The 71,793-nt window shown below is 47.5% G+C and overlaps 1 protein-coding gene across 1 annotated transcript; it reads right to left on the bottom strand.

Moving 5' to 3' along the window:
* Positions 1-36,655: 36,655 nt before the first annotated feature.
* On the bottom strand, positions 36,656-60,545 carry TULP1 (TUB like protein 1). Its single transcript, XM_029573577.1, has 12 exons — positions 60,461-60,545; positions 60,001-60,141; positions 56,953-57,042; positions 55,290-55,400; positions 53,663-53,791; positions 52,788-52,885; positions 50,643-50,813; positions 48,967-49,079; positions 47,564-47,672; positions 47,164-47,262; positions 44,570-44,741; positions 36,656-39,790 (listed from the first exon to the last, which is right to left on the bottom strand). The coding sequence occupies exons 1-12, from the start codon at positions 60,543-60,545 to the stop codon at positions 39,657-39,659; spliced, it is 1,452 nt and encodes a 483-aa protein (XP_029429437.1). The 3' UTR covers positions 36,656-39,656.
* Positions 60,546-71,793: the final 11,248 nt, after the last annotated feature.

Genomic DNA, 71,793 nt, shown 5'->3' with positions numbered 1-71,793 from the left:
AGAACTGCACACAGGACTCACAGTGCAATCACACCGCGGAGCGATACAGCGGCAGCATGATATTCTCTGTTTTATTCTCCATTCCTTCCCTAATAACCCCTAGCAGTCTGTTTGCTTTTTTTTTTTTTTTTTTTTAATCGCTGCCTCGCACTGAGCTGAGGATTTCAAAGTATTGTCCGCAATGATTCCGTTTCCTGGATGGCTTTGCTTACTCCCCTTTCCAGAAGACATACATATATTAAGAAACGCTGGTACCAGTACAGGTCCTCGGGGGACTCCACCAAGAGAAATGGCCATTCAGTCCTACTCTCTGTTTCCTAGCCTTTAACCAATTACCAATCCACAATACGATACTGCCTCTTCTCCCATGACTTTTTATTTTTCTGAACAATCGCTCATGAGAGACTTTGACAAATGCATTTGAAAATCCAAATACTCTATTATCAACCAACTCGCCCTTGTTCATATTAACCCCTTCAAAAAAATCTAAGATTTGTAAGGCAAAATCTCCCTTTACTAAATTCATGCTGCCTCTGCCCCATTAGTCTGCGACTATCCAGTCAGTAATTTTGTATGTCACAATATCTTCTAACATTTTCACAGCACGGATGTCAGGCTCATCAGTCTACAGTTTCCTAGATCACTCCTGAAGCCCTTTTTAATATGGCCAACAGGCTGGCAACCCTCCAAGCCAATCTGAATAAGAAGTTAGAGATTACCAGAAAAGACACTGCAATTTTATTTCTGAGTTCTTTCAGAACTCTGGGATGTATACCATCTGGTCCCAGTGATTTGTTACTCTTTAATCTGTCGATTTGCTTTATTGTATCTTCTGAATCATCACCCTCAAAGAATGTTTCCGGTGTGGGTATCTCTCCAAAACCTGACTGAGAAAAGACCACAACAAAACATTCTTTGAGCTTTTCTGCTACGGCCTTGTCTTCCCTGTGAGCACCCCTTTTGTTTCTCGTTCATCTAGGAAGGCTCAGAGGAACTGTTAGGGAATATTTCCTTCCAGATAAGGTAGTGGATGTCTGAAACTGTCAACCAGCAGCGGTGTTAGGAACCAAAGCAAGGTTCATAGAGCATGGGATAGATGAAGAGAGGACAGGGGACAGAGATGACAGAAGACTGGGTAGGGTCCTTGGCACTAGCCATTCAGTGGGCATGGCTAAACTTGGCACAAGATTCTTAGATTTATACAACTTTCACTGTTCGGATTCTAAACCCATCAACACCTGAAAGATTCTACACTAAACCGCCGAACAGGGTCCTAGGACTAAAGGGAATTGCACAGACTAAAATCAAAATACTTCCTACTTGTTGACAACAAGGCGCCCATCTTACCGAACATTTTCCCAGAGGCACAGAAGCCCAGATGCGGATTATACTGAATGTAGCAGCATCACCTTTACCGAACCAGAGTCCAGCATCGGGGACGTTTCATCAGTAAGAAGTCGACACCGTTGCCTACGTTACATCGCGTTTCATTAAGAAATGAAAGTTTGCGCAGGCCGCAAACTTTCATTTCATTTAGTTGGAGAGCTGGTTTCCGGCCAAATTTTCTTTCGTTGGGGTTGGCTATTTTTCATATTTTCGGGGGTGGGTGGGGGGTGGGTTTAGGAAAAAATCGCAATGCTATTATTATTTATATACTGAGAATACTCTATGCTGTTTGCAAATGAGGAAAAATCCTAACATTTTCAAGTTTTTCTGAGCCACCAGGGATTTGTTTCATTTGAAATGAATCAAACAGAAAAAAAACGGTTTTTCAGATCTGATCTCCTGTTAATTTCAAACAAATGCCCATCCCTAATAAATTATACACATTGAGGGCAATTTTCACGAAGCCAGCAAAAGGCAAGGTAGACAAATACCTTTTCACCTTTGGAATTTTCAATGAATATTGAAAGAGAAATTACCCATTTAGCTTCTCTTTGAAGATGTGCTTACCTGCATACTTTGCCCCTCTATTTCTGTGGGCTAAGGAAAGGGAATGGGTAGATATGAAAATTCAAGTCCATACACACAGCTTGCTCCTCTGACCTCACCGTACTCCAGGGATGTCTCCTTTTGAGGCGACCGAAAGCATTCACATACACGGGGTGCACTTTTCAGCCTGGAGAATCTAGGGGTCTCCCTTCTGAATTACCCTTCTCAAAACTGTCCTTCTGGAGGACTTTACCCGGGTAAAAGTGGCCACCCTCCCTGTAGCTGAAACTATGCACTTGTACAGAGGTGCTCCTGGTGGAGGGGGTTAGTCTGGGGGGGGGGGGGGAAGAAATGGAAACAACGTGATAGCGCTGCATTTCCAAAAGTGCATGCGGTCTTTTCTGCCACAAAGAGAACCTGCAGAAACAGCAGCTCCAAATCTCTGTGGGCCACTTCTTCCTGGAGAAATTTTCAAACACTTGTACTTTCCCTGTGAGAAGAGGTGCAAAGTGGTTTCAATGTGTGCACGTGGACAGATACGAGAACTGCCACATCTGTGAGCAGGACGATGGCAGAATGGGGAGCCACCGCGGGGCGTCACGGGGAACGAAGCGGGGATCTTGTAAGCTCGTCTACCCAAGATAGCGGAGGTTTGTCATGAATGCTTGCCTTGACTAGACTGTAAGCTCCACAGGGAAGGGACTGTCTCTAATGCATATCTATATAGCTCTGCATATATCTAGTAGCACTTTACAGAGAAACATAGAAATGATGGCAGAAAAGGACCAAATGGTCCATTCGGTCTGCCCAGCATCTGCCGCACCGTGCGTAACAGATTTCCAGTCCATAAAAGTCGGGTCCTCATTGGATGCTCTTTGAAGCCAATTCCCCGTTACCCCCTGCCGTTGAAGCGGACCGCAATGTTGAGTTGCATCAAAATTATCAGGATTAAGAGTAGTAACTGCCACATCATCAATTTACCCTCATGCTTATTTGTTTCCACAGACTGTAGAATTTGGAGCACTTGTTGGTTGCTGTCTGAATCGAATTCCCCTTTTCCCCTGCCACTGAAGCAGAGAGCAATGATTGAGTTGCATCAACAATATCAAGGCTTATTAGTTAAGGATAGTAACCGCCCCACCAGCAAGTTACCCCCTCTAGCCTTTAGGGATCCACAGTGTTTATCCCCTGCCCCTTTGAATTCCTTCACTGTTTCCTTCTTCACCACCTCCTTCGGAAGAGCATTCCAGGCATCCACCACCCTTCTCCATCAAGAAACATTTCCTGACGTTGGTTCTGAGTCGTCCTCCCTGTAGTTTCAATTCGTAACCCCTAGTTCTACTGATTTCTTTCCAATGGGAAAGGTTTGTCGTTGATTGTGCATCATTAAAACCTTTCAGGTATCTGAAGGTCTGAATCCTATCTCCCCTGCTCCTCCTCTCCTCCAGGTAATACATATTCAGATCCTTCAGCATCTTCCAATGCTGACCCCACACCACTTTCGTCACTCTTCTTTGGGCCGTCTCCATCCTGTCTCTATCCTTTTTGAGATACGACCTCCAGTACTGAACACAGTACTCCAAGTGAAGCCTCACCAAGGACCTGAACAAGGGCATCACCACCTCCTTTTTCTTACTGGTTATTCCTCTCTCTACACAGCCCAGTATTCATCTAGTTTTAGCTATCGCCTTGTCACATTGCTTCTCCACCTTCAAATCACCAGACACTATCACCCCAAGGACCCTCTCCCAGTCCGTGCACATTAGTCTTCCACTCCCCATCACATACAGCTCTTTTGGATTCCTACATCCCAGGTGCATGACTCTCCACTTCTTGGCATTGAATCCCAGCTGCCAAATCCTTGACTAGTCCTCAAACTTTCTTAAATTACTTTTCATTTTCTCTACTCCTTCAGGCGTGTCCACTCTATTACAAATCTTAGTATCATCTGCAAATAGACACATTTTACCTTCTATCCCTTCCGCAATATCATTCAGAAAGATGTTGAATAGAACCGGTCCCAATACTGAACCCTGTGGCACGCCACTTAACACGATTTTCTCTTCGGAGTACATTCCATTTACCATTACATGCTGTCTCCTTTCAGTCAACCAGTTTGTAATCCATGCTACCACTTTGGCATTCAATCCCAAGCTTCTCATTTTATTCACAAGCGTCCTATGCGGAACAGTATCAAAAGCTTTGCTGAAATCTCAGTAGATCGCATTGAGCACTCTTCCTCAATCCAATTCTGCAGTCATCCAATCAAAAAAAATCAAGCAGGTTTGTCTGACAGGACCTTCCCCTGGTGAATCCACCCTGCCTTGGGTCCAACAACCCACTGGATTGTAGGTAGTTCATTATCCTTTCCTTCGGCAGCGTCTCCATTAATTTTCCCACCAGAGAAGTGAGGCTAACTGGCCTGTAGTTTCCAGCCTCCTCTCTGCTTTCGCTGTTATGAAGCGGGACCACCACTGCCCTTCCCAATTCCACGGCACCACTCCCCTTTCCAGGGATCCTTCAGAGGTCCCGCCAGCACATCTCTGGGCTCTCTTGGTATCCTGGGGTGTATCCCATCCGGCCCCATGGCTTTGTCCGTTTTAGGTTTGTCTATGGTCTTGTTGACCAGCAACGGTCCTTCTCCAGGGTCTTCTTTAGTGAACACCTAACTGAAGTATTTGTTTAATATTTCCGCCATTTCTTTGTTTCTCTCTACGCATTACTCCTCGTCACCTTTCAATTTCACTTTAACACTTCTGACCTCCCTTTTCTCTGATATATCTGAAAAATGTTTTGTCACCTCACTTTACCTCTTTGGCGATCCTTTCTACCTCCTAATCTTCTGCTTTCCTGATTTCTTTCTTCGTCTCCCTCAGTTTTACCAGGTATTCTTCCCTGTGTTCCTCTTTTTGGGACTCCTTTATACTTCTTGATCTTTTTGCCTTTATTTTTTCAGCCACCTCCTTAGAGAACCAGATCGGTTTCTTTTTCCTCTTACTCTTGTTTACTTTCCTAACATATAGATTTGTTACCTTTGTAATTGCTCCTTTTAATTTGGCCCACTCTTGTTCCACCTCACCCTTTTTCTCCCAGTCTTCCAGTTCTTCCTCCAGGTACGCCCCCATTTTGACAAAGTCCTTATTTTTGAAATTCATATCTCGGATCTTTGTGTGACTTCTCTGAATCCTTTTCACAAAATCGAACCACACCGCCTGATGATCACTGGTGCTCAGGTGAGCCCCTACCCGAACATTAGAGACATTAGAACCATTAGTGAGCACCAGGTCGGGGATTACACCCTCTTTTGTGGGTTCCATTACCATTTGTTTGAGCAGAGCACCTTGAAGAGCATCCACTATCTCTCTACTTCTCGTAGATCCCGCAGAAGGGAATACTCCAATCCACATCTGGAAGATTAAAATCTCCATCGAGCAACGCTTCTCCCTTCTTTCCCATCTTTTGGATGTGCTCGATCAGGTCGCTGTCCAGTTCATCCATTTGAGTCAGTGGCCTGTAGATCACACCAGTAAAAATGGAAACATCATCTTCTCTTCTTAGGACGGTCCACCATGCTTCTTCTCTACCCCACGACCCTTGCAATTCAGTTGCTTGGATATTGGTTTTGACATAGAGAGCTACTCTTCCCCCTTTTCTGACCTCTCTGTAACTTCTTATCAAGTTATAGCCCGGGATGACCATATCCCAATTGTGGAAATCAGTGAACCAGGTTTCCGTAATGGCAACAATGTCCAAGTCCGCCTCCACCATTAGGGCTTGCAGGTCTGGAATTTTGTTGCCCAGACTACGAGCATTTGTGCTCATAGCTTTCCAGCTGCTCTTTGTAGTCACCTTTTCTGCTTTATTGAACCGATTGATTTTGTTACGTCCCCTTCCCTCTTCCTGTTTTGCTTGGGGGTATCCTGCCAAATTCACGGGCTACCTCCCCTCACCCCCACTCCCTAGTTTAAATGCCTGATAATGTATGATCTGAATTTCTCATTTAGCATCCTCTCTCCTGCCACAGACAAATGTGGTCGCTGTCCAGTTCATCCATTTGAGTCAGTGGCCTGTAGATCACACCAGTTTAAGAAACTTATGGCAATAGATAAGATTTACATTGTTGATTGTTTGTAAAGAAAATACATATGTGCAATATATTCGTGGCAAGAGACTACATTTTGTATGTGATATCTCAATGAACATATTTTTTAATGTGTTGGTATGAATGTGTGAGTGTGCTAGCTTAGTTTTTATTGTCTACATAGGTTGTGGGTGAATTTAAATAAATTTTGTATGTTTACTATATATAATTTGGCTCTCTAAATTTGTGTAATTTTACAGACAAATGTAGGCCATCCTTACCATATAATCTTTTATCGCTCCATACACAGCCCCCGCCTCCAATGTATCCAAAACCATTTTCCTTACATGGTAAATAGTAGTGGAGTACGAATGAGGAAAATAAAAAATAATACCGTCCCAGATACAGTGCGGTATCTTGCAGGCGATCATACTCTGTGACGGGCAGCTGGGATGTATCCTCAGCAGTGTGGACAGACTAACTGGGCAGACTGGATAGGCCGAATGATCTTCTCCCATCACCTGCTAGGTTGCCATTGTTTATGTTTTAATGAGAATCTCCCAACACTCAATTTCCTAGGAGCTTCAGAACATTGTTAGATTGGGTTCATGACTCTCAAAGTTGAATTTACTGAAATAACTCTCGAGCGCCGAGGCACAGATCGCAGCATTACTCTCACTAAAACACAATTCATAAGACCCTCAAAGCTTTCCTTCTTTACAAACACTACTTTTGGCTACATATTTTAAGGTTCCTCGCCCCCAAAGTGAGAACGGTCCAGACAGGGCTGGTTTTGGGGGGAGCCCCAGCTCCCTGCACCTCAAGGGACCGCCTTGGCGAGACTGAGTGATGTCACCGAGGCAGAGCTTGGGGGCGCCCAGCACCGGCGGCGGCGCCCGGGCCCCCCCCCCCCCCCCGAGGTATCTGACACCAGTCCAGGCTCCAGAGACATGAAATCTAGCGGCAGTGTCCCCGCTCTAACCCGGGGCTTTTCCGTGCTGTCCTCGTGTTCCCGCTTTTCAGGAGAGCCACAATGACTATGGACGAGACAAATCTGGAGACCCGGTGCATGCAAATTTGTCCCAGGCGGGAGGAAAGGTGTTTTGGGAATCTCCACACGAGCGGGGCCCTCCGGAAGGGACGTAAGCAGGCGGCTCTCTCTGCTGTGGCCAAGCCGCCACGCTTTGTCCAGGGAGAGGGAGGCGGTGCCAGTCCCGCAGCCGTTCACGCCACTCTCTGAACATTAAACTCTGATTTAAGGGCGATTATGACTTTCAGCAGGCTTTTATTAGAGGATTTACAGTGCAAGCTTTCATCCACAGGGGCCAAGGCCAAGCTGCCAGCATCTGCTTGTGGGGTTTGGCTCACTGGAGCCACCTGCATCCCGGGACGCCCCAGGGCACTGACCGGACAGGCTCCCCCCAGACACCGCCTGAGCTTTCAGCTTCACGTCCTCTCTCTCTTCCTGTCTGGCTGCTGGAGCAGGGTCGGGGCAGGGCAATGGAGCCAAAGCCTCTTCCTTTGGCAGGACGGGATCGCTGATCGGCTCTGGGAGAACAAGAAAGCTCTCCAAAGCAGATACATCTCCTTTTAAAGAAACTCTAGGACTTGTTGGCTCAAGTCTTTCTCTCTTTCTTTTTTTTTTAAGTATCTTCTTCCCTCCCCACTCTGCTCTGAGCTCTGTGAGGTCACCCGGGCTCTCTTTCTCCCCCTCCCCTCTCTTTTGGATGACTGTGGCCAAATAAGGAGAACAGATTTGGAACAGTTAGCCTGAGAAAGGGGGAGGGGTGCAGGGGAGGCAGCCAGAACTCGCAGCCCTGGAGCTCCTAAAACACAGAGAGAGAGAGAGAGAGAGAGAGAGTGTGAGTGTGTGTGTGCGTGCACGAGTGTGGGTGCCTGTGTGTGTGTGTATGTTTGTGTGTGCGTGCACGAGTGTGTGTGAATGAGTGTGCGTGCCTGTGTGTGCATGAGTGTGTGTTTGTGTGTGCGTGCACGAGTGTGTGTGAGTGAGTGTGTGTGCGCCTGTGTGTGTGTTTGTGTGTGCATGAGAGTGTGTGTGTGTATGTTTGTGTTTGTGTGTGCATGAGTGTGTGTGTGCACTGTGGAGAGCAAAGGCCTGTGTGTAAGAAAGAGAGCAAGCACACATCTGTTTAAAGGAATATTCAGTTCATGCATGAAGCAGGCAGCTCAGCATATGTACGCACACGGATATATATGTATGTGAGACCGTGTGTGTCTGTGTGTATATGTGTTTGTGTCTGTGTGAGGAGCATTAGAGCTTGTGTATGTTTGACTCTTCAGGGAAGGGGATGGGGGATATTACTTTCCTGATGAAAGAAAAGCTGTTTCCCATCTCAGATTCCCCTGAATTTGGTGAGGGATGTATTAAAGGGGTCGGGGGCGGAGGGAATTGATGGAGGGCAGTCACCTGGGGTCCAAGCGCCTTTACAGGGTTGGATTAAGGTTAAGGGCATACGACATTTACGTTAAGTAAAACAGAGAGGGAGCCTGTGACTGGGATACCACCTCCTAATCCATCCCCAAATTTAGTGTACGTGCTGCTTTGCTCCAAAACTTTGTAACAAGAAGCCAGAAAGTGTTCCTCCATCAGGAGGCTTCCTACCTTTTCTGGAGCTCACCTCAAAGACTATGAAAATGGCACCCAGATGATAGCAGAAACTCCCCTTATCACCTGGATCCTGGAACTTGTTCACCTAGCCCCCGGGTCTTACTGTCCCTGCACAAAGTGATTGCCTTTCTAACGCACCCATCCTAGGGCACCTTCCATCCCCTCACTGCTAAGGAATCTGCCAGTCCCTTCCACTAAGATACCTTGCTACCCCTTTTTCAAAATCACTTGAAACTCCCTAATACGATCGCCTTGAAATTCCCCTTAGGCTTAGTATCGACCAATGTAAGAGAATTTTCTTTATAAATTTATTGCAATCTGCTTTGAGATCAGCTTAAGAACATAAGAACATGCCATGCTGGGACAGACCAAGGGTCCATCAAGCCCAGCATCCTGTTTCCAACAGAGGCCAAAAACCAGGCCACAAGAACCTGGCAATTCCCCAAACACTAAGAAGATCCCATGCTACTGATTCAATTAATAGCAGTGGCTATTCCCTAAGTATAATTGATTAATAGCAGGTAATGGACTTCTCCTCCAAGAACTTATCCAAACCTTTTTTGAACCCAGCTACACTAACTGCACTAACCACATCCTCTGGCAACAGATTCCAGAGCTTAATTGTGCATTGAGTGAAAAAGAATTTTCTCCGATTAGTCTTAAATGTGCTACTTGCTAACTTCATGGAATGCCCCCTAGTCCTTCTATTATTCGAAAGTGTAAATAACCGAGTCACATCTACTCGTTCAAGACCTCTCATGATCTTAAAGACCTCTATCATACCCCCCCTCAGCCATCTCTTCTCCAAGCTGAACAGCCCTAACCTCTTCAGCCTTTCCTCACAGGGGAGCTGTTCCATCCCCTTTATCATTTTGGTTGCCCTTCTCTGTACCTTCTCCATCACAACTATATCTTTTTTGAGATGTGGCGACCAGAATTGTACACAGTATTCAAGGTGCGGTCTCACCATGGAGCGATATAGAGGCATTATGACATTTTCCGTTTTATTAACCATTCCCTTCCTAATAATTCCTAACATTCTGTTTGCTTATTTGACTGCCGCAGCACACTGAGCCGACGATTTCAACGTATTATCCACTATGACACCTAGATCTTTTTCCTGGGTGGTAGCTCCTAACATGGAACCTAACATCGTGTAACTACAGCAAGGGTTATTTTTCCCTATGTACATCACCTTGCACATAGCTTAGTCTAGGTGGAACATCAACTGTTTAAAATAAGTCAATAATAAAGAAGGGACTATACGGTTTTGCCCTGTATGCCCTTCCCTATTGCACCATACGCGTTGAGTTATCGCCTATCCTTCCTTTTCCCCCTCACTCATGCTGATTTCTAAACTTGCAAATGAGAGGGAAGGCCATAGGTGAGCAGAAAGGAGGAAAGAGGAAAAAAAAAAGCATTCCCAGGGCTCACACCCCTGGCCACAGCAGGAGAAATCCAGCTGTGCCCCTTATGGGACAATCGGTCTTGGGACGCTGATGCTTCTACTCCGAAACGACTTAAAAAGTCAATTTCTTGACTCAGTTCCTTCCATCTGCCCTCTGGCCTGGACTTCCAACTGAAGTTAATACACGCCCTTCCCTACGCCAGAACCAACCAGAGCAGAAAGCGAGTAACTCTGTAAAGTACTCTTCTGTGCAGCTGGCTCAGAGAGAGAAGGCTACGAAGGACCTTTGTTCCATTAAACTGCCCCAGGTAGATATGGTCCTCTTGTTGGCCAAGGCCTAGAAGTCAAAATTCCTCCTTCATTCTCCCCCAGCGCACTTTTTGCTCCCCCTAAAACCTTACAAATATCAGAGCGCAAAGTCTAGGAAATGCACGCAACACGCTCATTGCCACAGGGAAGAAACACATTCCTGATAATTTTTTTTTAAGGTGTCCAAAATGAAATGATGATTGGCCAAAATGGTCTGCACGTCAACAACTATGTATATGGCTTAAGGACGGAAACATAATCTACATTCCCGAGTGACCACGGGGAAAAAAAACACTCCCTTGATCCAAGCCCTCCCTCACCCCACCCCCAGAATCCAGATGTTAGTAAAGGCACAAAGAGGAAGCGACACTTCTCCTTCACAACAAGTATTCTGGGATGCTGCGGTGTAATGCAAGGAGCAGCCAGGGAGCCGATCAAATCAGCCCAATTAATGCGGGAAGGCCCAAAGGGTGCCCGAGACGTCATGCTGATCTCGTTTAAGTGGGTCATTCTGCACTTAGAGCACGTTCAGATCAAGCAGAGAGAGAGAGGGAGAAAAAAATAAAGAAACCTGAATGGCGGAAAAAAAGAAAAAAAAGGTCTGAATCTGGTTTTGTGCATTTACGAAAAGAAAAACGGCTGGAGGCCTAGCGAAAAGGTGACTGAATGTATCTGCTGATCCCGGGGGATGCGCGAGTCTGCCCCAAGACTCGTTCTGTAAAGAGAACGGGGCCGCCCTTGGAATAAGGATGGGTGGCTGTAAACATCTGGAATTACCGATGACCCGCCCGTTTAGTGCAAGATGGAATATATTTGTATCAGAAGAAGAACGGTTTGCTTTCAGGCCTGGAACTTAAAAGAATTTGCTAGCGTACAGATTTACAAATAGTTTGAGGGGAAAGTGGAGAGAAATACGCAAAGTCGCTTATCCATTTTTGGCCCAGTCCTTCCTGGGCACCCTCATCAATTTACACGCACAGAAAGTTCTTGCGTACATCTCTCGGTTTTATCTGCCGTTTTATCTGCTTTAATGAGACTGCCTTAGGTCTCAACGGGACAGGATTAGGGCTGCAGGGTGTTTTGGGGTTGTTTTTTTTAGCTGTTATTACAGTATCATGACTGTGAAGAGGGACACAATCTCCCACTGCCAGTCAGATTTCTTCCCTGCTTCACCTCCTCTCAAGCCGGCATAGCTGCTGCCGGTCTTCCCTTTTGGGCAGCCCTTCCAGAGAAAATCAGGTGCCTGCTGGCCCCAGGAGGCGCCACGTCCCCAGGCATTCTCCGAGTGGAAGCGCACAACATTCGCTGCAGGTCCACGCAGGTTAGGCTTTAGGGCCTTGGGTTCTAGGTCTAGTCTGGGAGTCCTTTCTTTGTTTATCTGGGAGGGGAAGGGAGCCTAATCCCTCTCCCACCATCCAGACCCGAGGTGGTACAGCTGGATGGCACAGGTTGCTTGGTTCAAGCAACGATTACCTATTTCTAACCCAACACGAGCCGTCTGCTCCTCTCAGAGAGGCCAACCTGAGATACCCTCCTGGCAAGTAAGGCCTGTTGATACCAGACTGAGATTGTTTTTTGTCGCTGGACCCACTCTGTGGCATTCATTAGCGATGGAGCTGCTTATGACCGAACGTACCGTAACATTTAAAAAGATGGCTCAAGACACAGCTTTTCCGGTTAGCCTTTGATGTATAAAACAGGGTGAAACTGTGTGCGGGAATCCTAAGGTACAAGAATCTGCGGGCGTTTCATACAGCAATGTCTGCTTTTAACGTTCTGTTTTATATTTTATGAATGTAAACCTTTCGTAAGCCGCCTAGAGCCGCACAGAAATTGTCAGACACACATAAAGAAATAAATAAAAAGAACTGAACACCAGCATCCACCACAGGCGCAGAATAGCAGAATCGTAACAAAAGGAGAAACCCTACTGATTCTGTTTGTGTTCGCTGGCTACGGAATCATATTCGAAGGCGATTACCGAGATGCTCATTTTAAAAAAGGGCTTGCCTGATATCGCAGTCTTTGCACATCTGATGATTATGAATTGCAATGTTATGGAAGCCAACAAGTCACACGGATAGGAGGAGGTTCATCATTAAAAGCTGAGACTTTGTTACCCTGGATAAGTCTGATCCGGCTAACTTCATACCTGCTATTCTACGGATCTAATTTATCTGGTTAACATAGCCAGATAAGTTTCCATATGTTAACTGGATAAGTAGCAACTCCCTGAAGTGCCCATTACCTGCCCACCTCTTAGCCATATAAACACTTATTATTCGGATAAGTGCGCGGTCAGATATTCAGCTGCTGCCACTCAGTTTATTTATTTATTTAGACATTTTATATACCGTCGTTCCATGTACAGATCACAATGTTAGCCAGATAAATCCTTACTTATCCAGCTAAGTGGCGCTGAATATCGAGCTCAATGTGTTCTCAGGGCCGGCAGGAGAATTAGGCAGAGTAGGTGGACACGTACTTGAGGGCGGCAGTGTTGCCTGGCGGTGCGGGGCTTGGCGGTAAGCGCGGAGAGGCGGAGAGCGAGAGCTGCGAGGAGGACGTTGGCGCCTGGGGCAGCCGGGCGCCCCTGTGCTCTGTCCTGCTTTAGATTTCTATCGGACCCAAAGCGATTCACGTAATCTGAACAATAAAAGACATGAAAATAGCGCAATAAAAGAAATGCAAATCAAAATAATTACAACGACCTAATGCAAATATTAAGTCCCCCGACTCTCAATGGGGAAGTGAAAGGCCACGTCACATTCAGTCAAGTGACAAAACATTAACGTCACTATAAACACGTAATAACCATTTACCTTCCGGGAAATGGACTTTAGATGCAAACAGGTCTCATCTGCCCAATCTCCCTCCCTAATGCAAAACCATGGCCAGCATTTCCCTCGCTACCCCGCCAGCATCTTAAAAGCGTCTGGAAGTCCTCGCTATTGCGTGGTACCGGCGACGGGAGCCCCCTGAAACTGCTCGAGGGTTGCCAGTAATTTCATGGGTGCCCTTCCCCTCCCGCGCTTTCCTTAGGGCATATTTCAACCCAGAACAAACAAACAAATCGGGGAGGAAGGAACATTGGCCACCCCCCCCCCACAAGACAATAAACATCAACTGATGCGACCCTGCATCCCGCAGGGTGCGCTTTCCTTAGGGAGACAAAGAGAAAGGTCAGAACTACAAGTCCATGCATGCACTGGGGTCAAAACCCGGGCTGGATGTCCCGGTGAAATGGGAGTCGCTTCCTGCCATCCGAGGCGTTGGGTTTCCCAGGAGGCCGCTCCCCCTCACTCTTCCACGCGCACGCCAAGAAACTGAATCACTATTTTCTTTCCAAATGTCAAGAGGACAGCGGCTATCACAGCAGGGCCGGCACTTCCCGGCAGAACCGGGAGGGCTCTCAGGAACGGGCAGAACTGAAGGATTTTGTTTCAAGGAAAAGAAGCCTAGGAGCAAGCTGCAACTCGCTTTTTGACTGCCGGCTAAAAAACTCTCAGAGCAAGCTGCACCTTTAGCCTGGAAAGACAAAAAAAAAAAGGTCTCAGCTTACAGCTCGGGTGCAGCCTCCCCACCCCCCAAGCACTAACCGCTCTCCTACAGACATTACTTTTTTTTTTTTTTTTTAAAGGAACAAATGTGGGAGAACCGCATCCTTCCCCAGATCCCCCCCCCCCCCCCCAAGAAGCAGCAAACAGAGCAACGTGCAACGCAAAAGAAATAGAAAGCCGAAATGCCTAGATTTCCCCGTGTCCGGACTCAAGGCACCAGGAGCGGGTCCGGCCGAGGATGCCCCGGTGCGCTGAACAGCGCTGCAGCTCCGTTGCCTATGGTGACCGGGTTCAAATGCAGCCCCGGGCCTGAAATACAAGTACAACCAGTTAGATTGGCATCAGCTCTCTTTCTCGGAGCAAGGCGATTACAGTCGGGGCCAAGCTGGTGTTCTGTCAGTAGGGTTCGGGGGCCCGGACCCATCGGCAGGACACCGGACCTTCCCCAACCAAACTAAACTGCCAGGCCCTAGGGTCAAGCCTTTGGGCTGAGCATGACGCATGCTGGGCAGAACAAGCATGCCTGCCCCCTCCACCCCTCCTTCAAGCAAAATGCAGTATCTGTGCTCCCCCCCCCCTCGCAGTCACGTATGAAGGAAGCACATTTACAGAGCCAGCCTGGGGCTCAGCTCAGTGCAGAAGGAAGAGCTTAGGGGGCAACCAAACTTCCAGCCCAGAGACTCCTAGGCAATTCCCACAGGAATTTCGAAGCAGCTCTGGCATCGCCTTCCTCCTCTTTTTCAAGGGGTCTCCATCAGAGTCAGCTCTAGGCATAAGCAGACTAAGTAATTGCTTAGGGAGCGCCCCCCCCCGGGAATCACTTTTTAATCTTTTATCCGCAGACCTCAGGGGCGCTTCGGACATCCGGTGGGCCACTACCACCTCCATGAGCACGACAAGGGCAACCACTTCCTCGCGCTCAGGTTTAGGTACCAGTTGTGAGCCTTGCCTTCATCCACTTGGGGGTAACTGTCTGCTTAAAAATGCTTTGGCTGCCCCGTGATGAAAGCAGGAAGAAATGGGATTTCTTTTCCAGTTCCAAAGACTGTAAAAGAAGAAAAATCCATTCAGATCTGTAGGAACATTCGTCTCCCATTCGTATCAATGCACGGGAGGGTGTTGGGAAGGCCAGGAGACTTTCCCCGCAAAGTCTGCTTCCACAAAGCTGTGGGTTAAGCACAGACATCTCAGGTCGAGATATATGTGGATGGGTGGGTGTTGCTAAAAGGAATCCCTCTTCAGACCCTCTCCCAGTGAAACATTCGTCTCCCATTCGTATCAATGCACGGGAGGGTGTTGGGAAGGCCAGGAGACTTTCCCCGCAAAGTCTGCTTCCACAAAGCTGTGGGTTAAGCACAGACATCTCAGGTCGAGATATATGTGGATGGGTGGGTGTTGCTAAAAAGAATCCCTCTTCAGATCCTCTCCCAGTGAAACATTCGTCTCCCATTCGTATCAATGCACGGGAGGGTGTTGGGAAGGCCAGGAGACTTTCCCCGCAAAGTCTGCTTCCACAAAGCTGTGGGTTGAGCACAGACATCTCAGGTCGAGATATATGTGGATGGGTGGGTGTTGCTAAAAGGAATCCCTCTTCAGACCCTCTCCCAGTGAAACAGCTGTAAAACATTCCATAACTCTGTACAATCTCTTACAGCCTCAGTTTTCCTCCCCTCCCCCTCTTCTTCTCCCACCCCTTATGCGTCAGAGAGTTTAACAAGACAGTAAGCAGCCCTGACACCAGGTTCTGGATTCACAACAGAAGGAAACAATCTGAAGGCTCGCAAACACCGATTTCTGGCAGGAGACGGGTGCCTGGTTCCCCCCCCCCCTCCCCCGGATGCTGTATCTCACCAGCTCCAGTCTTTCGGGCTCTTGAACCGGCAAGCAGCAGACCAGGAACACCCCCAATGTAAAGATTAAAGGGGCACAGAATGTGACAGCGAAATGCATTCAGTAGACACTTCACTATATGTGACATCATAATTCATTAATTCAATGAATAAAGAGCAATTTAAAATGTAGGCACAGTTGCACGGTGGTTTTTTAGGCTGAATAAAGATGTGTACCTATTGGTTTCAGCCTTCCTCCGTGTATCCTAAACCCATCAATAATTTCAAGCTTTGTACATCCTCGTACCCAGAAAGAATAGGCCTCATTTATTCCTACAAACATCTATCGAAGACGCCTCAGTCAGATGAAGGGGCAGACTATTGTACCGTCTTATAGCCTGGACCTAGAGAACGTTTCCTTTGCTTTCAGAAGGAAATCGGGTCTCAATTAGTTGTAACCAGTGCCCTCTGATTCCACCTGTTTTCAGTATCTCTAAGCCAATAATGCATTGATTGAGAAGTGAAGCCTGGTCTCACATGTGCCAGATGAGAGCTATCTAGAGGGTCTGAAATTATTTTGCATAACATGGGACCTCGGAAATATGAATAAATGGAGGCTGAGCCATGGATGGTCAACTAGGAGGCCGCAAGTTTTATTCCCATTTCTGTTCTGCGGGCCATCTAGGGCTGGAGACACTGGGGAGGCATTGATTTGCATTCTCCACCCCAGCAGGTGGAGGGAACTGAAGCCATCACACAACCACCATACCTACTCGCTCAATGAACAGCGAGTATGTGCTGGGCTCCCAAGAGAATGGTTCTGCTCACCTCTCAACTAGAGGACTGTCATTGTCAAGTCTGAGCTAGAAAGAAGGAGCTTCAAAAGAGGGGAGAAACTTAGGATAGCTGTGCATGAAGCCCCAGTAGGGACCACTTCTGACCGAGCTGGAAGAAGCTGGGCCAAGAAAGAAAAATAATGAACCTCATGGACAGATTTTCTCCAGAGAAAGCATCAACACCTAGACACAAATACTGAGCCCAATTTTCAACAATTTTGTTGGCAGACAAGTCACAGACTGGAAAAACTCTAGGCTGTCAGACCCAAAGGCTCTGGTCTGTAAAATCACTGCTTTCCCAGTTCCCACCATCTGAGTTGTAGAAAGCCTGCAGTATGTTTTCAGATGCAATAACATGAGTTATATTAACTGGAAACACCACAGTAATCAACCAACACACAAATACAACCTGTGGATCATCTGGAGAGACAGAAGATCATTAAGTATCAAGAGATGTAAATCAGACATCAAGAAAATGTGGCAGAAAGATACAGAAATAGTCCCAGCAGCTTGATTAAGAGGTTGCCTGTACACATTACATGCGGCTTTCTTTGGCACAGTGCAAGTATGAAAAAGAGTATTAGCGAAAAAGTTGATAGCTTGAGATCGTTCCCAACATAACCTGGCTTCTGAATGAGGTTCATTCTTGTCAAGGTATGCAGTTGGAGACATTCCGCCGTGAGAGAACGTCTAAGGGGGACAGAAGGTCCCTGACTCAAACCTTGTATTTGGGTGCATAGTGGCACCATGCCTGAGTTCAACACATCAGAAAGGCCTAGATTTTATTTGGGGAAACACGTGTCTGGATAGTTTCTTACCAAGAGAACCCTATACTGCCAATTCTCTACTTGGGACGCCATTGATGATCACAGAGGACATTTGGTAAAAACTGTAGGATGTCCACCCGGATATCACTTTTCCTGGTCCTACCCAAGGTCATCATCAGCAACACTGCAGCTTCATCTTATTCATTATAACTTAACACAGGACGTAGTGTTTTGGTTTTTTTAATATGTTTCCATAGGCACAGAAAAGGTGAAAGACCTTATGGGGTCATAGAAAAAAAAGCAGATATGGAGAGGACCTCAAGTCGTCCAGAACAATCTCTGGCCTCCAGGGAGGATGCACTGAGCCTTAAGCAGAGATGCGTGTTTGGCCTGCTCGTAAGAATCTTCAGTGATGGAGACTCTGCATCCTCCCTGGGTAACGTGTTCCAGTGCTCAACCTTCCCCCTTCACAGTTAGTGTAAAACCTAAATCTCCCCCACTGGCAATTTAAGCCCATTTCTTCTGGTTTTTTTCTTTTCCCTCCTGTGGAGAGATAAACCAACCTTATCATCGTCCTTGTTCAATAGCGTTGTAGGGTATCTATTTTTACCCTGCTAACATATCTACACCTGTCCTGACCAGCATAATAAATGTTTGGACGCTCCTGTTTAATCAGAGTCAGAACACAAGATGGCTCCGGAAATATTCCTATCCAGATGTTTACACTTTGATGTCTTTATCCTGACAAAAGAGAGAACTCATGGACTCAAACACCAGATGATTTCCACCCAGCAGTCTGAGTATCTCTGTTACAGCTGGAGGTCACTTCTAACCAAATGTTATCGAGCATGCAAAAGAGAGACAGAACCAACAAACAGAAGATTTACATTTAGTAATGGCTTAGGATTCTTATTCCAATCTGGAGCACAGAAGGAAAGAAACGCTCTTCAAGGCAAGGAAATGAAGCATTGGGTTTTTTTACTGTTTTAGTGGCCCAAGTTTTTTGTTTACTCCAGGGTCCCAAAAGTGCCCTTCTCGGTGGCCCTGCTCCTTGTTAACAGGGACTATCAGGGGGATAAGTGTGATGTTGCACCATCAAAGAATGCTGCCTGCCTGCATTGTTTTAGGCTCGGGGGAAATCAGCTTGATAAGGTCCCCCGTATCGGGCCTGCTAATCTTCTTCTGGCAGCAGCATTAGTGAAACACACTCCAGGGGAAGTCCCTGCACCAGACCCTGGTGGATCCGGAGAGGAATCACTTCAGGGGCATTAATCAGCTTTTTTCTAAATTAGATTCAGCACCCTGCCGGGTATCTCCTTCCCTCTCTCCAGCGAGAGAGAGAGAGCGTGTCAGCAAAGGGATCCCCGTGCTAGCCGGAGGGGCAGAAGGGCACTGGACCCCTAACATCTCTGTTCTGCCTCTCTCCACCTCCAGCAGCTCAGCCCTGAGACAGTTTGACTAATTTCCACTTTTCTATCACTTCCTGCCTTTTCCGGCCTGGCACGGGCTCAGGAAACAATCAGAGTGGGGGAAACCACAAGGAGTTCTGCGGCTGCCAGGCCACGAAGGGGGGCGTCACGTGGGTCCTGCTCTGGCAGCCAGGAAGAGCCACCTGAAGAACCCGGCCATCAGAGCCCCCAGGGAAAAGGGGGGCGCGCTTGAGCTCTGCCCAAGAGAAAGAGGCAAAAAAAGGCTCCGTTTCCTCCGTGCTGTTTGCAGTCGCTGCTCAGGCCCCTGTACGCAGTCCTGCAGACTGCAGCGCTCCTCTAGCCGGGCAGGAAGAAGGAAAAAGACTTTTCTCCAGCAATCCAACACCGGGAATTCTTCCTCTGCTCAGCCGGCCCTTCCGTGGTCTTCCTTTCTGAGCACAGGCAGGGGGAGTGAGCGGGGCAGAAACAGGAAATGACTAGGCCGGAAGGCTTGATCTTGCAGCAAAGCACGCACTTCTGTTCCCTTGTGCGCTCACGAAGGAGTGGACTTACCCAAACCCCAAAAGGCGAACTGTTCAAGAAGCAGTCGGGAGGTTCCAGTCAGAGGGATCTTGTCCTGGGGTAAACTTTACCATAACTTTAGGCCCTGGTCTGGAGGTCGCTGCGCCCACCTTGGCGGGGACACGGGGACAGATCTCAGAACAAGTCAGATTTTATGCCGGAGAGAGAAAAAGAGTTAGGGAAAGGAGAAAGGAAACCAGGAAGCTGGAGGTAGAGAAAAAGAGAAGCGAGTGGGGCAGCAGCCACGTAGAAAGGCGGAAACTCGGGGAGAGGAATGAGAATACCGGGAGGAAATGCATTAAAAGGGAGGGCAGGAGCAGGAGGGAAAGGAGAGGCCCTGCCCATCCTAGGGACTTGCTTTTTGAAGGTAACTAAACATAGTTCAAATATGCTTTTGGGGGGGGGGGGGGGGGGTACAGTGACGACCCCTCCTGCTCTGGTTTATAGCTCATGACCGCAAGGTCCTGGATGGGTCCCGGGTGCGTGGCCCTGCTCCGACTGCACTAAAGCAAGGAATATAAAATAAAGCAGTAACAGGGACCTTGCAGGCCATTGGATCAATTGTCCAGTAAAGTTGTTCTTTGACCACTTTCGTTCCTGTATTTACTTCACTTCAGGCAGTTGGGGAATCTGCCTTTAATGTTTAAACGTGTCTCACCCTCCGTGGGCCCGTGGCATCGGGACACGCTGTAGGCAGGGGCGGCCACCGGACAAGATGGCGCTTGCGGACTCACATGCTGACTCAGAAGGATGGTGTGGCTCGCCCGCCCCTCCCCCACCCCCTCCCCCACCCTGGGCTGGACGCCCTGGGTGGTCGTCCTTCCTGCTCACCCCTTGTACCAGCCCTGGCCGAGGGAGTAACCCACCGGATGCCGGGGGCAGAAAGTGACATCGCGATTCGGAGGAGCTCCCGCATGAGATCGTGAAAGGGCATTTGGGTTTTATTTCTTTCCGTGAAAAGGAAGTTCTAGAACAAAGGGCCCACGATATCGGGCTGGAGGGAGGATTGACTCGGGGGGGGGGGGGGACGGGACACGCAAAGAAGCACTTTTTCCGCAGCTTCAGAATTTAGGAAAGCACCGGGCAAGCACAGAGGATGCACGGTGGCGGGGGAAGCGACGGGCGATGCTAGAGATCAAAGAGGGTCCGCGGCAGAGAAAAAATGCGCATTAGAGATGGGCCTGGGACCCCTTACAATCAGGAGGGAGCACGACCGCCGGGTTTAAAAAAACAAAACAAAACGTGTCACAGGCACATTTGCAGGGAGAGCCTGGTTTAGGGGAGGGTTCAAAACCTGAATACCTGCTCGGATCTGATTTTCATGGCTTGCGGCCGATTACCAGGCCCGGAAAAGGGGCTCCAACTCTAGCCACGGTGCCGGGTGACGAATGCCAATATAAAAAGGGCAACCATCAGTGACCCACGTTAGATAAAACAAAAAAAACAAAAAAAGATATGGGAGTGGAGCCTTGCGCCTGCTGCCTCCGCTCCTCTATTTCCCAGAGGCTGTAGATTATTTTTCAGAACAGGGATCAGACCCGAGGCGAGGGGCGGCGAGCAGGCCGCTCTCCTTTTTCTGTGGCACTGGTGTTTGGCTCCCAGCGAGTCCCTTACACTCAAGGTTAGAAGAGGAACAAATTAAACACCAAGCTGGCCTAACCTGGCAATAGGGCCAATTATCTTTGGGTGCCACCGGCCTGATTAAAAACGAACCTCTGAGTGCTGGCGTTGCAGCTCACGGATTCCCCAAGGAAATGCTCTTCGGCCAGGGCCATCCTTGTGGGGGCGACGGCGGTGGGGAAAGCAAACCGGAGTGAATGCCCCCCCCCCCAGGCCACCACAGTAGCCTCGCCCCAGACATTACTTCCTGTTCCTGGGAGCTGCAGCGGCGGAGACCTCGGGTACTGCGGTAGGTGATCCGGAGGGGACCCCCCGCCGTTCTTCACTGTGGGACGGCGGGATTCGCCCCCGCGCCCCTCACCTCTCGGTGCTGGCCCCCTGTCTTTGGCCCAATGCGCCAGCGGGGAAGCTCGAGAGACTGAGATAATCCCCGGCGTACCCCTGGCTCACAAGTAAGGTTCATCCTGGTCACCGAACGTGCAGAACAAACCCATTCGGAGAAACTCAATTTTCCTGCTCGTTACCTTCTCCACAAGGAAACTTCTGCCCTAAACTTCGTTCACGCTGTAAGCCAGCGCGTTTTAATTAATCATCTGCTGTCCCATCCTGTTTTGTGTGCCAAACTGGACTAACACGGTTAAAGCTTGACGTAATGTTTTAATTTTGTGACTAATTAATGCTCCCACCCCTTAGGAAATGAGTCTCTGACCTGTTTTCTGATTCGTGGCACTGGCTTTATTTTCCGACCTGCTACCGGGAAGCAACGCCTGGAGTCCTAAGCCAGTCCCTCATCCTCACCCCTGACTCAGGTAACCTCACTCCAGGAAGTGAAACCTGATCCCCGTCAAAGTGAAACAAAGAAGAACTGGCTTGAACACAAACATTGCAAGCATGCCATGGACACCTTTCCAGTGCTGTTGGCATGCTGGAGGTAATCAATGGGTTTTGTTTTGTTGTTTTTTTTCTGTGATCACAACAGATGGGCGCACATTCAAAACGGTAATTTGGATTCACATAACATCCTTGAGCAGAGTGGGATACAGCAGGTCCGAAACAGGTAGGCAGGCAGGCAGGCACCCCTGGGGTGGGTGGCCTGGCCAGGCCTCTCTGGTGCCTGAAATGCAAACCCAGCTTCCAAAGTGGGAAGGGAGGAGAGCAGACCAGAGCTCTCTTACCAGTAAGACCAGAGCTCTCTTACCAGTACCCATTTACAGCTGCATGAACCGAGACCCTGCGAGAGAGCGCGGCTCTCCCAAGGTCACAGAGGGCATCAGAGGTAGCCAAGATCTGAACTTTTGTTGCAGAAGTTCTGATTTTGAGTTCAGTACCCTAACTAATCCTCTAGACTACGATACCCACTCAAAGTCTCATTTCAAAGAACAGCAAAGGCGCCAACATCTCCTTTTGACTGTTTTCTACAAAGGGATTTGTCAAAACTTGCATTGAATGTGCTGGGTCCTGTAGTAAATGGTGAGCACCACAGACACCACCGTCCAGCAATAGGTTACAGGAGGCGGCATCGTTGCATTTCCCAGACACTGGCAGAACCAGATTTGTCCTCGTTAGGTGAGGTCAGTACTGGAGTGAATAATCCAATTATATGTGAGAATTTTGCTTTTCATTATCATTTTGTTATTGCCTAGTGCTTTCCAGCCCAAGCCACGCCGCGCCATTTCAATTGTCTCAAAACTTAGAGACTCCTAAACCTATGCCAGGGGGACAGAGGGAAGGGTCAAGGGAGTCACGAAATGCAATCACTGACCCGGCGGGTCGGGATTTATGGTCTATGATCTCCCAGTCGGAATCGGGATTTTCCCATAGTACTGAGCAGAGCTTGGGGGGGTTCATATTCTTTGTTCCAAAAGATACAAAAATTGTGATTTTTTTTTTTTTTTTAAATATAAATTGCAACCCTCATGGAGGATTTCGAGCCACACAACAAACCCGCAAATCGCCAGCCACTTGCTCACAGATTAATACCGACGTAGAACGTGACGACTTCTAATAGGTCCTGGAGAAAGCCGGAAACTCACTCAGGCTGACAAACCCCGTATTCAGCCAATTTAAGAATTATCCAGAGGTGATGACGCACGTGAGCTTTCAACACCACACAAGATCCCTTCTACAATCTGCAGGAGGGAGTCATGCATGTCCCAGCATCTATGCATTCTTCTCACGCTGCCTCAATAAAAAGGGATCACCGGCAACTATTTCTGCTCAAACCTTATCTTAATGCTCTTGGCTCAGTGACCCTGATTCACTCTCAGTCTTGTATAATTTTGTACTTTAGCCCTTAAATTAACCGTGCTAGTTCTATGTGAATATTAATGTAATCAATATTTGTCCTATTTTGTTTTATCATCTGTGTTGAACGTAACATATGAAGTGACATGCCAGGTCAGACCGACAGGCCACTGAGCCTAGCCATCCGGCTCCAACGCTCTCAAAGCCCTTACAATGAAATATAAAAATCAAGAACAAACGCCAATTAGATCTCATTATAACCCCTAAACAAGACTCAGTCCTCATTAATACCTCAATCCCAATCATTCTCACACTTATCAAATGGGATGTTACTATTTTGGACCTTACACTTTTGTGGAAACTCTTGCAAGCTGATTTTTAGATTTTCCTTTTCAATTTGTTACCCCCAATTGCACTTTTATATTTGTTTTTCTATGCATTGGGACATAAGCTGTAGTCTTGTTGATATTGTATTATTACAATTAAATCTTCTCAATAAAAGTGAGTTAAAAAGTCAAAACTGTAAAAACAAAATAAGGTACATCAAAGATATTCCACTGATCCACCCTGTACATGAAGCTGGAAAACCATATAAGATGGCATCGAGCGACTATCGTAAGGACCTGGACTCCATAAATGAGGAGCCTCGTAGCTAAAAGCCGTCTTGCAGGAGATTTGTAAGTTAACCTGCGATGGTAGAGGAACCTGAAGGAGACCCTGCTGAGAAGGAGAGTAACTTCTGAAGATACAACCGGTCCGAGTGCTCCAGACATCTGTACACAACTGCAGAATCTTAAATCTGACTCTCCGTATAACCGGAGAGCCAATGACATTTTCTCAAAATGGGAGACACGTGATCCTTGGCTCGGGCACCCAAAAAATCCTGCAATCCTTGAATGAGTCTGAGAGGTAAACCCTGATAAGAGAGAGTTACAGTAATCAAGTCTACTAGTTACCAAGGCACGAACCACTGTTGCCAGGTAAATAGGAGCGGAGTAGTCTGATCTTCCATAAATTAAGGAAAGCTGCTTTTAAATGACAGCAGAAATTTGTAATTCCATAGTAAGCTTGTCGTGCAGCAGCACCCGTAGACCATGCACAACCTTCTTCGGAATCAACCCCTTTGACTCCAGGATTTATTTATTTATTTATTTAAATATTTTTCTATACCGAAGATCATGTACAAGTACATATCGGTTCGGTTTACAGTGAACCAACAGTTGGAAATTACATCAAACAATAAAAACATAATTTAACTAAACCTTGTACAGCAAACAATAAGAACATAATTAACAAAATTGTACTAGAGTAGAACTGTAGTTGAACAAGCATAACGAGTGGAATATAGGGAATATCGAAAAAGGGAAAAAAAATGATAATCAGCACAGGGAGTACATTATAGAGGTTACGGGGAACTTCGATCGGTTAGACAAGATTGAACCTAAGTTCTAAAAAGTAAGGACAGGTATGGGACTTTAAGTAAATGCTCTTGAGAAGAGCCAGGATGGCTAACACACTCTCTTCTTAGCTAAACTGATCCATAACATCGCTGATTTTGTTCAGGTCTCGTCATAAACTATGGTGCTACTTCCAATAAACGCACAATTAGGATGAGAAGGTCCCCCGAGACAGGTCTTAGGCCATGCAGCGGCCATGCTGCTGGATATCATCCATGTACAAGTGAAACTGGACATCGTGACGAGACAAAATCTCGGCAACGTTAAAATTGAGGGACAGTATCGATCCCTGTGGGACCTCCCCCACAAGGCAAAGTACAGCCGTTGTATTTTCCCCAAATCCTTCTGGAAAGGAAGGAACGCCAATGCTTAATTGTGCATAAACTTAAAAACTACCTCGGAGCTCTCCCTAGTCCTGGCGCTGTTGTAAAAGGGCGAATGACCAGAACGGTCAGAATTTTGTAAACCTCCTTCATGTCCCCTTCTCAGTCATCTCTATAACAAGCTGAAGAGCCCTCACGGTTAAACCTTTCTTCAGAACCCTCTATTAGTCTTCTTCCTAGGTCTCCTTTCTTCCTTTATATTTAGTCTTCACGCTTGTAATCTGTAGTTCTTGGAATTAAAAAGTGTGCTTGGTTTCTGAGGGACACAGCCCACTGTTTTATTTTTAAAAGCCTCCTTCCCCGGGGACGCTCTTTAATGGCTCTGGATATCTTGATGTTTGTCCTGTGTCAGTACAGTGTCTGCAGCAGGACCCATGTGCCAGGTAGGACTTTAAAAAAATGTTCAGCATTAATATCGCCTCAGGAATGAAATAAAAATCAGAGGGAAAAGGGGAGGGATTCGCTTGTTTTCACTGTTAAGTGAATGATCTACAAAAAGCAATATTGCTGGTCTTTCTTATTTATTAAGGGCAAGGTAGGGGGACACTGGACCTGGACCGCTTCCCTTCCAATTAGCAGAGCAGTAGAGTTTTGGACTGAAGAGGTATCAACGTACAGAAAAGAAAAAAAAATGGTTCCATACTTAACAGATGTCCTTAATATACAAGATCCCCTGCAAACCCTCGCTTCTCAGGGCTTTTCAAATGGCTCAGTTCCATCTGCACCATTATGTGTTATAAATGCTATTTTCTAAAGCTTTGCTCTGTCAACGTTAAAATTCCCCCAGTCTGTGCCAGTGCCAGATGAGCAAGAAATAATCATAGAAAGCAGCGAGCCACTGACCTGTCAGAACTGCCGCTCATCCAGAACCTCCCAAACGTGTTTTTTTATTATAAGATGACTAATTGATATTTTCTGCCTGATGCTATTTATTTTTTTGGTGATACCAGACCAATTAGTGCATACACAGTGCGCAAATCTCCTTACACAGTGGCAAATACATGAACTCAGCCTCCAGATTCTAGGGCTTACCACTTCCGCTGCTCCTCTGTTCACCAAACGGAGCACACGGTCGATGTCACCCGGGCCATTTACAATACCAGGAACACAGTGGGGATTAAGGATCCTTGTCCACAGTTCCCGAGTCCCTTGGGGGATTCCAATTATTCATAAACTTCACAGATCGGGGACACAGTGGAACATCACATCAGGGCAATCTGATGAAAGAGAACATGCACCCTGTATATGGGACATCTTCACTTACAAATACTGATTTCAGATAAAAGATGCTGATCTCTGTCAGCCCATCTGCACTACTTCTGTACTCAGCCTCTGCTAATTTCATTTTCTGTTGTTTTCATGAGGATAAAAGACAACCTGCCTTACCGGTTCTTTACTTTCTCAGGGGCACTAGTGTCCCATCCTACTGCCCAGCTGAGCAGACGAGCACCATGCCAGCTCTATCAGACAGTCACACACACTCTCTTTGCATGCCTTTGGATGCGAGTACGATGACGATAAGCTTAATGATGCATCCATCCACGCGTGGCACCCCAGTCACCAGTGATAGATGTAAAGGCGGGCAAAAAATAATGCTGAATCTGAAGGCTTTCCAGTGAGTTGAGTGAGGCGAGTGTCCCATTCACTTGCCATCAACCTTTATAAATATAATCATCTGCCTAAAACCCTTTCCTCCCTGGCTATCTCAGCTTCCCTATTACATCTTCAGCAGTAGAGTCACATATTTGCATATGCACAGAGGGAGAAAGTGTCACTTAATTTCCACCGTCCCTTGTCACCCAACTGAACTGAACGGATAAGAGGAGACGGGCAGATTCAAAGTAAATAATATTTTTTAAAAATCTTCTCCAGATCTAATTCTAAAACTTAGATAGGAGATCAAATTCATCCAAGCACAGTCCAAAGAATCCCACAGCTCCGGGGTTTGACCTAGAGAGTAGCTCACACAACCTGAGGGCAAACAGCTTGAAGGAGGAGGAGGAGTGCACTGGGGGCCCCGTACGTTCCTGGAAGCACCTCCCAGTATTCCCAATTTCCACGCGGCACGGCAGGACAGCGCTGCACAGAAGCACGCTCGGCCGGCAGCAGTGGGGCCCATATTTAATGGCTACATTTGGGTCAATAGCTCCTGGCGACCCCCTTCCCAAAATTCTCATTGTAAAATGCCAGATCTCACCACCCCCCACTTCACCCCAAATGCCAACCCTTTCTAAGATGCATGATAACGCCAGACCTTCCTCCTGGCTGCGGGGGAAGGCTTCGTTTACTGGGAAAGGTCCGACCCACCGGCCAGGTTAAGCCCATGCAGCACTTCCCAGGGAATAAACCCCACTGCGCCGGCGTCGTGAGAGGCTGGAAGGGGAGGCACCCACCCGCGTACGCAGGGAGGAAAAGGCCAGCTGCTCCCCCCTCTTTTGCGGAGATGAAAACTACATCAGAAGTTGGGAGGCTCAGCGTGCCCGGTGGACGAGCGGCAGGGAAACGGATTTTGATTTCGGCTCTTTAGCCTTTACAGGTTGCAGCATCAATGTGACGTTTTTCTCGCTGGTGGGACTGCTTGCAAAGTACTTTTCCATTCTGTCAATGGATCCCCCCCATATCATCCCCTTCTCCCCACCCCACCCCCCTCCTTTTTTTTTTTTTTTAAATTATCTTCCCTGCCGGCTGTTATAAAAAAACTATTGTCCATGGCAGCCAGCGTGGGCATGAAGTCTGCCTCCCAGGCTGGAACTGTCCTGGGTGCACAGGGTTCCTCTTTGCCTTTCTAGCCCCGCAGACACAAGTCAAGCCCACCTCCTGGGCTCCCCACCTACTCCTTGGGACTTTCCCTTCCTTCCCATCTCAGCGTCCTTCCGCCGGCCTTGAAGGGATGCAGCAGACGTCTGCTCCCAAGTTACAGAGCGCAGCTGGCAAACGTGAAGCAGCCCTGAGGTGACACGAGTTGAGAGGACCCAGCAATATCCCTCGTCCTCTCCAGAGGCAGGCGGGCCCTTTGTGGTTCTGGGTAATTGCCCTGTTTCCCCCTCACCCCCCCCCCCCCCCCCAACTCTGGAGGACCTTAAAGAGAAGGGGGAACTGCATGGGCAGGGGACTGGGAGCATTTGACTTTCTGCATAGTACAAGGCTCTGAACTGGCAATATCTTTAATGTGATTAGGACAATATCTGAATGGCTTTCAGCTTTACTTATGGTACCCGGAATCAGGTCTCGCTGAGAGCAATCACGTGCACATGGTCAGCTGGGAATGAAACATCAAAGGCCTATCTTGTGTTTTGGGGTGCAAGGGAAAGATGCAGATCTTAGGGATGAACTTTCCCTCTGCGCCGGCACTGGCTTAGATCTTAGTAGCCAGGGCTTGCTGGCTGCTCTTTTAATGCCAAAAGCGCAGAATTATCAGCACCGCAGCCTGGCAGACTCTGATCCCGGCCCTCATCCCTGAAATGTAGAAATACACCTGAACTGTAAGTCTCGGTTCTTCCCCGGAGCGCAGGATGCGGACAGGACCCCCGGGGGGGGGGGGGGGGGGGGGGAACAGCTGCCAGTCAGCTCTTCGGTCCCCCCCATCCCCTCCCCCAAGACTGAGGGCAGGGCTCATTGACATTGTCTGTTCTATTTATAACCCTTAAGGTGCCATTCTCACATGCACCACTGACAGATTTCGTTTCAGGCTCTTGGGTGCAGTTCGTTTTTGTGCATATAAAAATTGCAAATAAATAAATAAAATAAATAAATGTGCACACCAATGTTTAGGTGGCCAGGAAAGGGGGGGGGGGGGGTGAGGAAAAATGTGGCTATTTAAAAATAAAGTTTAAAAACCAATAATAATACTTATTTCCACGCTGTTCCAGTAAACCGTGCCACTGCCGGACTAGAAAATGACTTTGAAGGGGCTGCTCTCTGTGTCACTTATAAAGTGTAACCCCCAGGCAGCAAAGGAAGCAGCCATTTTGTCCTTAATGTAAAGGTGGGCTTAATAGAGGGAGTTCCCCGGGATGAGAGGAGCATCCAGGGAAAACCGTGCCCTTTCATCCTCTATAAGGCTAAGCGCGGTTAAGCGCTGAGAGGAGCCCGTCGGACACAGGAGTCCTCCTGAGTGCGAAGCGTTTGCTCCGCTGCTGCTGCTGGGACGCGCAGATTTGCATTTCCAGATCGCAGGCGCCTCTCCCCCCCTCTCTTCTTCTTTTGCCCCACATAATGGGTTTCTCTTCCCAGCTTTTGTCAAGCGGGGCCGAGATCAGACTTCACCGGATCCCTGGCACCGGCACTCGCCGGGGGAGAAACCTCTCTGGCCCTCAACCGAGAAGGACTTTGTTTGGGAAAGGGGACGAGGAAGGGTTTCAGCTTCTGGGGGGGTGGGGGGGCGGCTTTCTCCAGCCCGCAACCTCCAAGGGGGTTCCTGGAGCGGGAGAGCCCCCACGATGCCGGGCAGGCTCGGACCCGGGGGCGGGGGCAGGGCAGACACGTGACACCCCCCCCCCCCCCCGGGGAACCGGCGGCGGCGGCGGCCCGGATCGCAGGCGCTGACAGCCCCGCAGCCCCGCTCGCTCGCTCTCCGGAGAGGAGGAGAACTTGGGGAAAGTTTGGCACTGCGGCCCCCGGGCCTCTCCCCTCCCTCCAGTTACAGCGCGGGGCTGGAGGAGGGGGCCCAGGCCGCAGGGAGGAGCGGCTGCGGCTGCTTCCCGGGAGGCTAAGTCAAGGCGATCGCCCCCCTCCCCCCCCCAGCCCCGGAGCTTACCTGCTGCGGGCTCGCCTCGCGTGCGGTGCGGGAGCGGGGAAGCCGCCGAGCGCGGACGGGGCAGAGAAAGGAAAGTTTGCAGCGAGGGAGGAGCGGGGAGCCCGAGTCTGTCAGTCAGGCAGGGCCGGGCACCTCCTCCGCCTCCCAGAGCCCGGCTGCAGCTGCCGTCTCCTCCTCCTCCTGCACGAAGCGCACTCCTCCCCCAGTACCAGGAGAAAGGCTTCCTCCCCCCCAGTACCAGGAGAAAGGCTTCCTCCCCCAAACATTACCCCCCCCCCCCCAGTACCAGGAGAAAGGCTTCCTCCCCCAAACATTACCCCCCCCCCCAGTACCAGGAGAAAGGCTTCCTCCCCCCCAGTACCAGGAGAAAGGCTTCCTCCCCCAAACATTCCCCCCCCCCCAGTACCAGGAGAAAGGCTTCCTCCCCCCAGTACCAGGAGAAAGGCTTCCTCCCCCAAAACATTACCCCCCCCCCCAGTACCAGGAGAAAGGCTTCCTCCCCCCCAGTACCAGGAGAAAGGCTTCCTCCCCCAAACATTACCCCCCCCCCCCCCAGTACCAGGAGAAAGGCTTCCCCCCCCAACATTACCCCCCCCCCAGTACCAGGAGAAAGGCTTCCTCCCCCAAACATTACACCCCCCCCCAGTACCAGGAGAAAGGCTTCCTCCCCCAAACATTACCCCCCCCCCAGTACCAGGAGAAAGGCTTCCTCCCCCCCAGTACCAGGAGAAAGGCTTCCTCCCCCAAACATTACCCCCCCCCCCAGTACCAGGAGAAAGGCTTCCTCCCCCCAGTACCAGGAGAAAGGCTTCCTCCCCCAAACATTACCCTCCCCCCAGTACCAGGAGAAAGGCTTCCTCCCCCAAACATTACCCCCCCCCCCCCCAGTACCAGGAGAAAGGCTTCCTCCCCCCCAGTACCAGGAGAAAGGCTTCCCCCCCCAAACATTACCCCCCCCCCCCAGTACCAGGAAAAGGCTTCCTCCCCCAAACATTACCACCCCCCCCCCCAGTACCAGGAGAAAGGCTTCCCCCCCCAAACATTACCCCCCCCCCCAGTACCAGGAGAAAGGCTTCCTCCCCCCCAGTACCAGGAGAAAGGCTTCCTCCCCCAAACATTACCCCCCCCCCCCAGTACCAGGAGAAAGGCTTCCTCCCCCAAACATTACCCACCCCCCCCCAGTACCAGGAGAAAGGCTTCCTCCCCCAAACATTACCCCCCCCCCCCCAGTACCAGGAGAAAGGCTTCCTCCCCCAAACATTACCCCCCCCCGTACCAGGAGAAAGGCTTCCTCCCCCAAACATTACCCCCCCCCCCAGTACCAGGAGAAAGGCTTCCTCCCCCAAACATTACCCCCCCCCCCAGTACCAGGAGAAAGGCTTCCTCCCCAAACATTCCCCCCCCCAGTACCAGGAGAAAGGCTTCCTCCCCCAAACATTACCTCCTCCTCCCCCCCAGTTCCAGGAGAAAGGCTTCCTCCCCCAAACATTACCCCCCCCCCCCCCAGTACCAGGAGAAAGGCTTCCTCCCCCCCAGTACCAGGAGAAAGGCTTCCTCCCCCAAACATTCCCCCCTTCCCCCAGAACCCAAAGAAACACTTCCTCCCCAAAGATTTACCCCTCCCAAAAAAACACTTCCTCCCCAAACCATTACCCCTCCTCGCCCCAGTACCCAAACCATTACCCACTCCTAAAAAAACTCTTCCTCCCCAAAACACCCTTCCCCCCAGATCCCAAAGCATTACCCCCTCCCAGAAAACACTTTCTCCCCAAAACAGTATCCCTTCTCCCCTGGTACCCAAACACATTATCCCCTCCCAAAGATACACTTCCTTCCCAAAACATAACTCCTCTCCCCAGTACCCAAACACATTACTCCTCTCCAAATGTAACACTTTCTCCCAAAACATTACCCCCTCCTCCTCCCAGTACCCAAAGTATTACCCCCTCCCAAAGAAACACTTCCTCCTTGAAACATTACCCTCTCCTTCCCCAGTACCCAAAGCATTACCCCATCATCCCCAGTACCCAAAACATTATCCCCTCCCAATAAAACACTTCCTTCCCAAAACATTACCCTCTCCTCCCTCAGTACCCAAAACATTACCCTCTTCCAAAACATCTTCTATACCCCAGTACCCAAAGCATTACCCATCAACCCCAGTACCCAAAACATTATCCCCTAAGAACATATATAAGAACATTAAAAAACAATCCCTCCCCAAAACATTACCCCCTCCTCCCCTCGTACCCTAACACATTACCCCATCCCAAAAAAAATATTTCCTCCCCAAAATACCCTCTTCCCCATTACCTAAAATATTACCCTGTCCTCCCCAAGTACTCAACACATTACCCCTCCAAAAAAACCCACTTCCTTCCCAAAATAACCACTTCCCCAGTACCCAAAGCTTTACCCATCTCCCAAAAACCCCCACTTCATCCCCGAAAACACCCTTTTCTCCCAGCACAAAGCATTATCCCTCTCCCAAAAATAACACTTCATCCCCCAAAACACACTTTTCCCCAGTACTCAAAGCAATACCCCTCCCAAAACATCTTCATTCCCAGTACCCAAAGCATTACCCTTCTCCCAAAAAAAAACCACTTCCTCTCCAAAATACCCTCTTCCCCCACTACCCAAAGCATTACCCCATCCTAAAACACCCACCTCTCCCAGAACCCAAAACATTACCCTCTCACCCCAAAAAAACACTTTCTCCCCAAAACACCCTCTTCCCTCACTATCCAAAACATTACCTCCTCCCAAAAAAAATCACCTCTCCCAGTAACCAAAACATAACCTGCTCCCATAAAATGCTTTGTCCCCAAAACACCCTCTTGCCAAGTACCCAAAGCATTACTCTCGTCCAAAAAAAATCACTTCCTCCCCAGTACTCAAAACATTATCCCTCACCCAAGAAAACACTTCCTCTTTCAAAAAACCTTCCTTTCTAGCATCCAAAACATTACAAACCCCCCTCTCAAAAAAATACTCTTCTCCCCTGTATCTAAATCAAAAACCTAACTCACCCCAAAACATTTCTCTTCCAAAAAAACCCACCTGCCTTTCCCAGTCTTCCAAATATTACTCCCTTCCAAAAAATAAACCAAACACCTCCTCCTGAGTACCCAAATCACCCCCTTGATCTTATAACAACACCCCCTCCTAAAAAAACACCCTCCACTTATAGTACTCAAAACAGCAGTTTACCCCCTCTCCCTCCCCAGTACCCAAAAGAGTACCCCCTTCACCCCAAACATGATTGCCCTCGCCTAAAAAGTACCCTCTTCCCCAGTACCCAAAACAGCACCCTTCTCTCTGCCCCAAAACACTACCGCCCTCTCCCACCTCCCTCTCCCAAAACACTATTCCTCTGCCCCCCAGAGACTTTACCCCTCCCACTAAAATACATCCACTTTACTCTAGAAACACAACCATCATCTCCCCAAATACCAGCTCCCTTCCATTCTCCTCAATTCACCACCCCTTTTTGCTCCTCAAAATGATACCCTATTGTTTTCTTGCATTCCAAAACCCTTCTTTTCCCCAGAATATTACCCTTCCCCTGTTCCCCCAAATCATATTACCTGTCCCCCTTCCTCCAAAACACTTCCTTCTCTCCCCTACCCCTCAAAACACTATTCCATGCCATTGTCCCCCAGAAATATTAGCCCTTCCCTCAAAACATGCTCCTATCCCAAAGACTACTCTCTCCCCCAATTCCTAGCCCCAAGGCACTGCCCCTTCCTCTACCTGCTTCCCAAATGACTATTTCCCTCTCCCCCTTTCCCTAAAATGCAATCTCACTACTCTGCCCCCAAAAGACATTACCCCCTTCCCCCATAACATTTCCTATTCTCAAGTACATGAAAAACTCTATTCCCTTCCACTGACCCCCAGAATTCTAACCCCCGAAACAATTCCCCCTGCCATACAGAAAACTACTCTCTCCCCATCCCCCAAAGCACTACCCCACTTCTGCCAGAATAGTACTGAGTCCCCTGCTCCCAAAACCAGTCCTCTTCTCTTCCAAATCAATCCCCTCTGCATTGCCTCCTAAACCAATAACCCCTCCCTCTTTTCCAAATTATTACCTCGCCCTTGACCCAAAACACACACTTCCCCTAAAAAAACAGCACCCATTTCTCCTCTCCCCCGCAACACTTCCTCCTCCCTGCAACACTGACCTTCTCCCTCAGAAACATTAGCCCTCTCGACCCCTGCCCCTAGAAATGTGAATTTATTCCACCAAAATATTCTTCCCATTTCCCTGCCCTGTTCTTCTAGCCTCCCCCAACTCTCTCTGTAAAACACGATCCTCTGCATCAGGAGGCCTCTCCTCCACCTTCCCTTATCCCAGTCCTGCTGGTAGGAGGAATCCATGGCATTAAATTTGTAATCTATTGCGCCAATGACAAAATCACTCCAGATTTATGACTAGACCTCCCCCCCAATATTTTTAGCTAAGACAAAACGCCTGGAGCAAAGTTAGAGAAAATTGTTGGTGCATCTGTCCTGTAGCCTCTTTCTTTTTCCACTGAGGTTTAAGTGGTGGATATAGCAGGAGTCTGGATAGCGCTTGCGTCGATCCCATAAAGCGTGTGACGAACTTCCAGTCTTTGCGATGTGTGTTGCAGGGACATCCTCACAGAGTTTACATTTCGGTGACGACAGAAGGCAGCTTTGGATGGGATTATGAGGGTGAAGTGCCAAGCTGAGTTGAGCCCAGCATCCTGTCTCCGACGGCGGCCAGTCCGGGTCGCTGGGGAGTCCCCGGCAGATCCTAACGGGGAAGTCCATTTCTTGATGCTCGCTCCCAGAAAGAAGAGGCAGTCATCCTCATCCTCTCAGTCTGCCTGGCTAATAACTGGAAACGTGTCCAAACCTTTTTTTTTAAACCCAGCTATAGTATTAACCTTGCCCAAATATTGCAACAACAAATTCCACAACTTAATTGTGGATTGACTGAAAAACGTCTTTCTGAAATGCACTTTTGGTTTCATAATTCTAGTTCTTTCTTTCCCTAGTAAGCTGTTCCACCCCACTCATGATTTTATAAACCTCTACGCTGATGAGCCCTAACCTGCTTACTCTTTTTCCATCCCCTTTATCATTCTTGTTACCCTTCTTCCTGTCTTTTCTACTTCTGCAATATCTTTTTGAGCTGCACGTAGGAGTTCAGGTGTGGTTGCACCATTATTTATTTATTATTTAAGGTTTTTCTATACCGGCATTCATGATAAGATCATATCATGCCGGTTTACATATAACAGGGGGTGCAAAAACTGTTCTTTTAACAAGTGCAACGGAAGCAAAAGTTACAATAAAACAAGGTTGTAGAACTGGGAGAGGAAGGAAATAAGGATAGTAGCGTAAAAATTTACAGAGGTAACTTATTTACATTGTGCAGTGATGTCTCTTTATGGATATTAACATTGTGCAGTGATTTATACCCATTGTGCATAGATTTATACCCAAAAGCTTACCTGCCAGGAACAAGCATCCACCGTTTCCCTTCACGCCACCACTGTCTGTTCAGGCCACGCCATCTCTGGCTTGGACCTGCTCATTGTGTTTAAGATTGTCAAGAAATGTAAATTAATCCAATATAAAGCTGTCACCTTATTTTTTTTTTTTATTGACGTTTATTTCCACAAATTATTTGGAAACAGATTTTAATTACAGAAGATATATCTGCCTGCAATAAACAAAGGGTGTATATTTTACTATCCATGGCCTGAAAACTCACCCTTGATACCTGGAAGGATACCTGGAAGTGCCTACTTGCCGTAATATGGTATGTTTGACCTACAACATGAAGCTATAGACTTGGGACATTTCAGGAAATCTGTAATCATCCTCATCAAGAGACATCACCGTGAGGCAGGCATGAGGATTCATGTGGGTCACATCCCAGTGCCTACCGCACCTCAGACTCACTCTGGACCAGGCCAAGGAGCATTCTTTCCAATGACGATCCTACCATGCCGGTGCGCGGCGGTCTATAGCGCAGTGTGCGGAAATGCTGAGGAGCACCTGGGACTCAGCGGCACAGCGCATTCCTACCTCTTCGCTCCTACAAGCCTGTAATTTTGGGCTGTAAGGGGGGGCCTGCTAATTATTTCTAGTATTGTAGCTAGGGTTGCCCCCTGACCCAGGTCAGCCCGAGAAGCTGATCCACTTCTGGTTTTGGAACTCCAAGGCCACAGAAGAAGTTCTTTAGGAGCAGGATGAGCACCATATCGCTTATGTCCAGAAGGGAAATCAGAACTGCCTCTCCCTGGATGCTGTAAGGTAAAACCAGGGATTGGCTCAGCATGTCCCCGTTCCCATCCCCCCCCCCCCCCCCCCCGACATGCAATTATGTTTATTTAAAAGATTCATTACTCACCTTATGCCAGCCACGGTACAAGATGAGGTGCATCAAAACAATCGTAAAAACTAGGATGCAACGGTGAGCATGAGAACGGAAGATCTACCATAGTGGGTCACACCAAAGTCCATTGCCTGCTATCTTGTTTCCAATGGCGGCCAGTCCAAGTCACAAGCTATATGGCCACCCTTTCTAGGGAAGGCATGGGGGGTAGAACCAGAACTGGATCGGACTGGGAGGGGTAGCCCTGGCACAGGTGTCAGCTCTAGCTGCAGTACATGTTCTTCTGTCTGCCCTTACTCCTCCTGTCCTCGGTGCCCTCCTCCGCCTCTGCTTTGCACTCCCTCACACTTCGTCTTCAGAGAGGAGGACCTGGGAAGCAGAATAACTCCCGTCCCCATCTCTCTGAGGACTCAGTGGATCTGGGCCCCCCCCCCCCCCCCCACCGGGCCCCTAAGATGGCTTTCACACTTCGAAATATTTAACAAAAAGCGCTGATGCTAAACTGCGGAAACCTGATCACACAGTCAGAACCAAAGTTTCCACTAAATTGTTTTTTTTCCAGATGTACAGTATGTTCAAATAAGTCAGGAGACTGGTGTGCGCAGACAGCACAGCACGGTGAATGGTGGCAGTAAGCGGGCCGCAGACACTGGCCCGTGCTCTGTTAAAAACATTTCAGAATAAAGGCTGCTGCATGACTGAAAAAAAAAAAGACTCATTTGTCTTGGCCTTAGAATCTCTGGTTTCTAGATCTGATGGAGACAGAGCCAATACTTACACCTGAAACTTCGAAAGACGAGAGGGGGCTGTTTTGCTGCAGGTGGATCAGTGCAGCGGTTCTCAACCCAATCAGATTTTCAGGATATCCACAATGAATATGCATGAGATAGATTTGCATGCCCTGCCGCTGTTGTATGCAAATCTTTCTCATGCATATTCATTGTGGATATCCTGAAAAGCAGACTGGCTAGGTGTGACTCGAGGCTGGGTTAAGACTCTCTCCGACCGCTGGCCCCGGATCCCAAAGGCTCAAGTCTTTTACTGGTTAACCCCATATATACCTATCCAAGTTATATCGACCTGTTCTTTGTAAGACATTTACCTGTAAATGTGATTGTTCTGTTATAATGTAAACCGAGTTGATCAGTAACTCTGTTATTGGAAAGTCAGTATATAAAAATGCTAAATAAATAAATAAATAAGTCGTGGGGAACGGGGCTGGTACAGGTGAAGCTCCAGTTCCAGTCCCAGTGAGGGCGCGTCCGCCAGCTGTCAACATGGACCTAAGTAGGTTCACCTACTGGGTTGCGTCAACCGGTCCCTGGTTTTACCTTACAGCATCCAGGGAGAGGCAGTTCTGTTCTCCTTAGGGAAACGGGAGCCTGCAGGGGGGGTAAATCCAACGCTGGCCCAGCCTGTCCCTTCTGGACATGGGCACAGTCCTCTGTGCTCCTGCATAGGGAAGCCCCCTGGTGCCACCTCCACAACTGCAGCCCCCCTGCGTCTGCCCAGTGGAAGGACCAGCTCTGGGTTTAAATTGCTGGAGGACCTGCCTGTTTTGATTTTTCTGGTATTATTGGAACCACTGGTGTTCGTGTGGAATCTGCTCACTATCTAGGATTTGGGTTTGAAGGTGCCTCTTGATTGAGTTCTACGGTGTGCAAAGCCGATTGTCCAGGAGGGAATTAGGTAAACCTCAGAGGGGGCGTTGAAAGTTCCCTGTCCTTGAGCCCAGTCCACCACACCAGCTGCTCCACCTCATTTCAAAGAAGCCCAGTAAAGAGGGATGGGTATGGAAGCCACCACCAGGGGAGCGTCACACACTTTTATTACGGTTTTCCTGAAAACTCCAACTGGCTGTGCGTTCACCAGAACAGGTTTGGAAAGCCCCGAGGTAAGGTTTTATTAATTATACAAAAGTCTTTCTCCCATGCACAGGAGGAGGCAGCCATCTGCTAGGGATCAAAAGATCTAATGGGTAGCAGGAGAAGGGGGATTGGATTACTCTCTTGCTCCATATTCTGATGCGGTGCTTGGAGTTTGCTAACCGTGGACAGATGGGGCACATCTGTAAAGCACGACAGAATGCGTATCACGGCCACGCAGACTGTCCGTGGGTGTAAGCAGTAAACTATTGCACATTAGGAAGTTCAGCCTGTGCAGCAAAGTATCGTAAAAGCCAACTGGATCCTTATTTGGCTTAGCGACTGCCACCGTGTCGTGCGTGATAAGCCTCATCCAGTTTCAGCTGCTTAAGGAGGGGGGTCGTCTTTCTCGGCGGCACACAAAATACCCAGGAATAATCCACGCCTGAAGTCCACCAGTGTTTCGTTTATTGACCACCGGAAGTCACTCCACTTCTCTCACATTCAAATCTTACACTACAGAATACAAATCTGTGCCTAATAATCCCAAAAGAGATTTCAGAACAGATCACCACAGATCTATTTTTCTCCTACAGCAGGAAGGGCACGGCCCAGCGGAGTGGGGCGAGGAATGGGTTAGGAACCAGGAGCCCTGCCACCGCCACTCGCAAAGCCACTTCATCTCCCCTCCCTTCAGGTACGCCAGTGTCCCTCTCCTCGCCCTGTCTACGTGCGGCACGACACTGAGCCCATCACAGGCGCTCTCTCACAGTACAGTGACAACGGGGAGCGCTGTGTCAGAGAGCGGAGGCAGCGCAGGTCATCCGGTCCAGGAGAGAGAGAAGTTAATTCAACCTTAAGTCTAAATGACGTCATGCTCCAACCCGGGGGGAGGGGGGGGGGAAGGAGTTACCACTTTTGTGATGAGGGGGTTTGGAGATTTGGGATGAACTGTGAAGGGGGGCGGGGGTTAATTTGATGCCAAAATATGGTGATGTCATTTATGGACGGCTGCCTAAGCACTGATACAAAGATGTGCCCAGGTAACACGCGAACCACAAATCCAGATGCGATGCATGGCATACAGCACATCTCACCCAATCTGGATACTCATTACTTTGTAATCATAACACTTTGGAAACCTGCGTGCGCTTTCATGAATGCCTGTTTAGTTCTTATTCCAGAGGTCTGTATTAAGGGGAAAAGAATCTTCAATTCATAAACATACATGCAGCCTCCTCTAGGGTAGACATCAGGAAAAAAAAATGCATTTTCTACCTTACTCCATGGGTGCTTGTGAACTGGGGAGCCTAACGTTATTTTTGTCCAGCTCCGGGTAGATAGGCTGGGACATAGGAAGTTAAAGAAATTGTCCTTGTGGTCACAGAGAGTTAGGAACAGAGCCAGGATTAATAGCCAGGAGTGTTGACTTTGAGTTCTGTGCTGCTACCGTCGAACTCCTCCGCCTGCATTTCCAGCTCCCAGCACAAGCAAAAGGACCCCCACCAAACCAGAGTGTCCTGGTCTAGGATGCTCCTGCGAGGGTGAAGCTCTCTGACTATGCACCAAGCAGTGAAGTGGGCAACTGCACTGCAGATTCCTTCGGAGTGCTATTCGCAGGCTAGCTTCCCATCAAAGCTGGACAGAGCGATGGCAAACGCCTGCACAGTACACATTGGATAGCTGTAGTCCATGGTGAAGGCATCGTCTGCCACCCGCCCAAACTGCATTATAATGTAGTCAGCTGGAAGAGAAAAGAACTGGATGTCACCAAGGCAGACCTGTAGGCCACAGGTAAACATGTCTGCTCTTAGCCTAAATCTATAAGCCCCAGTCTTCGTCAAGCTGGGTGGCAACTAGTGGAACTCTCTGAACTTCAATTTACAGTTGCAATAAAAAAAAAAAATGTTCCAGGTAGCCCCTACTGCACGTAATATATTTCTGACTGCCCTTTGAGAGTGCTCCTCCACCTGCAGAAGCTCATGGCTGGTACAGAGGGAGGTAATATATGGCTGTGATGGTGCTGCCTTTCTCAGCCTACATTCACCATTTGCAAGAACATTTGGTAAAGCTTTCAAGAGTATTAAGCTTTCTGGATGAGGAACCCAACTGTCAGAACATGGAGACATAAGCCTTCATCTAAATCCATTTCATTTGTTTTCTAGGGGGTTGTTATTGAGGAAATAAAAGAAACAAAGATCCAGCCTTAAACCCCACGGCTCTCCTGCCTGTCTCCCTGATCTTCTGTACTGCTGCGACACTGAAGGAACATTTAGCTGAAAACTCTAATTTTACAAGCTGATCTTTCATCAGTTTTCTGGCAGCTACCCCAGCTGATTGTCCCCTCTCCAGGTCATGCTTTTCTCGCCATACTTTATAAAAGACCTCTCTCTAGAACTGAAGGAAGCCTCCTGACAATCCTTCCGAACAGGAGCCAGGTGAACAGGAATAAGGGAAACTCCTGGAGATTCTTGAAAGTGCAGGTTTCTCGCTCACTGGGCTGTGATCTTATCTGTCACAGCAGGTCACATGTGTAACTAGCAGTGCTCTGGGAAATGTTCTGCTCATGGGCTTGGCAGGCTGTGAAGAGGAGGCCTGGGGGCGCTCACAGAACTGTCAGACACAAAAGTGATGTGAGCGAGGAAGGTGGGGCTGAAACTTGCCAGGAGAGGTCCAGGTGACGTTCAACCACCTGCCTTAGCAGCTCCAAGAGCAGGTAGGCCCCCGCCTTCTCAAACCCCCCCCCCCCCTCATTTAATCTTCTTCCCTCGGCTTCTCACCTGGAACTGAGCCAGACCATCATGCACTGAGCATTAACACAATAGAAATGTATTGCTATGTGCTTTTTGTTTTACGTTTGCAAAGAAAGGGAACCCTCCGAGAGGCACTGAACGGCCGGCTTTTACCACCTCACCTTTCTGTTGTGCTTTCAAGGACTTCGGGAAGCACATGAAAAGGCTGAAATGTTCCATTTACTGGGGATAAGCCCTGCACATCCCAGGTGTCCGCTATGCCATCCCCATCCTGCTCAGGTCCGGGTGAGTGCCCCTTCCCTGCTGCTCAGATTAGTCAGACAGCCCTCGGGTAGGTGATGTTAAGAGCCTGACTTTAATGCTGGAGTCCAGAGCTACGAAGATAACGCTGCCTATCAGCAAGTAAAAGAAATTGTGTCTAAGCTTACTTAGGGCCCGATGTACTAATCATAGACAGAAATTGGGGGGAAACCCTTTAACACATTTGGCCATTGTATACCGGGCAGACTCATTCAGAGTTGAATCGGCCGGTGTGTGTCCATGGCTCTGGGTCCTGGCGGGGTCTTTTCCGATGAGAGCTCTGCATTCCTAGATTTTGTATTAAATGTCCTGCATGGAATCCAAGAGGAACAGAATTGGGCATTTTTCCTTCTCTTTGAGGAGGTGGGAAAAGAGTTGCTTCGTGGGCGATCAGCAGGCTCGCTGCAATAGGGTGCACATCTCCCAGCAAACAAGCAAGGCTGATGCTGCTTTGCCCTGACTGCTCTGGAAAGGCTTTCTGCAGCACACAAACGCACGTGCACACATGGAGACGCACACATGGACGCACGCACGCGCTCACGCACGCACACGCACTGCATGCCTGGGAGGCCGTGCGTTTTACTGACGCTGAGATTCGCCGGCACGTGGGGCCAGGAGGATTCTTCCAGCGGGGTTTGGTACAATTTGTTTCCCCGTGGACAAGCAGGAAAGTCAGGCAGGCTTGTGCGTGGCGCCATCCGAAGGAAGGAAGGAAGTTGCACTTTTACGCTCTGCAGGGCGCTATAAACGCCCGGTGGGCAAGTGACGCCCCCTCAAGTCTTTTTTTCTTCTTCCACGGATCAGGTAGGACGGGCCCTACAGTGCTCTCTGATCGTTTGGTCATGAGCGTCTCTTTTCACTTTAATCTGTCTGGTTTTCTCTTCCAACTCCCTCTGCACTGTCGGCAGGCTGCTGCCCTCTAGAGAGAAAAGTCTTTCCTTCAGATTTGACTGATTCCTATTTCCCCAGCACGACTGACAAAACCAGCCACGGGTTTTAAGTGCTGCACTGACAGTGACATGATAAAGGCGTTTGACAAAGTTCCTCATGAGAGGCTTCTAGGAAAAGTAAAAAGTCATGGGATAGGTGGTGATGTCCTCTCGTGGATTACAAACTGGTTAAAAGATAGGAAACAGAGAGTAGGATTAAATGGACAATTTTCTCAGTGGCAGGGAGTGGGCAGTGGAGTGCCTCAGGGATCTGTATTGGGACCCTTATTTTTCAATATATTTATAAATGATCTGGAAAGAAATACGACGAGTGAGATAATCAAAATTTGCAGATGATACAAAATTGTTCAGAGTAGTTAAATCACAAGCAGATTGTGATAAATTGCAGGAAGACCTTGAAAGACTGGAAAATTGGGCATCCAAATGGCAGATGAAATTTAATTTAACCCATGCTATAATTACACAATGTTGGGTTCCATATTAGGTGCTACAACCCAAGAAAGAGATCTAGGTATCATAGTGGATAACACATTGAAATCGTCAGTTCAGTGTGCTGCGGCAGTCAAAAAAGCAAACAGAATGTTGGGAATTATTAGAAAAGGAATGATGAATAAAATGGAAAATGTCATAATGCCTCTGTATCGCTCCATGGTGAGACCGCACCTTGAATACTGTGTACAATTCTGGTCGCCGCATCTCAAAAAAGATATAATTGCGATGGAGAAGGAACAGAGAAGGGCTACCAAAATGATAAGGGGAATGGAACAACTCCCCTATGAGGAAACACTAAAGAGGTTAGGACTTTTCAGTTTGGAGAAGAGACGGCTGAGGGGGGATATGATAGAGATGTTTAAAATCATGAGAGGTCTAGAACGGGTAGATGTGAATCGGTTATTTACTCTTTCGGATAATAAAAAGACTAGGGGGCATTCCATGAAGTCAGCATGTGGCACATTTAAAACTAATCGGAGAAAGTTCTTTTTTACTCAACGCACAATTAAACTCTGGAATTTGTTGCCAGAGGATGTGTGTGGTTAGTGCAGTTAGTATAGCTGTGTTTAAAAAAGTATTGGATAAGTTCTTGAAAGAGAAGTCCATTACCTGCTATTAATTAAGTTCACTTAGAAAATAGCCACTGCTATTACTAGCAATGGTTACATGGAATAGACTTAGTTTTTGGGTACTTGCCAGGTTCTTATGGCCTGGATTGGCCACTGTTGGAAACAGGATGCTGGGCTTGATGGACCCTTGGTCTGACCCAGTATGGCATGTTCTTATGTTCTTACCCATGTTTTCTAGGTGTAGATCAGGATGTAAAAAAACCCCCCAAAAAAGTCCATATTCTGAGATGTCTGAGAAGACCAGGCTGTCCTGAAGCAGCTTTGTCAAAGTCAGCAGCCCCTCCACCACTCAGCTCCGAGGAAAGGCCGCATCAACTTGCCCGTGGAGCTGGAACTGAGGCAGGAAGAGCCACGCTCCTTAAGCGCCCCTGCGCAAGGCACAGGCTAACAAGGGAGCCAGGGCTTTCGTCATGGAGCAGCAGGCGCAGACCTCAAAGCCTCTGCAGTCCAGCAGTGCTAGCCAGCCCTTTGGTGCCGAGGAAGGAGAACCTCCTTTGGATGCCCGGTGATTCATCCTAGGCTGCGTCTGCACCTGGGGAGGGCTCTCCTGGGATGTGGGCCTGCCCCATCCATATCAAGTCACTAATACAACTGACGTGTCCTGGAGTCTACGGAGAACACCACTAAGCAAGTTAATTTTACCCTCAAAAGAATAATGTTTTCAGTCTTGGAAATCACCGCTTATGCCTGGATTTTTTTTTACTACTTTTCAACGTTGACCTTATTGCAAATTGCCTCATCCTTATCAGACTGAGGTCACTTTCGACAGGGTGGTTGCCAGGCCCACGTTCCATTTCCTCTTCTCCCCCAAGTCTGCACCCAGTTGGTGAATTTTCGCTGGCGGGGGTGGTGGTGCAGGTGCTTGACGATGCTGGAGGGCCGGGCGGCGCAGCTGATCCTGATGGAAAGGAGCCGTCCCCACCGTTAATCAGCTCTCTCACTTCTGGTGGGTTTCACGGCAGCTAGTGTGAAGGCTTTACTTTTTGGGGGGCGTCAGTCCACGCTAATCCTGGACACTCACTATTGAGGGGGATTTGTAGTGTGTTCTCGGTAAAACTACTGTTTTAGCGTGCACATTAACAGGACAATTTTCTGTTGCATACTTTTTCCCCTGAAAACCAACCCCGTGTAGTTTTGAAAATACAAAACTATGCACGTTGCTGCCTCCCCCAACCAAGCCCCACCTCTGAGCCCATGTACGTTTACCTGTTTGCCCTCCCTATATCCATATTTAATAAATATACCGCACACCACACATTGCTTATGTAGACTATACGCCGCACATACTATGCTGAGTTTAGCTATATTCTCCCTGTAGTGCGATGTTCCTACACCATAGAGCACTTGCGCACACACACACACACATACGTCAGCATGTAAGGAGTGCGTCCCGACTTACGATCACTACTGTGCACTATCTGGAAGTTCTTGACAGAAGCGTGAGTCACTCTGCCTTGAAAGTTCAGGACATACGACTGCGTTTCATCGTTCCACACGGGCGTCTTGTTGTGCAGCTCGATCGCGTTGTCCATCTTCTTGTTCTGCCATCGTGCCAGCAGCCCGTCGTTGTCCTGGTGAGGCAAACAATGCACGGGCTCAGACCCAAGGAGGAAGTCCAGCGATGGGGAAAGGAGGATAGGCAGGATACACGCGTGCCAGTGCGATGGGCAGAGTGGGTGTGCACCTGTTACTATTTCTTCACTTGGCTAACAGTGGGTCACAAATTCGAGACGTCATCGTGACCCTCAAAAAAAAATGGGATTCTTTGAAGGCCATAAAAGCTTTAATTGAACCAACTAAAGAGTTATCCAAAAGTGATGCTGTACATTAGGGATGGGTATGCAGATTTTTAAACAAGGTTTTTGAGGGAGGGGTTCTATTTTCATTTTCCATTTTAGTACCCTAGTTCTGAAGAGTGCACACTGAAATGGAAAACCAAGCAAGAACTCATTTTGTTCACAATTTTTTTTTTTTTTTTTTGTTTAATTCAGAAAGGACATGAAACAGCCTGTTTCGTTCTGTTTTTCAAAACGAATGCACACCCCTACTTCACATGAGCTTTTGGGAATCCATAGATCGCTCCTTCAGATGGGATGAAGGAGAGACCTACTTGGTCCTGAAATCTCATGTGTACCGTCACCAAGAGAATTCTAATATTGGAGCTAATAATTAAACTCTGATTGTGGATTTGAGACTCCCCTTGTTGCATGCATGACTTTGAACTGAACGCGCGAGACTCTCTTCCATAATAGAGAAAAAAGCCCAAGGATAATGTAATTATTGGTAATTCACCTACCCTAAAATTAAATGCAACACACTTGAGGCACAAAAGCTCTTTGGATTACAGGAAGAAAGAACGCTGAAAATCTCTGGAAACCTTTTCATCTTACAGGGGTGCACATTAAAGGCTTGTGGCCAGATTTACGTTTCAGGCAAAAGGTGAAAAAAGGTACAGAATCCCACAAGAGCCAATTTATGCTTAGACTTTTGAAACTGCGCATCTTTTCTGTAAGTGCAACTTCTGGATGGCAGAAAAAATATCCCACAGGCGCCATTCGTAAACTGAGCATCTCAAGGCACAAGTTACACAGAGATTTTCCTTGTACTGTGCAGAAGCAGGGAATGAAATCCTTCAAAACTGTGCAACTTTTGCAGGGTTTGTTTTTTTTTTGTACCTTTTTTTTGTCCAAACTTTTAAGGAGCCACTCGGTGTTGCATCTCTGATATATTTTCCTACATTCGGCCAAGAGTGATGATGCTGGGGGGGGGGGGGGGGGGAGGATTATATTAAGTGAGAGCTCCACATGAAGGTGTGGTTAAGGGATACTTTTGGAGACCTGAAATCTCAACATTTATTAATACTGCTGAGCGAGAATTGATCAGAAACTTCTTACTAGGCACATAGAGACCAATATAAAAAAAATGGGCAACTACATTTGGGGCCCTAGCTTAGGTGCCTAAATTTCATCTGAATTTATCCTCCCAGGGGTCACTAATCAAATGGTTTGCTGGCTACATTCGGGATTTAGCCAGGCAAATCACAGGCTCTTGACGTTCCTGTGCGCCGACTGCCTCCAATTTATCTGGATAAGTTATCTGGCTAACTCTAATATTCAGAATTAGCCGATAACGATTTTCAAAGGATTTAGGCCTTTAACCTTTGAAGTTAGGCTTCTAAATTGGTCTCTTCGAAGATTTGCTAGGGCCGAATGGATACATTTAGGGTCCTAAAAGGTGGCTATAGAGGTGGAGTTTAGGCCACAGAAACAAAGTTAGGAGTCTGGCACTGATTTTCAGCAGTGGGCACTCAACTTAGGGTCCTAAGTCAAGGAAAATGAATTGCAGGCCTACATTTGGGCTCCTAAGTTTAGGTTAAAGGTTTAGCTGAAAACTTAAGGCATCTAAGTTTGGCAGAAAATAGGCTCCTAAAACTGAGGCCTGCTGCTCTCTCTCCTAACTTTAAGATCCTAGCTCTGGAAATCAGCTCTGAGTTTCGAGCTTTGTTCCCACACCTTGACCCTTTCCACTCATTAGTAACCTAAACTTAGGAGCTTAAATAGTCAACATTTTCACTCTGCCAGATCTAGGCCCTGAGATCTTTTGAATATTGGCCTCGTGAAGTTTACTGAAAAAGTCGGAGATCAGGGCTGGATTTTGGCAAAGGCCGTAGAGGCTCGTGCCCTGGGTGCCTAATCCTGAAAGCACCCAAAATTTGGGACATGGTACTCTCTGACCTCCAGCGGGATCCCTTAGCAGTCCTCTTAAATCCAGCCCTGTCAGGGACGTTGCTCTTGTTTCAGCACATCCCGTAACCATGCTTGCTAGAAACTGGGAGAGGGATGGACGGGTCTGCTTCTCATCCATTTGCCTGCTGCCGCCGTCGGAGACGCTGGTCCAGAAGAGTCGTTTGTGTCCCCCACTTTGGCAGCTCCTATGGCACTCATTGGCGAGAGGTGTAGAGCAGAAAGGAGGCGCTGTGCGAGCCTGACTTACATTGCGGGGGCGGATGGGTACCCTCTCGTTGTCCGAGCTCATCCCTGGAATGATCACGGTCATTTTACGCGGTCCCTTAAAACCCAAAACGTTTGTCTCCTGAAACAAAACAGAAAGGAAGGTAAATCAGTCACAAACTCCAGGGTGCCAGCCAGATTCCTGCAGCCTAGGGAGGGACAGCATGACTGCCACTGGGGCCCGCTGTCCCTCCGTTAGCTTCACCAACTGCAGACTCTTTGGAGCTTGTCTCCTGCGGGCGGTGGACCGCCAGGGATCTTCTGTTCCCTTGGAGGCTCCCGAGTAACAAATCCCGCGGCAGGCCTGAACTTCTAGCTCGTGGGCACCGAATCTGGTGCAAGACCTGCAGGGGAGGGAAGCGACTCGTGTCTGCTTTACGTACGTATGTGACGGCAGCCAGCTCCTGCCGGATGTTGGAGCAGTCAGCGTTGGCTTTGTCGGGATTTGCACCGTTATCAAAAACCGTGAACTTTGTTCCCATTAAGTTTGATCTAATACAAAAGAGACAAAAAAAAGGGAGACGCTAAGTACAAAGTCAGGGCTGGAGACCAGTGACAGATATTGGGGTGGATCCATGACGTGATAGCCTCCATCTCTCTTTCATCCATTTCATTGCAGACTCTGACTGCATGACTACGGAGAGCTTAGTCTGAGCTGCTTCTGTGTTGTGGATACCTTGTCTGATCTTTAGCTTTTAAAACAACCATGAACTAAAGACATTATGGATGCTGAAACACAGAATTAGATTTCTTTATTTTATTTCATGTCTTAAGGAATGAGTGAACAAGAGAAACTTGAGAGCGTGTTGTGCTTTATAGATTTAACTTAAATTGAGAATTTGAGAATTGTCTTCAGAGGTTGAGTTTTCCAATTCATAGATCCTAAGCATGCTATAAATTGTTTTAGTGTGCGAATCGGTACAAATTTGCTGTGTATGATAAAATGTTTCTTAACGTGCAAAGCAATACATTTTACCAACTGCTCGCTAAAGAAAACCCCAATATGAGGGTAGGTTGGCTCTTGGTAGAGTGGGTTGGTAGAGTCTATGTAGGCGGGTGGGAAAGGCAGTTCAAAGATTATTGTGATGCATTGATGTTTGTTGGGTAAGGGGGAGAGGATTATTATTTTGTTCTATTGGGTGTTTTGTTGTAAGTTGCTCCAAGATCTTTGATTTGTAGCAGGTAATCAAATAGAAATAGTAAATAAATAATAGCATGATGACGATATTTGCCTGGATGCTAACGCAAAAAGCATAGTGATCATGTGCTGTATCTTGAAATGCCCTGTTCTGATTGGCCCAAATGAAAGGGGTGGGGTAAGCTGGATCCAGAAGCCACACCTTCCTGAGGCCTGCAAAGAATTTCAGGTTTGGGTGAGAATCGGGTTTGATTGGATTTGGGTTCAGTAGAAGAAGGGGTGGCAAGATTAGAGGTCCATGGGTCAGGAACTTTGCCGCCCCAAACTGTGCCCCCTAGTTTGCCTATTGAGAAATCCAGCCCTGTGAAGAAGCTTAGTCTTGAATTTTTATTCAGCTATTTTCAGAGGCTGTGGCCTTTTTTTGTGTGCAGAGTGCGTAATTGGAGGGCCATCAGCAGGAGAGTTGGCTTACAGTCCCGTATTTATCTAGAGATAATGAGCAAATAGTAGGAACCACACTTGGCTGAAGGGACCGGGAGGTTTGGGTTGAGCCGAGGGAGACCTGCAGAGACCAAGTTGATTCTGTCCTCCTTCCTTCCCTTTCATTAAGATCTGTTTGGTCTATCCAGCTCCAAAATCCAGCCGTACCTCAGTTTGCCAATGAAGTTTTCCCCTCCTCTGGAGAGGTCGGTGGCATCAATGGAGATTAGATAATTGGAGGTCTTACTCTTCTTCCGTTTTCTTCCAGCCAGTAGGAAGACCTTCAGGAAAAAAGTGGGTTATAAGTATCTGGAGATGGCACTAAGGGGGCTCTAGTTACTGTCCCTAAAAACGGCTCAACTTCCTTACGATTGAGAGGACATTGCACTAGAATTTAATTCAGTTCATTGTATTTATTTATTTTTTTAATACGATCTAGAGCAGGGAAAGCTCTTTCAGAGAGTATCCCAAGCACAGACGGTACAGTCGCTTTTATAGGGATACAAGGGGTCTTCCAACCAGACACATCTCCACGGTATTCTACAGACAAAGCCACTAAACGTGGCACGTGGTTCCACGCACAAAGGATTCCAAAGCAATTATCTGACATTTCTCAAAATATAATCCCCAATGGGGTTATACCAACTCATTGCAGGAAAGTGGGATTTAGCTTATACCGATGGGGAGGGCAATATTCTGAAGTTTGTATGCATGCTTGCCCACGTAAAATGTGGTTTGAATGAATATTGCCCCTCGTACTGCAAGAGAAAGTGTGCACATTGTTTCACTTGTCATCGCACACTCCCAGAAAACGAGGGAATTCCAGCGATTGCTCAAGGGTGACACTTACTGGTTGGATCAGTATATTTTGAGACAATAAATCTACTATCAACCTTATTTCCCTGGCATTTAGGAGATTTTCCCACTCTGTGCCCATGGGAAAAATCTTTATTGGAGAGGCCAATGTACTGCAGTGCTCTGGATTTTGCAAACAGTATTGCATGCAACATAAACCTTTTAAATTGCAAAAAGAAGTAGTAATGTGCATAGTGTTTGTTTGTTTTTTGTGGATACAGCGCTTTTATCATGTGCAATTTATCGTTTGTCAGTTTCAGCATGCAAATTCAAGCTAATGAGCTACTGCATCGCAAAATTCTGCAAGTATCTCCATAGCTGGGCATGCATAGAGAAACCGTGTGTGATAAATGGTTTGTGGACACGGTTTTACTAAAACGTGAACTACGCTTCAGGAAGGAGCAGTTGAGTTGCTGCAGACAAGTCCGTAGAAAAGTTAGCCGTGCAATCTTTCTTCCAGGCTCATTCACATAGGCCAAACCTTCATTTGTTAAACACCAATTAGTGCACACAGTTATTATGTGAAATCTCTTGCACCACAGTACATTGGCTGCTTGGTGAGATGAGGGAATAAAAAGATCATTTTTCAATGAAATGAAATAAAAAAAATTCAGTAAATTTTATGGGTTTCTAATTTTTCTTAAACTAGATTGCAGAACAAAACCAACCAAGGACTTTCTTAAATCTGTGTTTAAATTTGGATAGAACTACAGGTCTAGACAGATGCCTGTTGTGACAAAACGTGCTCCTAACAATTCTCATTAATAAGCCCCACACCAAGCTCCAGAGGCAGGCTTCTGCAAACAAGAATCGCTGGAAAGGTCTCTCATCCGACAAGAACTGGTCTTTCCTATATGATACATCTCGCCAACAGCATACAGAGAGCATTTTGAGAAGTGGGCTCTTTGTAAGCCTCCAGGTCAGGGGGCAGTGTCCACTAAAGACCCCTTATCTTCATGTGAGTTCCTCAAGGCTGAAGGACCACTGACCTTCTTGTCATTGTCCAGGTGAACATAGTAAGTAGGGTAGAGTCCTCGGTCCATGCCCTTTTTGTCTCGAGTGACCCGGCACTTAATGGTCACTCCCTGAGCTGCTGGCCGCAGGACAAACTCTTCCAGGTTCTCTACCTCAATAACAGGTGAGGGAGCCCTTTCGTCTTTCTGTGGGTACGAGACGAGAGAAGAAGTACGATTATACTGCACTAACCGTTCCAGCACTGTCTTCAGGCGCAACTCTTAAACATGCAACCATTCGATTTACTGGATCGCCTGTCTGCTAGCTCTCTTTCAGAGGGCGAGCTAATGCAATGTATAATGCAACAGGATTCTAGCTCTTACAGAAGGGTGGCAGTGTAATTTCTTTAGTATTTTTAATTTTAAAATAAAATTATGATGTAGAACCATTGTGGCTGGGTACCTCACTTTTTTCGAGGGGACGTATGTGTGTGGAACTTGCGCCTGCATATTCCGTGTGGCTGAAATCCCAACAGAAAACAACGCGCACAGATTTGAAAAGACGGTTCCTGAGTGTCCTCCTTCTTCCCTGAGATCAGCACATCCCCAGGAAGGCCCCCATGCAGTCCAGCGGAAAGCACGCTAGTCCTGGCAAAGGAGAGTCGTCTGGAGATCTGCTTGAACTGCTTGTAAGGCGGTTCCCGGCCAGTACCAAAACATAAGGAGCTAACACATGAAGGAGCTCGCTCGTCTCTGCTCTCCTACGTTACCCCTGCTTCCCATTCCTGCTCCTCCCAGTAGTTTCCGCTTTCACCTTACACATGAAGGAGCTCGCTCGTCTCTGCTCTCCTACGTTACCCCTGCTTCCCAGTCCTGCTCCTCCCAGACAGAGAGCCTCCCAGTAGTTTCTGCTTTCACCTTACACATGAAGGAGCTCGCTCGTCTCTGCTCTTCTACGTTACCCCTGCTTCCCATTCCTGCTCCTCCCAGACAGAGAGCCTCCCAGTAGTTTCTGCTTTCACCTTACACATGAAGGAACTCGCTCGTCTCTGCTCTCCAACGTTACCCCTGCTTCCCAGTCCTGCTCCTCCCAGTAGTTTCTGCTTTCACCTTACACATGAAGGAGCTCGCTCGTCTCTGCTCCCCTACGTTACCCCTGCTTCCCAGTCCTGCTCCTCCCAGTAGTTTCTGCTTTCACCTTACACATGAAGGAGCTCGCTCCTCTCTGCTCTCCTACGTTACCCCTGCTTCCCATTCCGGCTCCTCCCAGTAGTTTCTGCTTTCACCTTACACATGAAGGAGCTCGCTCGTCTCTGCTCCCCTACGTTACCCCTGCTTCCCAGTCCTGCTCCTCCCTGTAGTTTCTGCTTTCACCTTACACATGAAGGAGCTCGCTCGTCTCTGCTCTCCTACGTTACCCCTGCTTCCCAGTCCTGCTCCTCCCAGCAGTTTCTGCTTTCACCTTACACATGAAGGAGCTCGCTCGTCTCTACTCCTCTACGTTACCCCTGCTTCCCAGTCCTGCTCCTCCCAGTAGTTTCTGCTTTCACCTTACACATGAAGGAGCTCGCTCGTCTCTGCTCCCCTACGTTACCCCTGCTTCCCAGTCCTGCTCCTCCCAGTAGTTTCTGCTTTCACCTTACACATGAAGGAGCTCGCTCCTCTCTGCTCTCCTACGTTACCCCTGCTTCCCATTCCGGCTCCTCCCAGTAGTTTCTGCTTTCACCTTACACATGAAGGAGCTCGCTCGTCTCTGCTCCCCTACGTTACCCCTGCTTCCCAGTCCTGCTCCTCCCAGTAGTTTCCGCTTTCACCTTACACATGAAGGAGCTCGCTCGTCTCTGCTCTCCTACGTTACCCCTGCTTCCCATTCCTGCTCCTCCCAGTAGTTTCCGCTTTCACCTTACACATGAAGGAGCTCGCTCGTCTCTACTCCTCTACGTTACCCCTGCTTCCCAGTCCTGCTCCTCCCAGTAGTTTCTGCTTTCACCTTACACATGAAGGAGCTCGCTCGTCTCTGCTCTCCTACGTTACCCCTGCTTCCCAGTCCTGCTCCTCCCAGACAGAGAGCCTCCCAGTAGTTTCCGCTTTCACCTTACACATGAAGGAGCTCGCTCGTCTCTGCTCCCCTACGTTACCCCTGCTTCCCAGTCCTGCTCCTCCAGACGTTTCTGCTTTCACCTTCTTGCATTTCTTTCCTTTCCCCTTTTTGCTGGAACTTTTCTTGGCAGCCTCTGAAATCCCTTCTTCGTTTTCCTCCTTGTTGGGTTTGGCTGGACCTGTACGTGGAGAAAGGGGAGATACGGTTCTGGATGTGAGCTGGGGGTACCCTGGCTGAGTACGGCAGGGTGAGGTGAGCCAAAGAAAATACAAATAATGAAAAATGTAATCTAAACTTGGTCAGGGGGGTAATGACAAATAAGTAACCGGTCAAACAATAGTTAGCGTTAATAAACATAGTTTTGCAATCTAAGGGGGTCATTTTTCAGATCACATTAGGATCTTCTTGCAGGCGTTAGGGCCCTCTCGACCCAGCTGGACCCGCTCTCTTCCACGATACGGGGGCTGAAGTGCCTGTTCTTTTGCTGGTATCAGCCCTGCTCATCTACATTACAGCTCTCAGTGTTTTGCAGTTACCTCGGGGGCCTTTCATCTAATCCTCCGCCCCAGACTGCTGACCACCGAGTCTCCCTTCCTCGCTCACTGCACCCAGCCCTAACCAGCTCAGGCGGCAGCCATCTCGTGAGAAAAGCCCTTCTCCGGGTCAACCCAGAGAGGCTGATCCAGGCCTGGTTTTGCCCCGTTGCATGAAGGGAGATGTAGTTTCTGGTTCTCAGAGGGTAATCAGAACTAAAACTTCCTGCATTCAGTGGGGGGCAAACCCAGGACCGGCTCAACCTTTTCGGGTTGGCCAGGGTGAGGTGGCAAACCAAGGAGTGCGCTTCTCACCGGGCGGCTTCAAAGATCTTCTTGGCAAGGAGTCTCCTCTGGCTTTGCTCAGTGGCAGAAGGCTCCCGGGACCCGGTCCTGTCTGAGGGGGAAAGGTATCTGCTTACTTTTCTTCTTGCTTTTCTTCTCCTTGCTGCCGCCGCTGCTTCCTGTTTGGAACATGGAAGCCACATTCTTCTTTCTGGCAGATTTTAAGGACTTTGGGCTGGAATCTGAGCCCCTCTCCTCTCTCTCACCTGCAGCGGGGAAGAGGCGTGCGAGGAAATCAGTAAAATAAGGAGGGACTGCGGAGGCTGAGCCCACGTTTTCTGTTCCTGAGGTGGCCTCCCCCTTTGCCTTTAATTCAAATCCACTCAAAATCCACCTGCAAAATGCTCCCAGCCCTAAGGGCACCCATTCCAGTACGGGACGATATTCACACGTCGTCATGTATGTGGGTAAATCCTGGTCAGTTTGAAGGCGGCCCCTCCCCCCACCTATGTGAGGAAAATTACGCACAGTGTGACTTGCTGACCTGCGGGCGGTATTAAAACTGACCTCTAAATTAAGGGATGGTCTCTCTGGCCGGGCTTTCCCTGCCTCATTACTGACAGAATCTGTAAGGCCGTGGATTCGTTGAATTTCTACACCAGTTTAGAGATTTGTGCAGATTCATAAAACGTCTGAGCACTATGGCGTCTTATTGCAGCATCGTCTCTAGTGCAGGAAGAACGGGGGGGGGGGGGGGGGTATCCGCCACAGGCTCCCTGCTCTGGTGGGGTGGCTGGGGGGCACTGTACTTTGAGCCGCTGGGTGCAATCCTCTTCCCTCCCCTGCATCTCTCTCCTCCTCCTCTGAACTGTACTGGGCTGGAGGGTCCCATGAGACGACGGGGGGGGGGGGGGGGGGGGGCCCAGCTCGATTCAGACTGAAGTCAGCAGATGCAGCCAGGAAGCGCTGCTCTTGCCCTGCCAGTGGAAGGGAGGGGACGAGAAGGTCGGCCGTGTACAGGCTGATTTACCCCGGCTCCACACCCTCCAGGGTCAGCTCCACCTTTATGGTGTCCTCTGAGCCTCGTTCCGCAGATAGAAAGCCACCCAGCTTACAAAGGGGCGTCGAGCGGCCACCTGTCCCGATCAGCTTCAGAGGCTGTGCAATATACATAGGATGGATCACTCCAGCGTTTGCTCATTGTGGACTTGTCTGGAGGTGCTGATTGCGACTTTAGACCACAGAACCTACTGTGGACTTGTCTGGAGACTGAGTTCCCTATACTGGACTAAAACTCTCATTTTGGGCTTATTTGCAGATGACATACCAAGCTTAAGTGACCAAGCGGAAGAAAAGACTTTAACTAAAATGCAATGTGCACTTCAGCGAAAGCTCAGAAAGGTACATAACATAAGAAATTGCCATACTGGGTCAGACCAAGGGTCCATCAAGCCCAGCATCCTGTTTCCAACAGTGGCCAATCCAGGCCATAAGAACCTGGCAAGTACCCAAACATTAGATAAATCACAAGCTACTATTGCTTATTAATTACTGTAATAGTTTATGGACTTCTGCTCTAGGAACTTATCCAAACCTTTTTAAACCCAGTTACACTAACCACATCCTCTGGCAATGAATTCCAGAGCTTAACTATGCGCAGAGTGAAAAAGAATTTTCTTTTGATTTGTTTTAAATGAGCTACTTGCTAAAGTCATGGAGTGCCCCCTAGAGGATACGGCTTGCATAGGACACTAATGGCTTAACCTCGCTTTTTGCTTTTTCTTTCCTTCTTCTCCTCATTAACTTGAAACAGTGAGGCCGAGTCCTTCTTTGTTTTGGTGCTTTTGGTCTTTGCCTCCAAGTCATCTTTCTCCCCTGTTAGGAAAGTGAAGAGAGAAAGAGAGAGAAACATGAACAGAGAACGGGGGTGGAAGATGCTGAAGGAAAGAGAACAGCTCAGCACTTGAACGTGGAAAGAAAGCTGGAGGGGATGGGATGGAAAGCTGAAGAGAGCAGTGGTGCTTGATTTATGTTACTGTTTTTTGTTTAATTGTGCACTAAATGGTTATGGGACAGATAATCCAGCTGCGATTAAAAAACAAACAGAGGAACTGAAATTTCCCCCTTTGTGGTTGTTTTTTTTTACATATGACGGGGAACCTCTGAAATTTTCTCTTTAGAAAGAACATTTCACAATAAACATTGATCCAGAATTTCGGATTAACTTCTCAACCACCCCATCCCCATCCCACTATGGGACACATTATCAAACAAAACCAAAAGCGAGTCCTCTAGCATCCCACGATTTTTCCAATAGTTGTTTTTATAAGAACCTTTGGATGAGATTGGTTTGCTTCAGCAGTTTTCCAATCATTCTTTGTGCTAATAACATTGCTAGGTTGCATCGTTTCTGAAAGGTTATTTCTGCCTAACCAGGTTTTTAAAAGGTAGACCCAGTAATGCTAAAGCTGCAGTTAGGGGCCTTTCACGATCTCTGACCAGTGAAATAAAACGCATTGCCTTTTTCCAAAACCCGTTAAATTGGTGGGTGCCACAACGTACGTGCATGACTACCTTCCATCTGACATCCACGCCAACACCTGTTTGACAGAACACCACCACACCTCTCTCTCCTGGATGGGGTAAGAGAGGCCCTAAGCATAATCTGAAAGGTTTAAGATGTTATGCATTGTTTTCAAGCGCGTTTGCAGGGGCCGTCCTCATTATTTTTCAGACGTATTGACCCTATGTCATCCTTCTCAATCTCCTTGCTCTTCTCAGTGGACTCTCCTGCTGCCTGCAGTGATGAGTCTGGAAACTACCTGCCAGTCAGCTTTTAGTTACAGTACATGGCACCACTGCTGTGGAATCGTGCACCTTTTCATTTGCGAGTCAAACATGATTATTTGTAGTTTAGGGAAGCACTGAAGACTTGTTTGTTTTTTGGTTTTTGTTTGGTTTTTTATGAAGGCTAGTGATGTTAATTTCCGAATCCCAGCCCTTAGGACCATCTGTCCCTGTTCAGATGCTTTTACTTTTCTGGTATTTTTATTGTATTCTGTATATTGTAAATTGGAATAGTTTTGATGTTTTAGTATTTATTGTTTTAGTTTTACTTTAAATTGCATTTATGTATTTGTAATATTTATTGTATTTGATATTTATTTCTACACCGCATTGATGGATTTTTTAAAATGATTTGTGGTTAATCAAGAAATAAAGTAAAGTAACATGAAAAGGAGAGTAATCTGGAATCAATGTCCTGACAAAGGAGTCAATGTTCAAACGGTTTATCTCCTGGCTGAGTTCGAGCCTTATTCAGACAAACTGGGGGCTTTTCAAATTCCCGTGCTCTGACTGCTGGATAAAACTTATCCAAATAACTTGGAGGTGTTCTGGGGCGGCGTTACTGTACAATATGCAGTACCTTTCTTCTTCTTCTCAGCAGCATTTTCCTTGGTAGGCTTCTTGTTTGCTTTCTTGGGGAGGTCTTCTCTCGAGTCCTCCGAGGAGTCTCCTGCTGAGATAGGAAAGAAAGGGCTTGGAGGATGTCCAAGGCACATAAGAAATGCACCAACTATTAATGCCTTAATATTCTTCCACTAAATCACGACCTGCACATTCTCCTCTTATACCCAAAAAGGAAAAAAGTCAAGACGTGGAGAACGGAACTTGAGTAGTCACAAAAGCTCCGCAGAAGGCTGCTGTGGCTTAGTGTACAGATGTTTCACAGCTGGAGCCCTGCATTCATCTCTCAAAGTAGGTGCTGGTCGCCACTGCTTCCTGAGTGGTTGACCTTGCATCCCAAGATTGCTGCTCACAGTGCACCTCACACTCCAGCATTATGAGCAATCTTCCTTGGCTACCACAGCCAGTATTGCAGAGAAGTGGAGCAAGCAAGAACGCATGCAACTCCACTGAGGACTAAAGGATGCAGATCCGAGGGAGCCAAAAACAGGGATCTCTGTACATACATTGCTTAAAAAAGGCAGGAGGAGTGGGAAGGAACATTGCCCAAACAGCCAAATGCAGAGTCAGGAGAAGGCAACGGTAGTGTGTTCCTCTGATAACATATGTTGGTCAAGGATTTGAGAGACAGATATTTTAAAGCATTGTGTATATTTACTAGGGGGAGTCAAGAAATAAAGTGAATTTACACAGTTTTGATGCTATACTTAAATCACCGTATTCTCCTTAGTATTTGTACAGTAAAGTATATCATATTTTCTCAAATTTCAGTGCTTTAATGCTTTTGACAGGAACACAGTCTATGTTTGAATTCCCTCTGGATGACAGATTTAGTAAAAAAAACAAACAAACCCCAAAAAAACAGTTTAATCTCTTTTGGATTCTTTTAGATCAAGAGGGACATCTGGTGGGCAGATTGGGAACTGCAGTCCATTGGGAGTTTCCTTCCTTGGGGCCAGGACTTCTCAGCCAAGAAGATCCCTGGGCACACATCCCATACACAGTATAATCTGGAGATGCTAGAACCCAATAGTTTTCAGCCAAGAAGATCCCTGGGCACACATCCCATACACAGTGTAATCTGGAGATGCTAGAACCCAATAGTTTTCAGCCAAGAAGATCCCTGGGCACACATCCCATACTCAGTGTAATCTGGAGATGCTAGAACCCAATAGTTTTCAGCCAAGAAGATCCCTGGGCACACATCCCATACTCAGTGTAATCTGGAGATGCTAGAACCCAATAGTTTTCAGCCAAGAAGATCCCTGGGCACACATCCCATACACAGTGTAATCTGGAGATGCTAGAGCCCAATAGTTTTCAGCCAAGAAGATCCCTGGGCACACATCCCATACACAGTGTAATCTGGAGATGCTAGAACCCAATAGTTTTCAGCCAAGAAGATCCCTGGGCACACATCCCATACTCAGTGTAATCTGGAGATGCTAGAGCCCAATAGTTTTCAGCCAAGAAGATCCCTGGGCACACATCCCATACACAGTATAATCTCGGGATGCTAGAGCCCAATAGTTTTCAGCCAAGAAGATCCCTGGGCACACATCCCATACTCAGTGTAATCTGGAGATGCTAGAGCCCAATAGTTTTCAGCCAAGAAGATCCCTGGGCACACATCCCATACACAGTATAATCTGGAGATGTTAGAACCCAATAGTTTTCAGCCAAGAAGATCCCTGGGCACACATCCCATACTCAGTGTAATCTGGAGATGCTAGAACCCAATAGTTTTCAGCCAAGAAGATCCCTGGGCACACATCCCATACACAGTGTAATCTGGAGATGCTAGAACCCAATAGTTTTCAGCCAAGAAGATCCCTGGGCACACATCCCATACACAGTGTAATCTGGAGATGCTAGAACCCAATAGTTTTCAGCCAAGAAGATCCCTGGGCACACATCCCATACACAGTATAATCTGGAGATGCTAGAACCCAATAGTTTTCAGCCAAGAAGATCCCTGGGCACACATCCCATACACAGTGTAATCTGGAGATGCTAGAGCCCAATAGTTTTCAGCCAAGAAGATCCCTGGGCACACATCCCATACACAGTGTAATCTGGAGATGCTAGAGCCCAATAGTTTTCAGCCAAGAAGATCCCTGGGCACACATCCCATACACAGAATAATCGGGGGATGCTAGAACCCAATAGTTTTCAGCCAAGAAGATCCCTGGGCACACATCCCATACTCAGTGTAATCTGGAGATGCTAGAACCCAATAGTTTTCAGCCAAGAAGATCCCTGGGCACACATCCCATACACAGTGTAATCTGGAGATGCTAGAACCCAATAGTTTTCAGCCAAGAAGATCCCTGGGCACACATCCCATACACAGTGTAATCTGGAGATGCTAGAACCCAATAGTTTTCAGCCAAGAAGATCCCTGGCACACATCCCATACACAGTATAATCTGGAGATGTTAGAACCCAATAGTTTTCAGCCAAGAAGATCCCTGGCACACATCCCATACACAGTATAATCTCGGGATGCTAGAACCCAATAGTTTTCAGCCAAGAAGATTCCTGGCACACATCCCATACACAGTATAATCTGGAGATGTTAGAACCCAATAGTTTTCAGCCAAGAAGATCCCTGGCACACATCCCATACACAGTATAATCTGGAGATGCTAGAGCCCAATAGTTTTCAGCCAAGAAGATCCCTGGGCACACATCCCATACACAGAATAATCGGGGGATGCTAGAACCCAATAGATTTCAGCCACGAAGATCCCTGGCACACATCCCATACACAGTGTAATCTGGAGATGCTAGAACCCAATAGTTTTCTTAAGACTCACAGGTAGGAGCTGAGGGAAATCTTCACTTAAGCATGCAAACAGAAAGTATAAAGACAGCAGTCTGCAAATTATTCTAAACAAGCAATATCACATTTAGTGCCTGATGTAGTAAAACATGGGAATAACTAAAAAAAACCCCCAAAATAGTCTACTCTGGATGGGTGGAAGGAGCCAGGTCAGCGTCTTACCTTGTCTGTTTTTGGAGCTTTTGGCCACACTGAAGTGAGATAAGCTCTTCCCCTTTCTGAGGGGCTCCTTGATGAATTTGGAGTAAGGACTCTCGGTCTCTTCTGATTTCTCAACTTTCTTCTTTTTCCCTCTCTTCCCATCTGTATTGAAAATGACCCCATTAGAAAGGAAAAGGGAAGGCCCGAGACCCCACTGATTAACTCACTCACGGGACTTCAGGGGATGCGGCACGGGGTCCTTGGGGGTCCCCAACCTACTGCCCTACAAGCAATGCAAGGCGCCCAGATTTCTGCAGCTCGTGGCAGGACCCCTTGGGTAAGGGATGACCTCGCTGTAAGAGTCCAGCCCTCCTCCTGGCAGAGACCGGAAGACCATGAGATCAAAGGCCGCCTCAAGCTCTGGCTTCCACCGCCGCAGGACCCGGTGGGACGCTGCAGGACTCGGACCTTTATGCCGTACATTGTGCATGCAGGACAGGAGAAACCTGATGATAATCTGCTGCTTCTGTGGCACCTTCACTGTGCACGCGAGAGTCCAAACTCATCTCGCGGCAGCGTTCCCACCTCAACCTAAGTGTTTCAGTTCAGAGACGTTAAGAGGTGGTTTTCAGAGGGCTCACGTTTTTCCTGCAGACTCCGCATCCGTTCTCAAAGAGAACGTACAGGGCTGGTCCTTTCCCTGCGGAACTTGTCCCGGGCACAAGGTACTTGCAGACTCTTGCATCTGCTTTTTTTTTTTCTGTTTTTTTGGAAAACATCCTGCATAGATTTGGCAAGGCCGTGTACATCATTATTTCCCCCCCCCCCCCAGGTATGCCTTCAAATAACGCCCCTCGTGCAACACCGCCTGTATTTCCATCCAGGGTGGTGGAGGGCAGTGTTCAGACGACTGATTTAGGAAGAGAAAATGCATTTTACCCAAGTAAATGGCTTTGGAAATATTTGCCCCCAGGTCTTAGTGAATAGAACTGAAGCTGGATCTCCGGGTCTCTGGTGCATGCAGCTCATTCCTGCCTCCCAGGCCGATGCGCTGGTTTTCAGTGCACATTTTTAACGCCAGTAAGCTAATGATATGCTAATGTATCAGGAGTTAGAAAATGCACAAAAACTGTGCATTCGGCTCAGGAAGGGGGAACATCCCTGACTGCTGTGGTGTAAGTGGCAGTAGCCGCCACCACCCCTTTCCCAGATAAATACCGAATATTTCCATTTATCTGGCAGCGGGAAGCAGATAGCCAGATACGTCAATACTTATCCACGGACATTTTAAAACCTTAATCCCCTTTTTTTTAAAGGGGTTTAACGTACTAACGCAGTAGCACTGGAAACGTAACTCCACTTCTGACCTGGAGGTACATTTCCAGCACTAAAAAAGGCGCAGAGGCTGGATGCAGTCTCTCTGTGTCAGGAAGGTACTGCCTAACGCCCTCGTTTATTTCCATGCAAGGGCGCTAAGCAGTACTCCCGGGGGCCGATGCAATTACGTGCACTGAAAGCGGGCGCTGACGTTTCAGTGCCCACTTTAACGCAAGCGTGGTGCCCGCAAGGGGGGTGCCATGCAATATGGAAATTAGCGGGTCGCCTCCTTCCTAACGTGACCCGCTGCGGCTGCTGGTTATGAAGACCGATGCCGGTAAACTTGGCCTCGGTTTTCATAACCTGTCTGCCAGTAGTGAAAATGGCCACCGAGTTTATCAGCGGCCATTTTCATTACTGGCGGTTTTTTCTGCTTTTCTATACTTTTTTTCAGTGCGCTCAGATATTAACGCCTGCTCCAGGCAGGCGTTAATATCTGAGCAATAAATGTGCATCTGAGACGCACATTTATCTTTTTGCATTCGGAGTGAATGAGTAATGGGCTCATTCACAGGCATTTGCATGCGATGAGCGCTATCCCATTCACTCCGTGTCGGAGGCGCATTAAATAGGCGCTAATCCCCCTATTGCATTTAACCCGCGTCCGACAGCGGGTTAAACGGTGCGCTCGGCTGCGTGCACTGTATTGCATCGGCCCCCGATTAGGTACCCGCGTTTTCTGCGCACAAAACTCCTTGCTGCATCAGGTGTAAGTTGTGCGCCCAGAAAATGCTCATTGAAGTGTGTGGTGCGTTGGGCTGAATGTCAGGATGGGAGCTGGACATCTGCTTACTCTGTGCGTCTTCAGCAGAACGCAGGTCCTCAGGCTTTTTGACTTTTGATTTCTTGGGTTTTGCCTCCGGCGGAGCAGGGGCCCCCTGTGTCTCCTGACATTTCTTCTTTAGCTTCTACTCCATTGGCAGGTCCTGGATGGCAAGATGGGTACGAGAGAGGCAGAGTGAGAAACGGAGGACTGTGTTTCGTTAACTTCTCCCGCCTGCTGTTCTTACTGCCTCTCTTGCCTCCCTTCCCTTTGCAGGGCTTCTCTGGCACTCTCAGTGCCCTGGTGCTGTCTCTTCTCTACATTAATACGGTCTGAGCAGGTGGCTCTCATTTTTTTTTTGAGAAGGACGCCTCATGCTGTAGATGAGAGCGGCTACTGCCAAACCAAACTGGCCAGTTCACGCCCTGCTCCCCTGGGTAAGAAGCCCCTCTTCTACAAACAAGAGTCACCCTATTTGGACCATTTCAGTTATTTTTAGTGAGGACCCCACCCCTCCCATAATTGTTGGCAGAAGAAAGGTTAAAATCTTCCCCAGAACTGAAAAACAATCTCAGAGGGGGTCTCTCCAGAGCAGGGAGGAAGTACACGGGCAGGCAGGGCCGGATTTAAGATCAGAGGATCAGGGATGGGCGGGGTCTCATCCCTGGAAACTCTGGGGTGCCCACGTTGCCTGTAAACCCAGCCTTGCTGGCAGGGCATCAGGAGCACAAATATCAGAGGGGGCTCCCCTCCAGACTTGGGGGCTGGCGAGGGTTGCCACTTCTGCTCAGGATCCAGGAACAGAAAGAAATAGCCAGCGCCGACCCCTGTCGTGCAGGGCTTGGACTATTTCAGGACATTAGCAAACTGAGCTTTCTGAAGACTGAATCACAATGGACTGGGAAACAAGCAAATAACAACTGAAGGACTTACCCCAAAATGGAAAACGCATGGAAGCCAAGAAAGAGCAGGAAGGGGCAAGTTAGTAAAACAACTGGAGCAGGCAAAATGCATTTCCTGTTGACTCTGAAGAGGACCCACCAGTCAGGTCCCCATTACTGCAAAGATTCCTTACCTGGTGCGTGAATTGCCGCCTTTCTTTGCTGTGTTCAATGCTTGCCTTAAACTGACCACCTGGTGCAGTATCCTGGCTTTCTAGGTATGTAGGTATCTTAGCGTGGCTTGTACACCATGCCTGAGCCTGTTCTGGATGTATCTGCACAATTCCCTTACGTTACTTTTATGAAGACCACAACAGAGCTTTTTAGTATGAAAAAGGCAAAGTCCCGATGAGGCTGACGAACAAAACCATTCTCAGTTGCCAGCTGTAAATGTTTGCGTATTTGGAGGTTTAAACTGTGCATTTTCTTTACCTGTGTGTGTTGGTTGCTAGCTCATGCTCTGATTTCAGTCTATGTGCTTTCTCTGGGCAGTCTTCAGCTGCATTCACTTTCCTGTGTTACTTACACTTGCTCCCTACACTTCTTTACCATGGACTTGTCAAATGAATCAGCACCCAAGAACACCTTGACTGGTGGAAAGCTGGAGCTTCTGGGGCTTTCTTCTTACTACTGCCCTCTGGATGCTGCAGTGCTGCCAGAACATGCCAGGTAGGAATGGGTTTCTGCATGGCCCATTGTTAGAGGAAAGCTCTGTGAACCAGGCAGCCTGGGCAAGTCACTTTATCTCCTATTGTCTCAGGTACACACTTATATTTAAACTCTTTGGGGAAAGGACTTGTTTCTGAAATGTTATAAACCACTTTAAGCTAAAATTGTAAAGGTGCTCTAGAAATACAAAATCTTAATTATTATTACGTTTTAAAATGTTTTTGTTTTTATTTATTTGTTATGTATTTTGTTGATTTATTTATTGTCGTATGGATTGCTATTTCTAATTTTAACTACGTATGTAACTTACTGTAAACTCCTTTTTATTGTATTGACAGGCTATATACGTTTCTTAAGTAAATAAATTACGCTATGTAGTTCATGCTCACCACTTTTACTGTGCCCACGCGTGCAAATGATTTAATGGAAGCAGTTTGGGGGCTAACACCAAAACAGCTGGGCTTCAGAGCTGAGGAAGCAAACATGCCCAGCAGGGTGGTCTGGAATCGCAGTCTCTGACCGAGCTCACAGGATTTTTAAGCACAAAGCCCGAGTGTGAAACTGAATCCTGAGCGACTGCCAGAGAAACTTGACGTGAAAAGTAATGAAAAGCTATGTAGGACACGCTTGATTAATTGTGATACTGCCGGAGCTCCCTCCCTGGCATCGATAAGGCAGTGCTGTGTAGAAACTCACACTGCCAGAGTTTGGCTATAATTAGCGTCACATTATTGGACTCTCATTTGGCAAAATTGTTCCAGGATATGTGGTGAGGGAGTTTTCCCTACAGGTGATCCCTATGGAATGCATCGCTGTGTGACTGGAGCCAGTCCAGGGAGACTCTGGCATAGTCTGCATTAGATATAAGACAGAGGTTACAATAAGAAAGTAAAAATACTGAATTCAAGAGACATAAGAGATGCACTTTCTTCTACAACCTAGTGAGAAAGAGAGAGGAGAGTAAGAGGGAGAAGGGGAGATGCACAAGAGAGACACATTATCTTGGCTTTCCCTTCAATTGAGGTCAGCTAGAGTCCCAGCAAGAGTTCATGGGCTTGGATTAGACACAGACAGACATCTAATCCCATTCCTTAGGATCTATAAATACAAGTGATTTATTGAACAGAAACGTTGTGGCATGGCACTTGGTTAAATTGAAGTCCATTAAGTAATACTCCTGCCTCTCATTCCTATAGCACCTCGAGGAGTTCAGCCCCACTCTGGTCTTATCTGCTGCGGTACGTCAGACCTTCCATGGCTAAGGACCCTTTCCTGCCTGAAGTCCCCCTGCGTTAGGCCATCTCATCTCCACCCTTTCTCGTTGCCAAATGTTTGTTCTACCAAAAAGCTGGCAGTTACTAAATATTTGGAGAGGGATGATAACATTGTACAATAGTGATGAGAACCATAAAAACATATGATATCAAAATGAAAACGAAAACACCAGATAGAACTGAAAAATACGGCAAACGACTTGTAACAGAAATGCAGATTGCAAGAGACAGGAGTGTGTAGCAGGGTCCTGGTGGATTAATTCTGTTTGAAAGCTCCATGCCTGGTTTCATTCCTTTCTATATCTGAGGCGTTATTTTATAGTTATTTATTTTATTTTATTTTTACAAATTTTTTATTTGGCTGATCCACAAATCTCAGCGGATTACAACACTCATAGCCAGGGTACAAAATCAAAGCACATACACAAACCATAAACATAAACAGAGATTACAAAATAAAACAGGGCAACCATCACAGAAAAGCAAAAACAAAAGGAACATTCATATATATATATATATATATATATATATATATATATATATACCCATCCGATTCCAGGCCACCCTATCGGAGCATTCCCTGCTGCCTAGGAGAAAAGGTGAGTTTTTTTAATAAGCTCCCGACGCGAAGCAAATCAGCCTCATCCGGTAACTCGTTGCACAGTACAGTCACAGCCATACTGAACATCCTCTTCCTAGACATAGACAGAGCATAAAAGCGAAGCTATAAATGCGAGCAGAGTTTCCCTAACTCAGTCCTCAGGGCCCTGGATTACAAGATACCTAGGTATCGGGAGCTTCAGTAAATGCTTTTGCTCTTGCCGCAAAGGACGGCTTGCGTATTTCCTTTAATTCTCCTCTGTTTTTCTTCTTTCCTCCTCCCCCCTCTCTGATTTCCAATAAGTAAATAGTATATACATGATTGAATGTGTGTATACATTTCAAATAATTATAGTTCTGTATTTCCTTGCAAGGTTGTTCCTTGTTATGTATTTGAAAAATTTGAATAAATATAAGTTAAAAAAAAAAAAAAAAGTAAATGCTTTCGCTCTGAGGGCCAGGTTATATGCATTGGTTTTCCTGAAACTCAGACCTGGGACGAGGACCTCAGACAATCTGGGCTGGGGAGATGATTGCCAGGCTAGCGTCTCTTCTAGAGCAGGCATAAAACAGCATAAAACGAGACAGATGCAGAGAGCACAAGCACAGAAAAGTCGCCATTACATTTTACAGCTCCTTATTTAACCCACCCTTTTATAAGGCTGTACGTACCCCCCGCCCCTCCCTATATGCCTCTGAGTAAGCTAAAGCATTTTCTTGTAGCTTACAGAAATGCAGTCTCTATGGGGAGAAACCTTAGAAAACCAGGCCCCAGGGCTGAAAGCCTAGCAATCGGATATAAGCTCTTTTTCTACCTCCTTCACTGTGCATGCACTAAGGGTCCGCACTGGCACAAAGGCTGTGGACTTTGCCTCCATTTTCAAAGGGGGGAGGAAGCGTGCACTGCTTCAGAGAGCACAGGTGGGAAGCAGGGAGGACCCGGGTGCTTGCTCTTTGTACAGGTAGAAGTTTCCTGGGAAGGTGCCCGCACTACTTTGAACATGCAATTGAGGTGCATAACTTGTTCTTCCATGGCCCCCAGAAAGGCCTCCTCTCGATGCAGGTAAAAACATGCACCTTGGGGACCAACGAGCAGAAGTGGGCAGCGTCTGTACCCTGAAGTGACGGCAGAATTTAAATAGTCCTTTTGCAGCGTGCGTGTCAGGGGGAAGCTCCCAATGCTGCTCCGCGTCCATTTTTGGGGGTGTTTCTTCGGACGCAGGGAAAGTTTATAGAACCTGAGGTACAGAGTTTTCTAGGCCATAGAGAAGAACTGATTAAAATGATTCAGTTGACATCGTTCCATGGAAGTTTTTCGAGATGGCTGAAAGTGGCCAGAGAGTTCGTTGTTGCTTAGAAGGTCCCGCTCTCTAGAGACACCAGGGACGTGCATGCCCAACACCTCACATCGACATGCAACATGTGTGCAGCAATGCCTCCCGCTTTACAGGGGGGGGGGGGGGGGGCGGGGTGTCCTGTCTGTATGGTGACCAGGAAGAGGCCTGTGTGGAAGGAACCCTGGGGTCCCCATCCGGACACAGCTAATGGGGCAGTGGCCTCCACGCCACAGCTCATGCCTGATAACTCCTTGATGAGAGCTGCATGGAGGACAGAGGTCATTCAGACATTGAATATTTAAAAGTATGGTGTCCATGTATGTGTTTCTACAGGAGAGAGAGGGAGGAGCTGATTGTGATTGTTGACTTGTTCATTTATCAAAGTCTTGGTGGAGGGGGTGGGGATAGGATTATGGATCTGAGCTCTGAATCTTTTGAGTACTTAGCAATGCCTCTGAGTCCATTGGCTACAATGAGTCAGACTGAAATTACAGAATCTGGATGTATTTTACCTCAAATCAGATAGGTGTGATTGAGAGGAGTGGATATTCCCATTTGGGAGGTGCGTAAAACGGCTCTCTGGTATCAATCAAAATTATGGGAATCCAGGACCCTTCCTCTGCTTCTTTTCCCAAAATAATGGAGAAGATTTGAAGTGACTGATAGTATCTTTGGAACTTGATGGCCCATCCATCATAGCTGGACAATGATAGCATCGTCTATGGCTAGCAGCACTATAGGTACAAATAGTAGTATCAGAGTGTAATACAGGCACTTGCCAGCTGATATTTCAGAGGCCTTGAGTTGATGCCTGGCGACTTCATGCCACAGTTGGCTGTGGGGCAGAAATCTCACCTCGATTCTCAAGGAAGGGCCATCTTGAGGAGACCGAGGTGATGGGTATTGGCACTCTGCAACCTCAGTTAGCCAGCACGAGAGGCCTGAGGAAGTGAACAACCTAAGCATCATGAAGAGAGGATTTGTCCCAATCATTAGCTGGGTTCAAAAAAGGTTTGGATAAGTTCTTGGAGGAGAAGTCCATTAATGGCTATTAATCAAGTTTATTTAGGGAATAGCCACTGCTATTAATTGCATCAGTAGCATGGGATCTTCTTAGTGTTTGGGAAATTGCCAGGTTCTTGTGGCCTGGTTTGGCCTCTGTTGGAAACAGGATGCTGAGCTTGATGGACCCTTGGTCTGACCCAGCATGGCAATTTCTTATGTTCTTATATTCTTATTACCCCCTCCCCTCCCCCCCCCCCCTTAAGATTAGCTATGATTGCTTTTATGTGCTTTGAAGGACACCCTTTGGCTTAGAATGTTTCTCCTTGTTCAGCTGTGCTCCTGCCTACGTTGTGTGAATGTCAGCCCTGTACACCCTTGTGAACTAGTGATTCTCACATGGAATGATGGGATATAAAACATTCAAATAAATAAATAAATAAGAGAGGAGAGGAGGGCAGCTCTGGTGTTTTCCAAACCCAGGCAGCCTGGACGATAGAAACAAAGTGAGGTGAACGGTACCGGGGTCCTCCAAACCCAGCAATCCATGAAGAAAGAATGGGGAATGTCGAGTAGGACTGCAGAACTAATAGTAGTAACGGAGCCAGGGCCCTGCAGCTCAGGGAGTCAGGTATGGAAGAGCAAAGTGATGAACACAAAATGTTTCAAACTGCAGGATAGCTGCTTTCTCAATGTCCCAAGCTTTTTTTTTTTGTTGTTCCCGGTTCTAATAAATCTCGTGAATTAAAGAGAGCAGAATTGGTTCCAAGGATAGCTTGTCAGAAAATCTTCCTGGTAGTGCATTCTCAGAGAGCTCTTTTGTCGGTTCCTGAATGCATGCTCCCGTTGGACCGGGATTTACTCCTTAGCATCTTTCCTTCAGCACAAAACCCCAGCTGCTTCCTGATGTTTCCAGGCCCGCGCAGTCACGTAGGATGGCGTTTTTGTTTACATGTGCTGAGGTATTAACGGGAGGGCCTAATTTTTCTCTGTTTTTCCACCAATGCAGGGTAACCCTTAAAAAGATTTGTTTTTTTTAATAAACTTGATCACCTAGAGGGTATCATTAAGTCACACGGTCTGAATGCTGCTCAGGACATATTAGTTGATCCAGATCATTCTCAGAATTATCAGACTACACTTCTCTGTTTTTTTCCATGAAGTTCTCCGTTGCAGTATAATTATTGGTTTGTATTTCATCTAAATGTATTATTTGTGTAAGTTTACTTATTATAATAATAGCAGACATCTTGGCTTATATTTGGGATCCAAATGCAGACATGATGTTATGTTTTGTTATTTCACACTTATAGCCTGCCTTTCTGTAATTACCTCCGAGTTACTGCTCCTTTCATTATTAAGTATCTTTTTGCTTATTACTTTAATTAAAAAGGAAGGTTATGTTTGGACTGAAGAGGAACTCTCAAGTTATGGCAGACCGTTGGCTTAGTTTTATTCCACACCCCTCACTTGGCACCCGGAGGGATTTGTAACAAAAGCTAATCTTACCACACAAATGATGGATGCCCAAGCCAGGCAGTTATATGATCAAACAGATATGGGCACAGATCATTTAAACAGAAACCATATCATCCAGTTTATATCCAAGCCTTCCTCTCCACTGACTCACATCCAGGGTCCTAGCACTATAAGCTAACAGTCGTTTCTCAAACTCCACCCTATCTTCCTGCACAGCTGTAGGATCCTGGGACTCTGAGCCACTCACTTTAGTAATGGGACTGGTCAATGAACACAGGGAGGGATGGTCAGTTGCAATCATCTAATAATTGCTCATCTCCTAAAATTTGCAAGAGACACTCATCATAGTCGAACCTTTGGGCAGCAGGCCATTGCCAGCCACTGGAATAAAAAAAACCCCAAAACAAACAAAACAAAACAAAAAATAAACCAAAAACAAACAAAGCAAAAAAACAAAACAAAACATGCGCATAGAAGCTAAAGATTATATCTGAGAATCCTGAGTGAAGTCCATCAGTTACATCACCATCGGAAATAAACCACTCACCTGCCCCACTGGGAGAGGGAGAGGGAGTAGAGCAAGGAGAAGGCAGAAGAGTGAAAATATTCTAGAGAGTCATCTAGAAGAACTAATGGCAGCACACTCTGACAGGGCATCTACCAGGAAAAGGAAAAGCCAGCATCCGCGTTGCGGGTGGGAAATGCCTTAGTCCAGGCACCCAATCACAGAGGCTTCCCTGCTCCAGCAGGACGACACCCACAGGCATTTGCACATGGGCAGTGAGAGATTGGTTTGTACAGTCCAGAAGTCCGGGGAAAAGGGCCACCCAAGACCCTAGAAGCATCAAAGTTATAAAAGCTCTACAGCACAATCTGAACAATTTTCTGATACCCTTAAGCTCTAGAAAGATAATTTGAGTATTCGGTGTCCAATGAGCAAACTGAATCCTAGTGAAACCCATTTACAATTTTAGCAAGTTGGTGGGAATGGGAGGGGGAAAAGCAGACTACATCAAACTTTTTGGAGAAATAGAGCGGAATTAAAAAAACAAAACAAAACACCCCAACCCTCCAAAGAGTTTGCACCGCCTCAATAAGAACATCTTGGATCTTTGAGTTGGGTGCACGGTAAACCTACAGCGAGGTCTTCTTGAAGTGCTCCTGGATTGTTTTACAAACTTGTGCTAACTTGCCTGGATGTAATAGAAAAACGTTTGACTTAGTCTTGTCCTAAGGGTAGAAAAGGAATTGTGAGAAATCACTGCTCATGGTCTGAGCTGGAATAGCACCCCAGAATGTATGTAAAGGGCCCGATTAGCTAAGGCTATTCTCCCCTCAATGTCGATGGGGAAAAAAAGCTTAGGGATTCAGGTCCAAATGCCGATATACAGGTTAGTATGGGCATGTCTTATAAAATAAAAATAAAAAACATATATATCTATGGTATCCATCTTTAAAATGTTATCCTAGTCTATACTATCTGACTAGTACAGAAATAGAAACCCTTTTGTGTGCTGCACCTACACTGTAAAGCTGTAAAATGCACACCCTTGTGATCCATGTATGGGTAGCTAAGCTATAAAAACGTGAGTATGTTTCTTGAGATGGCTGCCACGTTCACCGACGTGCTGGGTAACCGGCACGGCGTGGCACTTCAGCCCAGGACAGCAGTGGTATGACTGCTTCATGCTTCCAGAAATGTGCTGGGGTAACCTCACCTGGCGTGGGGGGGACGGTTACAACCCTAAACAGAACTGGGGCAGGCTGGATGGACCATTTGGGTCTCCGTCTGGCCATCATTTATCATGTTATTGTGCTTACAGGTTAGCACTTATCCAAGCTGCCCAGTATTGTGTGGGAGGAAAGAGGAAGTAACCAGCATAGTTTGTGAAGAGTGCAGACATAACTAAGAGAGAGTGCTTGTGATAAAAGGGAGGAAGCCAGGCGATGGAGCGAGCAGCCCAATTAGAAGGCACGGGGAAATGTTGGAAGGTCTTGAGCTGGCGTGTGAAAGGAAGAGAAAGTCAGGGATCATCGTCCCCTGTGTAAATGCCTCTTTCCTCAGGTGCAACAGGAATCGAGCTGCGTTGTGCGCGAATGGTGGGCGATAACCATTGCATAGCGCGGGCTTCTGACCGCGCTCTCTCCCCAGAAACAATAACTAGATTAGAAATGAGATGCTTAATTAGGTAAATCTTCCCCAGTAATGTTGTAAAGTGCCACGGAGCTCATTATTTAACGGAGAGTCTAGTTTTATTTTAAGTACTGCCCTGTCAATAGATAATTGGTTTTGTAATCACTAAAACTGCTCTCAGAATGCACCATTTAGTGTCTGTTTCCCAGATTTTCATGATTCAAGCACCAGTCATCGG

This window comes from Rhinatrema bivittatum, chromosome 12 (genome assembly GCF_901001135.1).
Source record: "Rhinatrema bivittatum chromosome 12, aRhiBiv1.1, whole genome shotgun sequence".
NCBI lineage: Eukaryota > Metazoa > Chordata > Amphibia > Gymnophiona > Rhinatrematidae > Rhinatrema > Rhinatrema bivittatum.
This window is presented reverse-complemented; position numbering and strand designations above follow the sequence as displayed.

What these genes read in the sequence shown, in the direction of transcription:
- TULP1 (XM_029573577.1), bottom strand. Translation starts at nt 60,545, where the DNA reads ATGAGTTTGGACTCTCGCGTGCACAGTGAAGGTGCCACAGAAGCAGCA. An exon ending in TCCTGTCCTGCATGCACAAT is followed by an intron (nt 60,142 to 60,460) that starts GTACGGCATAAA and finishes TTTTCAATACAG; the next exon opens with ATGGGAAGAGAGGGAAAAAG. An exon ending in AAGGAAAGAAATGCAAGAAG is followed by an intron (nt 50,814 to 52,787) that starts GTGAAAGCAGAA and finishes TCGTACCCACAG; the next exon opens with AAAGACGAAAGGGCTCCCTC.